Source organism: Mchenga conophoros, linkage group LG4 (genome assembly GCF_057382185.1).
Source record: "Mchenga conophoros isolate Kocher_MC1m ecotype Shallow Benthic linkage group LG4, M_conophoros_male_GT1.1, whole genome shotgun sequence".
In the NCBI taxonomy this organism is placed as follows: Eukaryota; Metazoa; Chordata; class Actinopteri; order Cichliformes; family Cichlidae; genus Mchenga; species Mchenga conophoros.
This window is the reverse complement of record NC_140529.1, coordinates 14,691,475-14,763,563: the sequence shown is the minus strand read 5'-3', so window position 1 is coordinate 14,763,563 and position 72,089 is coordinate 14,691,475. Positions and strand designations below refer to the sequence as shown.

At 40.4% G+C, this 72,089-nt stretch overlaps 3 protein-coding genes and 1 pseudogene across 5 annotated transcripts; 1 reads left to right on the top strand and 3 right to left on the bottom strand.

The window, feature by feature from the left end:
- Window positions 1-37,687: 37,687 nt before the first annotated feature.
- Window positions 37,688-39,168, bottom strand: LOC146575743 (E3 ubiquitin-protein ligase TRIM39-like; annotated as a pseudogene).
- Window positions 39,169-40,731: 1,563 nt separating this feature from the next.
- Window positions 40,732-46,748, bottom strand: znhit1 (zinc finger, HIT-type containing 1). 2 transcript variants are annotated; one of them, XM_085270599.1, is made up of 7 exons: window positions 46,685-46,748; window positions 46,281-46,343; window positions 44,449-44,546; window positions 43,841-43,916; window positions 43,230-43,309; window positions 42,974-43,143; window positions 40,732-41,154 (listed from the first exon to the last, which is right to left on the bottom strand). In XM_085270599.1, the coding sequence occupies exons 2-7, from the start codon at window positions 46,303-46,305 to the stop codon at window positions 41,133-41,135; spliced, it is 471 nt and encodes a 156-aa protein (XP_085126725.1). In that variant the 5' UTR covers window positions 46,306-46,343; window positions 46,685-46,748; the 3' UTR covers window positions 40,732-41,132. The 2 variants fall into 2 exon arrangements, with proteins under 2 accessions (XP_085126725.1, XP_085126724.1); XM_085270598.1 differs by lacking the exon at window positions 46,685-46,748 and having other exon boundaries at window positions 46,281-46,540.
- A 5,209-nt stretch (window positions 46,749-51,957) lies between these two features.
- On the top strand, window positions 51,958-56,839 carry tob2 (transducer of ERBB2, 2). Its single transcript, XM_085270597.1, has 2 exons — window positions 51,958-52,212; window positions 54,536-56,839. The coding sequence occupies exon 2, from the start codon at window positions 54,738-54,740 to the stop codon at window positions 55,947-55,949; it is 1,212 nt and encodes a 403-aa protein (XP_085126723.1). The 5' UTR covers window positions 51,958-52,212; window positions 54,536-54,737; the 3' UTR covers window positions 55,950-56,839.
- A 3,578-nt stretch (window positions 56,840-60,417) lies between these two features.
- On the bottom strand, window positions 60,418-71,620 carry LOC146575740 (thyrotroph embryonic factor-like). Of its 2 annotated transcripts, none has more exons than XM_085270594.1 (4): window positions 71,406-71,620; window positions 66,201-66,767; window positions 65,119-65,321; window positions 60,418-64,769 (listed from the first exon to the last, which is right to left on the bottom strand). In XM_085270594.1, the coding sequence occupies exons 1-4, from the start codon at window positions 71,587-71,589 to the stop codon at window positions 64,554-64,556; spliced, it is 1,170 nt and encodes a 389-aa protein (XP_085126720.1). In that variant the 5' UTR covers window positions 71,590-71,620; the 3' UTR covers window positions 60,418-64,553. The 2 variants fall into 2 exon arrangements, with proteins under 2 accessions (XP_085126720.1, XP_085126721.1); XM_085270595.1 differs by lacking the exon at window positions 71,406-71,620 and adding an exon at window positions 67,768-68,201.
- Window positions 71,621-72,089: the final 469 nt, after the last annotated feature.

The window sequence follows — 72,089 nt, the reverse complement described above, 5'->3', positions numbered from 1 at the left end:
GCTGCACATTTGGCAGACTAACATTTTCAGATTAATTAAACAATAATATATATATTTTTACAACATTACATGTAAAGAGTCAAGTGGAAGTTTTTCTAAAGTTATTTAATGATATTTATATTATGGAAGCAGATTTTTGACATTTTACCTTTTTCCCGTTTTCAGATATAATAAACACGCACAAAACAAAAGCAAACGGCCAGAACACAAAGCTGGAAAACCCACCCAATTGACAAAAATCAACTCAAAATTCTCCCACACAACAGAACCTCCTTTATTCCTCGCTAGCTCCAAATCTCTCAGTGGAATGATCAGTGGTTTCCTGTCACCATCAAAACACTCCACAAATCCTGGGAATGATTCGCTTCCTTATAAACCATTGAATCAGATACTGAAGCAGTTAGGCTCTAAATGAAGCTTCGGACGTCACTGATCACGTGACTCTGGCCAAACGAATCAAGCTTCGACACAGTGCTTCTGAAGCAGTGTGTTGGTTTTTTTGACACACGCACCGGAGCTTCAGCTTCAAGCGGGCCATCACTAATAGTTCTGTTTTGCCATCCCCACTTTATGTTTGATATTCTTAATAAATCACCCTCACATCTGAATAAGTGCTGCATTTGAGTCCTCCTTCCACACATCACACGGCTGCTGCCCCAGTTGTGACAGTATCAAAATTATGAATGAACACATATGGAATTATATAGTGTGAAATAACTCTAAACATGTTTTATATTTTAAGTTAATTAAAATAGCTCCCGTTCGCTTCGATTACTCCTTTGCACATTCTCTCAATGAGCTTCATGTTGTCACCTGAAATGGTTTTCCAATAGTCATAAAGGGGATCCAGAGATGCTGAGCACTAGTTGGCCCTTCACTCTGCAGTCCATCTCTTCTAGACAGGTGGTTCTTCTTCAGTGTCCTCAAGAAAAAGAGGTGCTGATGACTCAACCGGAGGAAGACAAGAAAAACAGGACAGGAGAGAAAGAAGAGAGGTTAGATTTAAAGGTAAGTGGAATTTGATAAACTGTCAATTTAAAGCTTACATGTAAGTCCTCATGTTCTTAAGCCAGACATTGGATTTGTACATGTGACAATATTTTTTGGAATATATTTTGAAACGGGCTGTAAAACAAACTGATGTAGAATAAATGTGCTATTTAAAGACTGCATGAAAATCCTCTGCACATTAGTGCAGGATAAACGGATTAGTTTGCTCAAGTTAGTTGTTCAATTCAATTCAATTTTATTTATACAGCGCCCACTCACAACAACGGCTGCCTCAAGTCGCTTTATATTATAAGGTGGACCCTACAATAATACATATACAGAAAAACATATAGACAGTGGGAAGGAAAAACTCCCTTTTAACAGGAAGAAACCGCCCGAAGAACGAGGCTCAAGGAGGGGCAGCGATCTGCTGCGACCGGTTGGGGTGAGAGAAGGAAGACAGGACAAAGGACATGCTGTGAAAGAGAGCCAGAGATTAATAACAAGTGCGGTCTCGATCAAAAGTTTAAGACCACTTGAAAAATGGTAAAATAATAATAATAATAATAATAATAATAAATCATATTTTGCATGGTTGGAACTTAACAAGGTTGCAAGTAGAGCTTCAGCATGCAACTAGAAGAATTGGGAGTGAGACTGGCCTTTTTTGGGGGGGGGGGGTTTTGTTTAGTTTTTTTGTTTTTTGTTTTTTTTTTTTGGCTGGCCTTTCTTTGAGGGCTACACTGAATGAGAACACGTCAGCCTCTATGTTCCACTTTACTCCCAGCACACTTTGCATTTGAATTACAGAGTAGTTCAGGTTTACATCTTTGGTCTTGCTGGCTCGTTCTGTTTCTGGGATAATGCTCACGACCTCCTTGTTGTTGCATGCAAATTTGTGCAAGCGCAGTTTCCCTTTTGCACAGACCTCTTGTGCTTCACAGACCAGCTGCTTGGGTTCCCTGACTGAATCAATGCTGATTAGCCCGTCATCCACATAAAAGTTTTTGTGAATGAATCTGGCTGCCAGTGGGTAGTCCTTTTCTTGTTCCCTGGCGAGATACTTCATGCCATAGTTAGCACATCCCGGTGATGATGCCGCTCTAAAAATGCGCACTCGCATGCGATACTCCTTAGGCTCAGTATCTGTATTCCCGTCCTTCCACCACAGAAACCTTAAGAAGTCTCGATCCTCTGGGTTGACATGGAAGCGATGAAACATTTTTTCCACATCACACATAATTGCTATTTGATGCTCTCAAAATCTGCACAAAAGCCCTGCCAGAGCATTAATCAAGTCTGGGCCTGTGAGTAGGTGGTCATTTAAAGAGATGCCTTCGTGTTTAGCAGAGCAGTCGAAAACAACTCGAATTTTCTCTGGCTTCCTGGGATGATAAACGCCATGGTGCGGAATGTACCATGTGTTACTACCTGATGTGCCATCTGCTTCCTCTGCATCACCATCTTTAAAGACACTGTTCATGAACTTGATGTAGTCTTCCTTGTACTTTGGGTTCTTATCCATTTTTCCTTTTAAACGTTTCAAGCGAAACATTGCAAGCTGCTTGTTATTTGGAAGCTGTGGGCGTTCTCTAAAAGGCAGAGGCATTTCTAAATGGCCTTCCTCAATTGTAGTGAATGTTCTCATTCAGCATCTCTAGAAACTGAATGTCCTCTTGAGATACACTCCCTTCTTTATGGTTTGTGTCCAGAAAGTCATTTTCAAGTGCTTTAATCACAGAAGCAGGTGTGACAGATGGCAGCTCCTTTACTGTGACACGATGACAGATCCCTGCTGCTTCCATCAAACTTTTCCATGGCTTAATGGCTCCCACGATACTCCACCCTAAGTCTGTTTTTATTGCATAGGGATCATAATCATTTCCTGGTATGACTTCCCTTGGCTTTAGCGCTCTTGCTCAGTCGTAACCAATGAGAAGAGCTATAGGACAGTCCAAGAGATCTGGCATTTCATTTGCAATGCTGAGCAGATGGGGCCACTTTTTTGCTGTCTCTCGAGTTGGAATAGTGTGTTTCTCCAATGGAATGTACTCTTGAGTGTAAGTTGGTGGCAAGTCAATGTACTTTTCTGAGTTGTACCCTCTTACCCTCAGTCCATCCACTCTTTGACTAGGTACAATCGAACACCTGTCAGTCATTGTTGTCAGCTTTAGCTTCACTGGTTCCCTGCTTGCCTGTATCTTTTCACAAATATCTTGGTCAATAAATGTGTTGCTGCTTTGGGTGTCTAGCAGAGCATAAACCAATGTCTCTTGATTCTTCGCTGATGAAGAAAGCCACACTGGAACGATCATTGAAGTGCAATCATTGTTGCCCACTCTCACACTGCACGATACGGTGGCTGCATTCTCCTCTTCTGATGGTGGTTCAGGTTCATCTCCCAGTGGAGGATCTTCATGGAGAGGAGAATGGTGGCTTCGTCTGCAGACATTACATGTTGCTCTCTGTCAACAGTTTTTGGAAATGTGGCCGACTCGCAGACAAGCAAAGCACATATTGTTGTCCCTAATAAACTGTTTCTTTTCTTCAAGCGGCATTGCTGTAAACTTTGCACATTCATAGATAAAATGATTTTTCTTGCAGCAGATACATTCAAGTTGCTGTTTCTTCTGAGTTGAGGAAGGGTTGGGTTTTGATTTTCTGTTGCTCTGAACTGTAGTTGTGTTCTTCACATCTTTAGACCCATTTGCTGATGTCACCAGGACACTGGCCTTCAGACGTTTTTGTTCTTTCTCAGGTTTTTCAAATGTGTTTTTGACTATGGCTGTGCTGGCTATTTCTTCCAGCTCTAGACACAGTTGAGCCATAAATTGATTCTGCACCTTCTCTTTGGAGTAACTGAAGGAGTGATTCTTTTACAGCTCCTGCATCAAACTTATAGGTTTGTAGGTTTGTCAACATCTGCGTAACGCCTTTTCAGAAGTATCATCTCAGCAGAAACTGAAGTACAGCTATCCATCTTTCTTCTCATATCTTGAGATGGTGTAGTCAGTGCACGTAAAGCCACATAATCTTGCTGTAGGTCTAACTCACATTTTTCTACTGACTTGATCATTTCAGCTAATTCTGCTTTAGAACATTCTTCTTTAAGTTTGGACCTAGTGAGCTGAATTTCTGCCTTAAAGTTTACATATGTTGACATAAACTTTCTTTCTTTGCTTGTTATCTCTGTCTGTTTAAACTCACGCATTTTTTCTGTTAGTTGCCTTTGACGGTCTGTCCGTCTCACCTCTGCGTCAGGTTTAGATGATGGCTGAGGCAGCCCTACTTTGTGTATTTCAAGGTCTCCATGAATTTCTCCTATGCGTGCTTCAACTTCTTCTCTTTCTGCATCTTCAAGTTCAGTTTCTAATTTCTTTTCTAACTGTGCCTTTTCATCTTCTAAGGCTATAAGTATTTGCTCAAGGATATGAGTTTCTTGTGCACTCTGCTCCATTACAATGGAAACTTACCCAGAGTACACTACCTTAAATATCAAACAGCACAGTAATAAACTTTCAATAAATGAACAAATGTACAATATCTACACCATACAATTTTCTTTTTGGCCTTTTCTTAGATCTCTTTATGCAGTTCAAACGTTTCGCTGATGTAAGAACTCACAGTCTACTCTTCCACGTGAGCTGCCGTCTTGGAAGAATGGCGTGCAGGGCTCTGGCTGCTCGCTCCATAACAGGCCACATTTTTTACTGTAACTGCTCCTGAAGGTTTTTCATGTTCGAAGTAGAATAAAGGGCCATGCTCCAGCTGATGTTCAGTCAGTATTTTAATCTTCTTTTCACCAGCAAACACCGTGAAAAACTATGGTGAAATGATCAATGAAAAACACGGATATTACATCAGCAGAACAAAAATTACAACTCAAATAAAACATACACACAAAGTAAATGCACCAACATACAGTGTGCGCCTTTCTACTGAACATTCATGAGCAATTGTAGTCCATATCTTCTATATTTCCACCTTTTACACAAGCCAGCATTCTCTTTCTGGCTCGAGCCTTCAGTCTCTGGTGTAATGTGCGCTTAATTGAGCATCACCCCAAAGCATGCGCACCACAAAGCGCCACACTCAGGCCCACCAGTAGGTGGCGACAACACAACATGAATCCAGATTAAACACCAAATTTTAAACATTGCAATCACATAATAACTACATTTCAATGCGACGGCTACAGTGGAATTGACATTTAAAAGAAAATGTTCATTATTTCAGTCTCACATCAATTTCTATCTCCTTTACAGCCACCGTATGAAGACATACCTGGAGAAAAGTGGCCTTGAAGGTCAGTCAGTGACTTCTTTTACAGAGACTGCCTCTCTGGCTGATCAGTTCAAAGATGACTTGGTCCCAGATACAGGCTCAAATATTGAGAACAACCTGAGCAAGGTGAGCTCAAACACTTCATGAAGTAGCATGACAAGAAGATTAGGAATCAGAAGACTACTCAGTTTTGTTTGTATGTATCGTAAAGAGAACTGTTAAAATAACTGTATCAAAGATCTCATAGTCAAGCACACTCAGGGTGTGGCTGTTCAACACATTTATAGGTTTGTAGTTGATGATGCACATGTGCAGTTATAATAGATCTATGACGGCAAATAAAAACACTATCTTTAAAAAGCCCTACTTGTGCCTGACCTTCCTTTATTTTGCCTCTGTGATATAAAAGCTGAAGCCCCACATAAACAGACCATACATACCCAACCTGGCCCATCCTGTGTCTGAGATCGGAGCCATAGCTACTGTACAAAATTCTTTACACAATAACACATCACCAAGATCATTCATGTGATATTCCCCAAACACCTGTGGAAAAAAGATTCTCCATACAGGGAGTGCAGAATTATTAGGCAAATGAGTATTTTGTCCACATCATCCTCTTCATGCATGTTGTCTTACTCCAAGCTGTATAGGCTCGAAAGCCTACTACCAATTAAGCATATTAGGTGATGTGCATCTCTGTAATGAGAAGGGGTGTGGTCTAATGACATCAACACCCTATATCAGGTGTGCATAATTATTAGGCAACGTCCTTTCCTTTGGCAAAATGGGTCAAAAGAAGGACATGACAGGCTCAGAAAAGTCAAAAATAGTGAGATATCTTGCAGAGGGATGCAGCAGTCTCAAAATTGCAAAGCTTTGAAGCGTGATCATCGACCAATCAAGCGTTTCATTCAAAATAGTCAACAGGGTCGCAAGAAGCGTGTGGAAAAACCAAGGCGCAAAATAACTGCCCATGAACTGAGAAAAGTCAAGCGTGCAGCTGCCAAGATGCCACTTGCCACCAGTTTGGCCATATTTCAGAGCTGCAACATCACTGGAGTGCCCAAAAGCACAAGGTGTGCAATACTCAGAGACATGGCCAAGGTAAGAAAGGCTGAAAGACGACCACCACTGAACAAGACACACAAGCTGAAACGTCAAGACTGGGCCAAGAAATATCTTGAGACTGATTTTTCTAAGGTTTTATGGACTGATGAAATGAGAGTGAGTCTTGATGGGCCAGATGGATGGGCCCGTGGCTGGATTGGTAAAGGGCAGAGAGCTCCAGTCCGACTCAGACGCCAGCAAGGTGGAGGTGGAGTACTGGTTTGGGCTGGTATCATCAAAGATGAGCTTGTGGGGCCTTTTCAGGTTGAGGATGGAGTCAAGCTCAACTCCCAGTCCTACTGCCAGTTTCTGGAAGACACCTTCTTCAAGCAGTGGTACAGGAAGAAGTCTGCATCCTCCAAGAAAAACATGATTTTCATGCAGGACAATGCTCCATTACACGCGTCCAAGTACTCCACAGCGTGGCTGACAAGAAAGGGTATAAAAGAAGAAAAACTAATGACATGGCCACCTTGTTCACCTGATCTGAACCCCATTGAGAACCTGTGGTCCATCATCAAATGCGAGATTTACAAGGAGGGAAAACAGTACACCTCTCTGAACAGTGTCTGGGAGGCTGTGGTTGCTGCTGCACGCAATGTTGATGGTGAACAGATCAAAACACTGACAGAATCCATGGATGGCAGGCTTTTGAGTGTCCTTGCAAAGAAAGGTGGCTATACTGGTCGCTGATTTGTTTTTGTATGTCAGAAATGTATATAAGGTCTTTACAAGCTAACAGATAACAGATAAGCTAACGGATAACAGACGTCTCTGAAAACATCGGAGCACTTTTGCAAATATGTGATAACTTGATAAAGCTTATGTTGCGGCTACTCCAACCAATGGCCGCGGCAGGCTAAACATGAGGACCCTGATGACGCGCAACAATAAACGCATACCATACACTTCTGTATCATTTGCTTCTTTATTTCCACATGCAACCGTCCAATATCGGCACATAGGATTAACTACTAAACAAACGCACAGATTGCACAAACAAATAACTGCAACTTATCAATAACTGCACTAACTATTATGTCAAATTACAACCTGGTCTATGGCATCAATTAGTACTCAAATATACAAACACCATCAAGTTACAGTCAAATATATCAAATCATTCAAGTTGCGCTCAAGTTGCGATCACGTTGTGTTCAATTTGCATTTATATTGCGATAATATTACGAACATGTTGCGGTCAACAGAAAGTTTTGCCTCGTGCTCACCCTACCTTCTGCTCATCACATCAGGTGCTGTGAACTAGTGAGTGCAACCACATTTATCTTATACCACACCCATGAGACACGCCCCACACCCATGCACCAATACAGTGAGTCCATTTAAACCAACCCACTTAGTCAGACGGAAACAACTCATATGGCTCCTACATACCGGCCCTTAATTATTTTAGAGCAATAATTACATCATACTTACCATGGTAGGAGACATATTGATAAACATGATCTATCCTTTATCAAAACATTCAAAGATACAAATTCAAAATAAACAAATACACATTAATACAAATAGACATTTGGAAAAAGTCAATCTTCATGACTCTTCTGCTTCCTGTAGAAGACACACTTTAGTGATCGGCCTGTCCAAATAACCAGTCTTTGTTTTAACACGAACCCGACGTACAAGTCCTTTACTGTCAGAAATTGCTTCCACAATCCTTCCAGTCACCCAAGAGTTACGAGGCGCAGAATCATCGACAACAATAACCACATCCCCAGGAATGAAGTTCCGTCCGATTCTCTGCCACTTCTGACGCTCTTGAAACTGGGGCAGGTACTCCTTAACCCAGCGCTTCCAGAAGAGGTCAGACATGTACTGAACTTGCCTCCATCGACGTCGTCCATACACGTCCCCCTTCTGAAACACTCCTGGTGGTATCAATTGCTTGGTCTTAAGCAGCAACAGATGGTTAGGAGTCAAGGCCTCCAAATCATTAGGATCAGTAGAGGCTTTAGTTATTGGTCTACTGTTCACAATAGCCTCTGCCTCACAAAGAACTGTACAAAGGCCTTCTTCGTCCAAATCCTGCACTTTCAATATGGAATTTAACACCTTCCTGACAGACCTTATGAGACGTTCCCAAACACCGCCATGATGGGAACCAGCAGGAGGATTAAAAATCCACTTTATGCCCTTTTGCAGCAGCATCTCATGAATCTGTGCCTGATTCCATCCTTCCACTGCCTCTCTCAACTCGCGTTCACCACCCACAAAGTTTGTACCATTATCCGATCGTATCTCCAATACCTGACCTCACCTTGATATAAATCGACGAAGCGCATTGATAAAAGAGTCTGTGCTCAAAGATGACAACACCTCTAAATGCACAGCTCTCACTGCCAGGCATGTAAAGATAATTCCATATCTCTTTACTTCACACCTTCCACGCTTAACTTGAAAGGGTCCGAAACAATCCACTCCAACCCGAGAAAATGGAGGTTCATCGGGTGAGATGCGATCTTGTGGAAGGTCTGCCATCATCTGACATCCTGATGCCGCATGAAGTCTGCGACACACTATGCATTTAGCCAAAATCCTCCTTATGGCAATGCTTGCACCTGGAACCCAATACCTTTGCCGCAATTCGGACAGCATGTGGTTACGTCCACCATGCCCTATTTTCTGATGTACATGTTGAAGTATTAGGTCAGAAATATGCAGATCCCTGGCTATAATTGCGGGATGCCTTGCATCTTCAGGCATAGCTGCTCTACTAAGCCTACCTCCCACTCTCAACACACCATTCTCAAGCTTAGGATTAAGCCGATAGAGCTCACTACTCACTACATATCAAACTGTAGCACGTCCTAGTGTTACAGTACTTGATGACGCTGCTATAATAATGCAGTAATAACAGAATGTGGCTAAACATTTACACTTCTTTTCAAAGATTTAAGTTCATTCTAGTTAATTCTCTGAATCGAGCACATCCTAATACAGTAGACAGCTCCAAAACAAAAGGGAGTACATTTTTGAGTCAGTCAGCCAGTTTTGAAAGAACAGTAAATCGAAATTGTAACTATGTAACAAGAAGTAGACAAATAGCCTTCTAACTAGTGGTGGTTTCTGCACATTTTTTGTATGCAACTCAATTAAAACTAAATAAATTATAAATATTGAATTATTCCGTTAATTTTAGCAGTAATAAGACTTACAGTAAAAGTAAACACCAATATATGTGATTTAAGTATAATAAAACTATTATAAGGTCACAAAAAAATAAATGAATAAATAAAATGATGTATAAATGGGTCAAATCTGTCACTGGATCACTGTACAGTGATATGCAAAGTTCTGGCAACATCAAATATCCTGTTTACCTATGTTCTATGTTTATTTATTTATTTATTTATTAGGAGGTTTTTTTGTTTTTCTGGAGTTTTTTTTGTTTGTTTTTTTTGTTTGTTTTGTTTTGTTTTAAAGATATCATGGCTCCTTAGATCTGTCTGGTCAATGTCTAATACCTGCTGCTAATTTTAAGTAAACAGGTCACCGTCTTTATACTACACATTTCACTAATTTCTAAAAGTTAAACAATCTTTTAAATTTTTCTAATGCAAGGGTTTCATTAAGTTACCCCTGTTTGATGTTATGATGACCAGTGTTGGTCAAGTTACTTGAAAAAAAATAATTAGTAACTAATTACTGATTACTTCTCCAAAAAAACATAATCCCGTTACTTTACTGACTGCTTATCTTCAAAAGTAGTTAGTTACTCAGTTACTTTTTTAAAACATGATACACAACCTGAATAGGCAATAAAGCAATAGACCTTTCAGCCCAATTCTACTTTTTCTGCATAATCCATCATACAAAATGTAATCAAATAAAAAAGTCAAAACTATGTCACAAATGTCAGCAGTGCAATGATTTGATTTGTGGCCTCTCAGCAACTAAAATAAAATAATATTTAAAAAATCCCTGTTTCAGACCCCCTGATGAGCTGGGGTTTGTGTTCTCATTTTCTTTCCTCCCACAATCTGAAATAAACTCAGATGTATAAACCAAAAAAATAAACCAAAAAAAGTTCTTTTAGTGATGCAACAACAAAGCAGATACTGTATGCCATAAACAGTATAGAGTGAGAATGCATGTCAATGTTATTTAAAAAACACTATAAAAGGGTATGAATGTGTGTGTGAATGGGTGAATGAGGCATGTTTCATAAAGTGCTCTGAGTGTGCAAGTGGAGCAGAAAAGTGCTGTATAAAAAACAGACAATTTACATTTATGTATTATTATGTATTATATAATTGTCCCTTTTTGTTTTATTTAAAATCTTCTTTCAGATGTAACTGTTTTCTGTTTTGAAAACCGCAACAAAACGAATGTCAAAAACTGACCACAGGGCGATATATCAAACTAAAACATCTTAAATCCATTTCTGAGGCTGGGACAGACTCATGAGCATGAGCCAACAAAAATGTCACCACAGACTAAGACACTGCAAACTGACAGAGCATAACAGAGATTTTTATACAGACACCTTTTGGAAAGAAGTTATTACTGCAACAGATCTCTCTAGCGATTGACTTTGGAGCTGTACATAGCTGGTTCCACGGTAAAAGGGTGACACCTATTGGTGAAAGTGGGTAGTGCAGCGGGTTCAGTACAGTGAGTAGAAAGAGAGAATTTGCTACTCTCCGGGCCATTTATAAAATAAGCACAACTTATAAAATCCAGTAGTTTTCAAATACAATGAGCTGCTGTGATATGCTGTGGCAAATAAAACCACTTTTGCTCTGTTTTGACGTATTTTCGTATGATCATTACGCACCACTTTGATGGAGTAATTATGTGGATGCCTAAATATTTAAAAAGCCGCCATAAGTGAGGTTGAACTGAGGGAAAAACTCACTAAAAACAATTATTACAGTGATTTTTAACAGTAGGTACAAAAATGCGTGATTTAACATGACAGGTTGCGTGGTTGCTATGCGTCTCCAGGTTCTATTTGCATTGCATCTTTTGGTATAGTTCAGACAGATTTCACTCGGCGTGTTGTGCAAAGCTACAAGGGATTTCTGCAAATTTCTGCAAAAGTAAGACAACTTTCTGCTCAAGACTTCTTGCAGCCTTACAAGTGTCCAACTCCCATGTCACGGAGGAAAGCGACCCAGCAACCATCATCCATCATGGAAAATGTTAGATTTTATGACCGTTTTCAATAAGTTTTGAATATTTACTCGACGGCCAGAAAGAGTTCACTTTGCAACAGGGCAACATGAAAATATAGACGACATAAATGTGGATAAAAAGCATTAAAACTTAGGCCTGTGCATGTGGGAGTTATACTTGCATGTTAGACTGTTGCACTGTAGCTGTAAACGGGTAAACTGTGCATAAAGTCATTTAAACTAGTATGTTACCTATAATAACGTTTTCTTTTGCGTGTATTAAATGATCTTGTGGCAGACATGTCACCAAAGTTTGCAGCTGGGATAAAAATTTTCAGTTTTTGCTAATAAGTAGAGTATCTTACATCTCGAATTAACTCAAGTGCATAATGATCACCAGGCCTGTTTCTAGCTTTTTTTGGGGGGGTGGGCTGTGCATGTTCCTGATTGGGGGCCTTTATTTTGTATTTAAAACTAAAATCAGGGAATAAAACAAGTAAACACTGAGACTTTATTCACTGTAGAAAAGCTAATCCCCAAAATGTTTATTTACAAATATGCAAGCCATGTTCTGCAGCATCATCTGAATTCTCAAATGTACACACTGTCACATGTTTACAGGAGCCACATGTAACTGTGATCATCTTTAAAATCCTCAAAGCTTCTGCTTTTGGGCTTTTTTAACTAAAGTTTTAATCTCCTTCTTCATTGTGGCTTATGCTACAATTATTCACCTGACAAGACAGTCACCTCTGGGTAGAGGTCCCTCATTACACCACAGCCAATGATGATCTTGAACTCATTACCCCCCACACACAAGGCAGGGCTCTCCTATTATTGTAGCTTGCTTTTCTTTATATCCTACATGTCATTTTAAACCATATAAGTGCCACACGTGACCAAGCTTAGCCAGTTACAAAGGTATTTTGTGCATCTGCATTGTTCAAAAATGGCAATAAGCAGCAATGATTATAACAGAAATTAGAGTTTAATACAACATGGACTTTGGTGTTTGTTTAGCTTATGCAAATTATTATTTGACATGTCATTTGGGGGTATGCAGCAGTGAAGCTCTAACACGACGAGCCCATAAGTTGACACGTCTTTTATTACACTGACCTTGATGCATTGTCCTGGTTTTAGTTCTTATGATTTTATGTGAACATGTTGGATATTTTTTGTCGTTACAATCACTGTGGACAAGTTATTCAACCATGCAAGTGGTTTAAGTAGTTTATGGACATATGAAAGGGTTTGTTATTTTTTAAATGTTTCATGAACTACTAACTGATGTCTGCATTACTGTCATTTTTGTGTATACCTGCAGCTTACGGTGCCCGATCACCTCAAAGACCATAATTATTGTAAGAGAAACACTGCATGCCAGGCCCGTGATGCAAAGAAACCCAGAGCCAGCAGGAAACAACCGTGCTGCAGCAAGGACCAGGTTGGATGTGTAAAATTTCAGGAACAGAATCATTTGAGGGTTTTGGAGTTTGGACTTCATTGTGGTTCATCAAATTTAGATTTTTGTCTTGTTTGAAAAAAATGAGGTCGCTATTAACTACTGACATTCCCTTGTGTGCTTCTGACCTTTCCCCAGGTTGTTAATTCAACCCAGAGGCCCCGGCACTGTGACAGAACAGTCAGTCAGCCCCGGAAAAGGAAGCGAAGCCCAGCATCCAGTGCCTCCCTCTGCAATCTCACATGATGACCTGCCAGTGGCAAAAAAATTGCCCCCCAGACCCGAGCCATGCAGTACCGACCACCAGCCAACCAGCTCCAGTGACAGCCCTTTAAAAATCCACAACCTCTCAGTGGAAGATTATCAGCGAGTCTACCATGAGGTGGTAGATAGCATGCTGACGTACGTTTGTCTCCAAATGTCCTGTCACTTTTTTAAATCGGCCAGCTCTAAAATGGTTACAGTATGGTTTTTGACCACATGCATCATTTTGATTGAATTTCTTCTTGCAGGTCCAAGAATGGCCGCAAACGTCCCTACAGTTTAGAGCTGGGGAGAAGCACTAAAAAAAAGCTGTGGGAGAGACTGAATCGTCCTATGGTGGAGACATCAACCAACGAAGACGGACTTGAAAAAATTGACATTGCGTATGGGCAAAAAGTCAAAATCCCACAATATGATTTTCTGTAAATAGTTCACATGTGACTTTGATGATTAAAATGTAATTTCTGCACAAGTTTGTGTTTCTGTGTATTATAGATATATTCCACTGTGTGTTTGGACAACTGTTTAAGGTCACTGAGAAAATTCATAAAACCTTCATAGGACTTTTATTTTGAAAAATCACTACTTATATTATTATTTATCTGACTCAAAAGGGCTCATTTGAAGTCCTTCTTGACCATGATATATATTCAGGCACTGTGAACAAAACATAACATCCAACTTTAATTCACTCGCACCTTTGTCTTTTTAAAAGACAACACATTACTTAACTTCCTTGAATAAAGTGCAGAATGCTAGAGATTTATGTCATTCTGTTTGCATACTAAATATTCAATAATCATTCATGTTCTCTAATGACCGGTGCCCAGTGTTGTGCCAAAAAGTGATCGTTTGCCAAAGTGATTTCTGGTATTTGCCAAAAAATAATTGACGGTAACAGATGTAAATGACTTGCTGTCATATAATCTGTCAAACGTTTCTCTCATGAATGAGATCAATTCATTTTGATCCAAAAAGAAACTTCCTTTCATCAGATGTGACTTTTATTCAGCTTTCATTTATTCAGGTAAAAAGTGTCGCGGACATTAAAAATGTCGTTTGAGTTTTGAAATTTACATTTATGTATGTGGAATTTCCCTAATAAGATGGAGCGGCCGAAGAGTGAACTGTCAAAAGTACTGAATATGACGTCACTTATTTATGTGCGAATGTGTAATAATTAAGGTCAGTCATATATCCACAAACACAACAAGCTGAAAGTCAGTGATATATGTATATGTATATATATATATATGTATATGTATATATATATATATGTATATGTATATATATATATATATATATATATATCGTAATAATCTGACAATACTATAATATTGGCCATATTATATTTACATTGCCACAGTGAGATGACTTTAGTCTCATGAACAACATTAACTAATTGTTATTTACTAACTAATCTTAAATGACTGTTCAGCACAGGAATGAAGCCCAACAATCATGTTTTACAGTCCCGTGGTCTCAGCCTCAGATACTCAACTAAAGTGATGTCATGACAAAAATGAATGACCAACAAAACATTTTTCTCCTTCATTTCTGTCAAACAAAGCTGTATGTAACGTGTCTCGCGGTTAGTATCATGGTTGCTAGGCAACCTGAACAGCGCGACGAAGCGTATACCGTCCCATTTCACAAGCCTCTCACTTCCGCACTTCTCGTACTTATAGTACGCACCGTACGTAGTACGCGTAGTGCGCGTACTTCAAGCGTGCAGTCTCTTAATTGGGACACAGCCACTGACTAGAGAAAAATCAACCGAGCGTGACTGAAGGTTACCGAAGAGAAAACAGATGATGGTTCCAATGCCGGAGAGATTGTCGAACGGAAAAGCCATAGAAGTTCCGTAGTGTGAAGGTATTTCGGCTATTTCAAGTCTGACAGAAACAGAGTAGCGCGCACTGTAAATTGTGCCGAAAGCAAGTCTGGAAATACAATAAAGCGGTGCATGCTCAATCTCTGACTGGAAGCCCTAATTCGTCATTCGCCTTTTGTCAGACTAAAGTAACTGTTAAAACTGTTTGAAAAGCTCAGCTATACAACAAGGAGAGATTGAGAATTTCCTTTTAGTTCTCAGTTTATTTGATATTGACAAAAGTTAGTCAATTTTGTCTGATCTTCTGTAAAACAAACTAAGATTTATTTTTAGAATTAATATTTTGTTTCTAAGTGGAATTGACAATTTAGTAGTCTGTTTCGTTTGTTCTATTTTGAAACTTAAACGCTTTAGCGGCTGCTTTTGTGTAGTTTGCAATATTTGCCTTTATTTATCTGAAAAAGTCTCATGTTCCTTAAGTACATCTACCCTGTTGAACTTATTATGGGAAATAAATATTTAAATCAAAACAAGCTGATTATTTCACATTTTACTTGTGAGCAACAGCACATTTAAATCTTACAAATATAGTTATTTGGCTTATATCGTGATAGATATCGTTATCGCCTGAAATGAAAAAAAACATATCGTGATATGAAAAAATCTTATATCGCCCAGCTCTATGATAAATATAAATATATTATATAAAGACGGTGATGTTGATATCTTGGGGAAAAAAAAAAAAAGGTTAACCGTTTAAAAGGCAAAAGCCAAAAAGAAAAAGAAACATATGCCAGCCAGTTCAACCAAAGACTCCATTCAATGATTGATGAAGTTGAAAAGCTTAAAACAGAACTTGAATACTACAACAAAAACAACATACAATCAATAAGAAACGGATCACGCTTCTATGGACCAACGATGCAGCCAAATTGTTGACTTACTATTGAAACGCCACAAAGAGGAGAAAAATCAGATGCAGCAGTTTTATGATGAAAATACAAAAAAAACTCGAAAACAAAGCTTATGCTGCAGAAACAAAGTTAAAAACAGTCATAGGAATTTATGATAATTATATAGAAAAGCTAGAGAATGAAATAAAAATTGGTAAAAGTGTTACCATGAATGCAGTTAAAAAACGCAAGGAGGAACATTAATCCTCGCAGCATTGGATTGAGGGCCTATTGACATATAATATATAGCTAAAGGACCAAAATAAATTTAAGGATAAAACTGTGAAAGAGTTAACAGATGAGAAATATCAAATGTGCAAAGTAATAGAAGATCAAAAGGCCCAGTATATGTGTTGTGTGACGGCTGTGTGCGGACAGGGATAGGACCCCAAGATGCAGACTCCAGAGACAAACTTAAACCAAAACAGCTTTAATGCTGAACGCAAACATAACATAACTGGGAAAAACTCAAAATAAACTAACACCGGTGGACTGGCAAAACACACAGCAAAATAAACGGTAGATCGCAACATGGACACAGAGAAACACAGGGCTTAAATACAGAGGGAGCAATCAGGGAATGAGTAAGAGGAGGGAAAAACAGCTGGGGCAAATCAGGCCTAACGAGACCAGGGGAAGCAAAACCAGACACATTAACATCAGACATGGACTTCCAAAGTAAAACAGGAAACATAACACAGACTCACAGGCAAGCACTAAAACAAAGGGAACAGAGACGTGGGACCAGGGCAGACACCGACACTGACTGGACGTGGAAATACAGCAGACAGGGAAGACAGCAACAAAGGAACACAGACAGAAAACCAAAACACTAAAACTCTAACCAAACCCCACCCAGAGGACCTTAACTTAAGAAAAACCCGTAAAGCAAAGCTAGAATATAAAGAGATAACAAAATCAAATAACCAAAAACACAAAACACTGGGTCACCAACCCAGGAACCCTAACAATATGGAGATCAAACGCATATGTCAGAGAAACATTAGGGCTCTGGCATTTGAAAGGAAAATAAAGGCTATGGTCGAAGATGAACTTGTTTCTTTGAAAAAGAAAAATGCAATAATAATAATAATAATAATGGATTGGATTTATATAGCGCTTTTCAAGGCACCCAAAGCGCTTTACAATGCCACTATTCATTCACTCTCACATTCACACACTGGTGGAGGCAGCTACGGTTGTAGCCACAGCTGCCCTGGGACAGACTGACAGAAGCGAGGCTGCCATATCGCGCAATGACCTAATAAAGGCCCTATGCACAGAAAAGGAAAAACACAGAAAGACAGCAGTGGACAGGCATAAGGTAAAAACGGCACACAATCAGGCACTGGCTGAAAAGGTGGGTCTCGAAGAGAAACTGTGCTCCACAATAAAGCAAAGAGAAAAATTTATACACAACGCTAATTGGCTGGAGAAGAAAGAGCACTACTTCCAAGAAGAACTGTACAGTGCATTTTGTCCTTTGGAAAGGCATTTCCAAATGCAGTTCACTTCCGGGAAAAGAAAAGGTGAAATTTACAGATATGTTCCTCAACTTGAAAAAGAAATGCGTAGACGGTGTGGAAGGCATCCCCTTTGTTGGAATAACAAAGGAGTTTCTTGAAAAACAGCTGAACTGTCTATGTACCAGATGCAAATATCTAGAGACAGCTTTACTAGATAAAAAAACAGGAGCTTGAATAGTTTCAAAAGAAGTACAATGGTATGGTATGGTAAAGTCTTTCACTTTATTCAAACAAAGACAGGAGCTCATTGGACCAGTGAACCAAATTATTGAAAAGGCTGGCAATGAAGTATAAGAGATAGGTCATCTAAAATCTAGAGTGAAAGACATTCAACTCAAGCTTAAATTAGAAAAACAGAAAAGACATAATTTCCTTTACATTGCTTCACCCATCAAAAGGTCACGGGAGCGAATATATCGCCTATTATCCTTTTTTGGACTGACGAATGTTGGCTGGAAATTTTTTACATATTGCCAAACATAAATATGGATAGAAAAAAAGTCCCTACCCCTAAGGGCTGCACCTTCCGAAAAAGTTTTGTCCTCTAATACAGCGGTCCCCAACCTTTTTTGCGCCACGGACCGGTTATGCCCGACAATATTTTCACGGACCGGCCTTTAAGGTGTCGCAGATAAATACAACAAAATAAAACTAGTACCGGTACCGAAAAAAAGAAGATTTATTCATAACACATGTGAAAAGACCAAGGAAAGCCGAGTAAACGATAAAAACGATAACAAAATAACACTGAAAACCGATAAAAACCCTGAAAACTATACATTTCACACCTGAGCCTAAACTCTCGCGGCCCGGTACCAAACGACTCACGGACCGCTACCGGTCCGAGGCCCGGGGGTTGGGGACCGCTGCTCTAATAGCTGCTCACTTTTCAATTTCAAACAATCAACAGAAAATGTCACTGAGCAATTTTTAAATGAATTTTAAAGTTGTGGGGTTAATTTTCTAAGTAACATGAGCTGAGAAGCAGCAGCAATGCTAGGCTAATGCTAGGCTAACAAGCTGGCTAGCTAGCAAGTTCAAAACCTGGTTTTAAACTGAAAGAAGGTACAAAAACAGTTTACTTCCAAGCCAGAGTATCACGCAAAAAATCACAGAAATTATCTCTTGAGCTCAAGCTGCTCCATCTGAACCCAGTAGTGATGGGTCGTTCGCGAACGAAATGGCTCTTAGAGCCGACTCTTTGACATTAAGACGCGAGCCGGTTCCTTATCGCGAGCCGTCACGTGGTTTTTTTTCTTTCTTTCTTTCTCTCAGCCTCTCGCACTTTTTTTTCCCCGCTTCACTCTGCACGCGAGCCTTGTGCTTTACGCTGGGTAGAGGGGGGAGGGGTGGTAGTTACACTCAGTAGCACAGGAACAGAGCCAGAGGGAGAGAGAGAGAAAGAGAGCCAGGGACAACAACGTCACATTAGAAAGGTATCCGATTGTTCAGTCTGACGTCACTAGCCGTGTCTGGGTCTAAACTCCGCTGCAGGTCCATATATCAAACGATCACTATGGCATTACTGAGAGTTGAAAAACTCTTTCGTCTTTAATAAAATGATCAGCGTTCTGCTCTACCAGGTGTAACAATTGAGTTTAACATCCAGGCATCCATGAAAACGGAATTTATGACATTTAACAGAGTTAGAAGTTAGCAGGGAGTTAGCTCGCTAGCTTCTATCTAAATACAATATAGCATGTCCTGACTGCGGGGTTTTGGAAACAAATTAAAACGTACAGCTCTGCTATCACTTCCAGCATAAATGAAGACAGAAAACTAAACAGCAGTGACGTTTGTAGGGTTACTGAAGTTGGGCTAGCTGGTATATAATGATGTGCTACATGACCGCTACCGACACAGCTATGTTAGCATAATATAAACAAGCTAACTTTTTTTCCACTCGATAAAAGTTAACGTGAGTGTTCTCGGTGGTCAGGAACAAATATAATCGCATGGCAGGATGCTGTAAAAGGACCAAACTTCAGCCAGGAGAACAACTGAGATAATCCATCCACAATACGAGGTTAGTCATTCATATACTGCTGCATGGGCTGGGCTGTAGTTACATCCTAAGGTTTTAAAAACTGAGCTTAAATAAATGATTAGTGGTAATAAAAGCCAAGGGAGGTCAACAGGGATCACTGTTTTAGGAGCTTTTTGAGATCAAATAGAAGAAAATACATAACATTAAACATGTTAACAACACAAAAGCCATATTAAACACAGACTACTTTAGACCCGGAAGTAGGATTCATCGCGTCATCACTGAACAACCGGATAGTAATCATCCATAACGATTTTCGGTAGGATTCAGAAAGTTTATTCATGCGGGCCCATATGACAGAGAATATGCATGTTCTTTTTGTTTTCATATTATAATTTATATTTAATTGTGTTGTGGTTTGTGTTTGTGGTTTTTGTGTTGGTTTCACTTTAAATTTGTAAACGAAAAAAGCTTAAAATTTATAGTTAAAAGTTGAAATGTGAATAGTTGATTTTTGTATTATATGATTTATTTATTACATTTTATGTGGCATGAATAAATAAAAGTATATTTACCGTGGCCCCTAGAGACAAAGCACATACAAATTTCAAATCACGTACGAACTCTGAAGCATGTACAAACTCCAAAACACGTACAAACTCCAAAACACGTACAAACTCCAAAACACGTACAAACTCCGAAGCACGTAAAAACTCAGAAGCACGTAAAAACTCAACACGTACAAAAGACAACAGAAGTGCTCCAGGATGCTGGGCACAGTGTTGAGCTTTTGTTATCTTGTGGCTATACAAGCCAGCAAGTACCAACGACCGGATTTGGTGTGTGGTAGTAACAGGTAAATGAACTTTTTTTTTAATTATTTGAATATATATGAGTGCCTGTGTATAAATACACAAACAATACACACATGTATGGAGTGCCAGGACTGCCATAATGAATTAATTAAATACACCATTAAATAATTAATTAAATGTGGCAATAATTAATTAAAATTGGAATTAATTAATTAAATAAATAGTTATGACACATGTAATTAATTAATTATTGACACATTTAATTAATTATTTATGTATTTCACATTTTAATTAATTATTGACACATTTAATTAATTAATTATTGACACATTTAATTAATTATTTATGTATTTCACATTTTAATTTATTATTGACACATTTAATTAATTATTTAATGATATATTTATTTATTTCATTTTGGCAGTCCTGGCGCCTGGCTCTCATCATGAAATAATTTTATCTGTCAGCCTCACCCATCAAACTCAGGGGGCGGGGTTAACGCTGATCGAGTCAAAACCATTACTTTGGCCTGGTGGCCATTGTTTCTAGCACACAACAACCGGCATGTGGAAGCTAACAGAACTGAACTTTGAAAAACCCTGTTTGTGTGTCACCAAATACCGTTTTAATATTTTTTTTAGCCAAGAATGTAGTGGTTTAATCTTCATGTGTCTGGTCGGTTTGTCAAGATACAGCCTCTTTGCAAAAGTGCTTCGATGATTTCGGAGATGTCTGCGCAGTCTCACGGCAAAGCGTGGGATAGACCCGCTCGCCTCGTAAGCAATCCCACCGACAAAGCGCAGGCCCCGGTACACAGCTGTAGTAACCCCCGCTGACTTCTTTTACTGAGGTTATATTTATCGGTGTTTTATTTCCTGATGTTCTTATGTGTCCTACGTGTTTCAGTCGCCAATTCTGAATTATAACTAACATTAAAAACATGTTTAAGGAGGAGAGAGAGCAAATAAATCTGTTTAACATCTGATCTTTGGGTTTTTGATCAGTAATCAGTAGAGGTGGGGGAAAAAATCGATACTGCGTAGTATCGCGATATTTTGTTTGCTAATAATGTATCGATACAGGGACAGCAGATATCGATATTTTGTTCCAAAAACTTCCAGTCCACCAGATGGTGCGGTTGAGCTTTTTCTCTAGTGAGGTCAGCAGAGGTTAGGTCAGCACATGGGAAAATAGATCAAACAAAGATGGAGGAAGAAAAAGAGATCAGGAAAGCGCCATCTGCGTTTAAATCAAATGTCTGGACGTACTTTGGATTTTTTAACAAGGATGGAACAAATGAGATGGATATGACACACGGGATTTGCAAGGTGTGTCGTATGAAAATAAAGTACTCTGGGAATACTACGAACATGAGGGCCCATCTTACACGGCACCATCCAAAAATAGCATTAACCGCGGACGGGAAAGCTAGCTCTGAATCAGCTCCACTGAAAAATCAACCAACGCTGGACACTCTTAGCTTAGCAAAGCTATCTCCCAATTCAGAGCGAGCTAAGAAAATAACACAATCTATCACGTACTTCATCTGCAAAGACCTGCGTCCTTACAACATTGTGGAAAACGAGGGCTTTTCTTACATGATCAAGATGCTGGAACCCAGGTATGTGATACCATCACGACGTTTTTTTCGCGGACACAGCTGTACCCAATCTCTACATAGATGTGAAGCGTAAAGTTGAGGAAAGTTTGAGCACAGCAGAAAGGGTTGCATTAACTTGCGACGCATGGACCTCGCAGGCTGTGGATTCATATGTGACTATAACAGCTCATTATCTCACAGCGGACTGGCAACTGCTGTCTTACGTTCTCCAAACTCGAACATTACATGAAAGTCACACCGGAGCGAACATTGCAAATCTCCTGCAAAATGCAGCACAGGAATGGGGGATTGCCGACAAAAATCTGGTGGTTGTCACCGACAATGCTTCTAATATGACAATTGCCACTCAGCTAGCGGGATACCTGCATGTGAAGTGTTTCGCCCATACGCTCAATCTGGCATCACAACGAGCCTTAAACCTGCCTGCAGTAGCCAGGGTCTTGGGAAGAGTGCGGCACATAACTGGGTTTTTCAATAGAAGCACAGTGGCAAACCACGCTCTGGAGCAAAAACAGAAAATGTTACAGCTCCCGACTCACAAGCTCAAGACCGATGTCTGCACGAGATGGAACAGTGCTTATGACATGCTCCAGCGTTTCCTTGAACAACAACCTGCGATTTGTGCAGCGCTGCTGTCTCCCGAAGTCAGAAAGAGTAGCACAGATATCTTTACTAGTGATGTGCAGATCGATCCTGAAATATCGATTCCTCCGATACCAATCATTTATGTTCTAGAATCGATTCTCACATTAAAATATCGATATTTTAGTAATTTAGAGTAAATTTGTAGTTTATCATTAACAGGAACACAGTGGAAAGAAACTATAACATTCGGATTGCCTACATTCAAAGGAACTACTTCCTCTTCCGCCTTTCATAGTCATGTGCGAAATACGGCTGTATAAATGTCTCGCAGCCCCTTGGCGTGCGCACTCACAACAATGGCTGAGCATAATTGTGCGGATGTATTTTACCTCCACAAACAGCTGAGCCGTGGTTTGCAATAAATGTGGCAAAAAAAGTGAGGTGTTGTGGCCATACTTGCCAACCTTGAGACCTCAGAATTAGGGAGACATTCAAAAGGGCTGTTTGGGCGGATAAATATATTTTACAGGGTTTATTTATCGGATAAAATACGTTAAATGTCACCGTTATTATTGGCCGGCCCGGAGACAGCGGGGGTGTCCAAATTCAGAGGCTGCTTCCACCTGAGGACCGGCCTTCGCGGTCTAAAGAAAGCCGGGTAGTACGTCACGAGCTCCCTCGGTGGAGTGAAACTCTGCCGTCTGCTCCTTGCTGTCTAAAATATAACCGGACACTGACGTAAACTCTTCTGTTTAATCAGTTTTCTGTTTGACGTTTATTCAGCTGTGTGAAAACCCCGGAGGAACCCTCCCGAGGGAATAATAAAGTTTAATTTAATTTAATCTAATCTAATAACTTTAATCTCAGCCAAACCGATTTACTCACGAACAAATAAAACACTGAAAAAGCCAAACAAGAACATTTTTAAGTTATCAAAGTGACTTGTACATCATGTTTAACCCGAGTGGTGAAAGACCGCGGGGGTTTGAAGACGATGTGTCGGTCGGCTCAGATATTTGAAGTTTACACAGCTACATTCTCACCTGAAAATATGTTAAAAGTTTTTTTGCGACCCAGAAAGAGAAATAAGAGTGATATTAAAACTAAGTCGCTGCCGTCATTGTTGGAAACTGGAATTGGCTGGGCCGCGCTATGAATTCTGCGATATGGTTTTTCAACTTTGTTGTCCGGGTGGAAAATCTGGAGAAAGGTGGGATTCTCCCGGAAAAATCGGGAGGGTTGGCATGTATGGTTGTGGCAACATCACTAACCTTGTCAAACACCTCAGAGTAAATCATATCACAAAATATGACGAGCGTATGTTGAGGCGAACTGAAGAGGAGGAGAGGGACAGGTGCTGCTAGGGTGAGAGTCTCTCACGGAGTCCTTTAGTCCTCCAGGCAGGCAAGGTGTTCAAATAGCACACAACTTTAGTTTTTTTATTTCTATATGATGAACTCTGCATTATTAAGTGATAAGAAGAAGGTATTCTGATGTCCTGTAATCATTATGACGCTATAATTTGAGATACAATAAATAAAATCCGTTTTGTACAAAGTATCGGTATCGGATCAGTATCGTCGATACCACCCTGAATATTACTTGGTATCGGATCGGAAAGGAAATCAGTGGTATCGCACATCACTAATCTTTACTCTAAACGAGACGGATATTGGGAACACTGAAGAAATTGTCCGGGCCTTGAAGTCAATGCAAGTCGCGACTACTGTGATGTCTGAGGAAAAGAATCCTACTCTGTCTCTCGTAGCACCGCTGCTAGCACAGCTGTTGCACGACACCCAAGACAACATTGGTGACACAGCGCTGGTCAGAAACATCAAGCAAAGTATCAGTCAAGATCTTAAGAAGAGATATGCCAGCACAGTCGAGAGGAACACCCTCTACACAGCATCAGCTATAAACGCATAAAAGAGATAACGTTGGTGTTTCTGTCATGTAGTAACTGCTGGCTTTAACTGTACAAAGGTTGTTCAACACTATGAAACACATACAGACTTCATGATGTTCGGCTAATATTTTTATTGTGAATATTAATCATGCTGACCTCGCTCTGTACACCACGCAGCGAGGTCAGCATATCCACGATATCCACGATATCCTCAGCTCCATGAGTTAACACAAAGTTTCCCAGCTGACTATCTAACTTCCAACTATTCCAGAGACGTGAAAATATACAGCATAAAGAAAAGTGTAAGAGACTCAGCAGCAGTTTAGAATAACAGTTATACATTTAATAAATCACCAAATGAATCCAAGAAACGAGCAAACCTGTTCCGACAATTTGAATTTGTATTCCCTCAGCTGCAGACTCGCTGCTGTTTAAATGTTTGAAAAGGAAGATTAGATATAAACAAACGTCAAACATAGACTCAGTCTGCCTTCACATTTGATATGAGGCCAGCACGTATAGTGGCTGTGTCCTGTTTTAAGATCATACATGTAAAATTGAAGTCTGCATGATGTGTTTCATAGTTTGTAACAAGCCTTTGACAGGTAAACATAACATGACCGAAAAAGCAAAAAAAAAAAAAAGAAAGAGAGAGAGTGTTGACATAAGAAGAGAAAATGCTCTCAATTATGGAGACAGGCAAATGGTTCATTTATGTTTGATGTGTGTTTATTCCTCCCTAAATATCGTTGGTGAAGTTCGCCATGCACGTCAGAATTTCCTGCGCATTTTTATACCTCTGCCAACAGAGAGAGAAAAAAAAATCACATTCTAACAGACAGCTGGTGCTTAGAATACAGTTGAATAACTATTAAAAAACAGATGATATTTAGATGATAGTTCAGTCTAACACATGTGCCAGTGAACCGTTAAACGTCTGTGAAACTATGCAGTTATGAAACGTAACTTTAACCTCAGCCAAACCGATTTGCTCAGTTGTAAATAAAACAGCGAAGTAAACGTGACCCGACAGACAGAACCTGAGTGAAAGAAGTCCAGCGTTTAACCACTGAGAGCTAAAACTCAGCTGAGGTTTCAAAGCTGTGTGCCGGTGATTGGACATCAGTCGCTGATGAAGCTGGTTCGCCTATAAAGTGCTCTGTAAGGAAACAAGCTCCAGCAGCTCTGCGCTCGGGGAAAACACTATATTTACTTATCTTGTGCAGAAAAATGCGCTGACATTGCTTTATATCGAGCACCGGCTGCCCAGTTAAACTGTGACTATCACCAGGTAACTAGGCGTGTTTCTTGAATTAGCAGCAGGTGTTAAACAGCTGACAGATGAGGAGGAGGATGCATGCAGGTAAACTGAGGATCTGTTGAGCTGATCGCTGGTTTCGTGAGAAAAATGTCAGCTCGTTCTTTATGTTACAGAAGCACAGAGACACAAGACCAGGCGGAAAGAGACGATCGTTCGGTGAAAATGAGAATCTGCGAATGCAACATGTGGAACACGGAGAGTGGAATATGTAAACAAACCGGTTAACGTAACCCCCTGGGTGCACTCTGCATGCTAATTGTTAGCAGAGCTAGTGAAATCTCTGAAAACATCTGAGCACTTTTCTTTTGCAAATATGTTCTATGTTGACAACCTGACCAGACATACGTCGCGACATTCGCGGCTAAAACACTGTTAAAAGTGTAGTTGGTGACAGAAAAACAGGGTATTTTAAAACTACACCACCACCATTGCTGCCTGTGATTTGATCTGCATTTTGGGATACCTGGCTGCCCCAAGTCTACACAAGCAATCGATTATCTAGGATCGACCTGTTTTGACTTACTTTGCACGGCAACCAATCAAATGTTAGAGAAGCTGCATGGGCAGCGTTAACCCCGCCCCCTGAGTTTGATGGGTGAGGCTGACAGATAAAATTATTTCATGATGAGAGCCAGGCGCCAGGACTGCCAAAATGAAATAAATAAATATATCATTAAATAATCAATTAAATGTGTCAATAATTAATTAAAATGTGAAATACATAAATAATTAATTAAATGTGTCAATAATTAATTAATTACATGTGTCATAACTATTTATTTAATTAATTAATTCCAATTTTAATTAATTATTGACACATTTAATTAATTATTTAATGGTGTATTTAATTAATTCATTATGGCAGTCCTGGCACTCCATACGCATGCTTTCAATTGTGTAATTTAAGTGATCTAGTAGCTCTGCTTTGGAAGTTCAGTTCATGCTAGAAATGTGTGTTGGAGTTTGTACGTGTTTTGTCTCTAGGGGCCACCGCATATATTTATATATAAACATATATAAATAAAACTTTTTTTAACATTAGTAATTCCTTTTGTGCATAATTTTATATTATTGTTAATAATAAATTAATTAAAGCAACAAAACAACCTGAAGAGCCGGTTCGGAGCCGAACCGAAAGAGCCGGATCTCTAAAAAGAGCCGGAAATCCCATCACTAGAACCCAGGTTTGCTCAAACTAATCCAATAAAAAAATGTGGGTGCCATGAACATGCAGACTAATCTGTGCAAAGCGAGGAGGATAGCAGTGACATGGCATTTTCAAACCATATCTTTTAAAAGCCTGCACTGAGAAGCAAAATTTCTAGCTTACTTGGTTTTTCCAATTCAAGACAACTCAAATAAACTGGGTTGATCAGCTTTTTGAATAAAAACTACTGGTAACTTATTTAAACAAACTGATAAAAATTGAGTTTAGTATATCCTTACATTTTTTAATTAAACACAATGTTAGATTTTACAGTGTACATGATAATGGAGTGCTGGTGGAATAAAAGAAGAAAATCTTTATGTTTCTTGGGGACTAAATTCCAAAATGTGAACAAATGCCTAAAAACGTTCCAGAAGCTCATCGTCCAAACTGCAGTGTAATTATAAAACAGAAAACCTCTATTAATTAACAGAAAATGCCCTATTTAATTATTTTGTGTGGACATATTCTCAACAAAAACATTTTTATATTTCATAACACTTTACAGATATTTTTTTAAACTTTATTAATCCAGAAGGAAACTTGTGTGGTCAGCATTTACTTTATAAAACTAAATACTAAATACAAAATGTATTGATAAATAATCATTACATTGAAATTTTCTTCAGGAAATGCATTGTCTAGTTCTATAAAATCGTGGGTTTTTTTTAGGTTTAAGGCTGGCAGTTTGCTAGCACACACAACACTGAATAATAATTAAATACGTGTTTTTAAATAACACAAAATTCAAGTCCTTCTTCATGTTTCAGAAAAAATAATAATAATTTATTTAGATTAAATAAAATTAATTTTTTTTTCTAGCTTCTTTTCTCCACTATAACTGTGTTTACAAGATGTTCCAGTGTTTATGTGGCTTAAACAACAAATACAAAAGTAAATAGGCCTTGGCTTGGTCAGAAGAATGCAGCCAAAAGGACACAGCTAGGGCATATAGTCAGCATCACACAATGACACGCAGCACACAAAAGAGCTGGAAGATATACAGAAGACACCACTAGACTTATTTATACACCTACAATTTCTGCAGTTTGTCCCTTTGCAACAAAATACAAAAGTAAACAAAAAGCTATTTATTTATTTTCACTTGCTAGATATGGGACTGACTTGAATGAGGAAAAGAAAAGGGAGAAAGGAAGAGGGGGGTGAAACAGTGGAGAAGAGGGACGGGGATAAAGGGCAAAAAAAACCTCCTCGCGTTCTTTCACTGCATTGGCGGTCACACCTGTACTAATTTTTACTCTTCTCTCAAGCTTTTCTATTTGGTTATCATACATTTCTATGACCTTTTCTAACTTTGTTTTTTCAGCATTAGCTTTGTCTTCGAGTTTTTTAGTATTTTCGTCGTAAAATTGCTGCATCTTATTTTTTTTCCCTCTTTGTGGCGTTTCAATAACAATTCAACAACTTGGCTGTTGTGAAATTCCTGACGTGCAACCTTTTCTTTTTCTGTTTCCAGCGGTCCTTGCAGGACTTCGACTTCTTCCTCATGTTTTTCTTTAAGTTCAGCCAGAGTTTTCTCCGTCTCTTTTAGCTTTGAATGTTTTAACTTAAATGCATTAACAACTTGTGTAATAATTCTAACAAAAGGTTTCTACTTTTATCTGTTTGTAACCCTGGGCTACACAACATCCATAAACAACATGTATCCATTCAATATCAATCCAACCAACAAACCTGCATTAACCCAACCATCCATAAAGCCAGCAACCATCCCGCCAACATGCATCAACTCAAAACTCCAACCAGACAGCATGCATCATAGTAAGACTAGGTGGACTGCTGTGGATTCATTTGGATCTTACTCTGCACAGCTGCAGAACACTGTTGATGTAGCTCTCGTCCTTTTCCACCTTATTCCTGAAAAGGCTTGTTTGTTCCTTGTCAGCAGGGTCGATGTCAGCCGGCGATTTAGATCATGACAATTTCCGTTTGATCTCCATATTCTGGGCCTTTTGGTCGTCTATTACTTTGCCCATTTGATCTTTCTCATCTGTTAATTCTTTCACAGTTTTATCCTTAAATTTATTTTGATCCTTTAGCTATGTATTATATGTCAATAGGCCCTCAATCCAATACTGCAAGGATTGATGTTGTTCCTCGCGTTGATTTTTTTTTTTTTTTTTTGCCTGTCCCGTTTGGTTCTTTTGCCGTCAGAATTATTGTCTAAAGGCGAGAAAAGATGCCCAACAGATTTACTTTACCAAATTGACCATCCCAGCCTTGCCGTAATGGTCTATTTGATTCATATTTTATTGTTTATTTTATTTATTTATTTTTTATTTTCACTTGCTAGATACGGGACGGACTTAAATGAGGAAAAGAAAAGGGAGAAAGGAAGAGGGGGGTGAAAGACGGGGGTGAAACATGATGCACAACTAATCAACGTCATTGACAGGCTATGACAGCGTCCTTATGTGCCAACACCGGTATTTTAGCTAGCAAAGCGGCATAGCTCACTAACTATTCACTTTAGCTAAAGTTATTAAGTTAGCTAAAGAGTTGGGATGCTGTGTAAGACATAAATAAAACTAAAATGGTTTGGGCACCGTTTTGCATGTTTCCCTACTGTAGGGGTCTCTGCAAGCATACAGAGGGGGTACTCTGAGAGGGTACAAGATGACAACTTTGGAATTCTACTAGAAACAGTCGATCATATTTGTTTGTCAAAGCTGAATTCAGGGCAAACTACGCTAAATTAGCGTTTTTAGCTAACAGCTACAATAAGCATAAAAGTTACTGTACGGCTATCATTTGTTAACATGACGCTTGTTCTTATACATGTAATACATTTATTACCAACCTGAGAGTTTATCCGCTGGTCATTCGACATGACGAATGACTTCTGAAGTCTTAATTCAGCTCAAGACGCTGTAGATTCCCGTCGGTAACACTTTCGGTCCGCTAGTAAAACGTAGTTCTATTAATCTGCGCTTGAACCGGAACCGGATGTAAGTTCCAAAAAACTGAATTTTGGAACTGAAATTGAATTGTAGAACTGAAACTGAATGGTGAGAAATGAAACTGAAATTATTCGAGAGCTGAATTTTTAAAGGATAAAATGCAGTTTCAAAGCAAATCAATTCATTTTCAAAATATAAAATTCAATTTCAATTTAGTGATGATCATTTTCAAACCATAAATTCAATTTCAAATTAGACTAATTCAAATTCAGTTTTCAAAAGAATTTATTCAAGTTACAATTCAGATTCAATCTGAGCAATTCAAATTCAAATTGAACTTATTCAAATTCAGTTTCTGATGGCACAGATTTCTGCCCATAAATGTCGACTAATCAAAAAATGATATGGCAACATGGCATTTAGTTGTTTAGGAAGTTAGTTAATGAGTCAGTTAAAAAGAGGGGAAAAAACAAAACAAATTTTCGGTCTTTTTATGTTCTCATTTGTGCATTTTCTCTGCTTTACTGCATATAGCTCCATACAAACAATAAAAATGTGTGATAGTCTCAATAAATTGTCCTCCGTCCTGCATTTTTTATTTTTTTTTTAAACGCTTATTATTTCCACTTTGATCTTAAACGTAACAAATATGTGATTTAACCCTCCTCTGTTAGTGAACGGGACTTGAAAATGGCAGGGCTTGTGGTGTCTTACATAAACTCAAGCTTTCTGGCTTTAGATGATAAATTGGTACTCCATGCTCTTGTCTAATTATGATCACTTCTTGATCCAAAAAAATCAACATGGTGGTGTCCATCACCAATGGCATGTCCAGCGGGGTGGCCTGTGCCCCCCCAGGCCACCCCAAAGGTAAAACAATAAAATGCAATCAAATATCAAATGTACGATTTTCACGGTGAAGCTCAGATATCCGAGTGTAAGTGAATGCAGCATCGGCTTCTGCACTATGTGCATGACGTTAGCAAAGGTAGGAGAGCCAAGCACGAAAGATGGCACCGCATGAGGCAATTTTTCGGTGAAAGAAAATGAGGACAGAATAAATGTCCCGGTAAGTAATATTAAGTTTGTTGAGTTTAGTAAACTTCGGTGAAATTAGAATACCAAGGAAAAAATAACACTTAAAGAATTATTGCAGCCTTTGAATATTTCAGACAGTATGCTACTGAGGGCAGCTAACATAAGAGTTATGAGTTATAAGATATAATCTAAGTCGTAACATTGCTGTATGGAGCTGCAGATTTGGTTGCAGGTTAACATACCTGAACTGGCCATCGGGCATACCGGGCATATGCCCGGTGACTTATTTTTTATTTTTTTTTGTAAGGGCATGAACAATGAGAGGTGGTGGATTGGCCAGATGCAGGTCGATGTGTAAAAATAACTCAGTTGTTTGGTGGTGGCTATGGCGGGGCTTCCACAGAGGCCAGCAGGTGGATGAGGGAAGGGGAGGCAGGAGAGCCCCGAGGCAGGAGAGCCCCGAGGCAGCCGCCGGTCCGAGTGTCAGGTGAACTGAACTTCAGGTAAGAAGTTATGACCTGCAGTCTATCTGGGTCAGATATAAACCAAATTTAGGTGCAGTTTATTTTCGTTGTGCTGACTTTTTACAGTCAGTTACAATAACTCGTACTGCTACTAGCTAGCATGACGGAGTTTATATACAGTTGGGTGGGTGCTATGATGTTACTGATAGTGAACTTTATTTTATTCATAAGGTTAGTTAGTATAGTTGCCAACGGCTCCTTAAAAAAATGGAATGGTCCCTCATTGATAGAAAATATTACACGTTTTGTATTGAGCTGAGAAGAGACGCAGTTTCTCCCGTACTTTCGCTATAATGAAAAAAAGACACAAAGCTGGAGTTATTCTGTTATTACGCTGCACAGCTGCCTTCTCTCATTCTCCCCCCTCCCTCTCCTGTTGCTACTTCAATCATGAAACTGATCAATGATCAGCTGATCAGCTTTTCTCTCTTGTTTGTTTATCGCCCACTTTGTGCCAGAAAGAGGAAACCAGCAGATGTCGCGCTAAACAACAGCAGCACGTTTAAGCTTGATCAGCTGTTGTTAGAATTTATTTAATATTAATTTCTAGTATCAGCTGATGTTTGCTGGAGCCACAGCTGTAAAAGCTGCTGGTCATGATATCAGTTTGGATATGTGGTGAGAGGGAAACATGAAGATGAAACCAGGAGATGTCCTTACTGAATCATCAGAGTTGAACAGGTGATGGAGAAACAGGTTTACCTTTTAGGTGACATGAATGAGTTGAAGGGAAGTTATGAACTGTTTCTGAGAGACAAATAACACCAGGATCCTTTTCTAAGCAGCTGACAGCTGGTAACTGTGCAGGGACGGGTCTAGGAAAGTGTTGCCAGGGGGCCAGGTAGGGCATTAACAGGGAAAGGGGGGCACAAAGAAATACTTTTCTTTCTTATTCTCATTTAAAATATCTAGCTTTTATTAAATAATTATCTAAATCTTACAATCAAAGTTTTTATCTGACGTAAAATGTATAGAAATCATACATATACCAAAAAGACTGTACATCACTGTCACAACAGGGTTTGTTTTCATTCAAAGTCTTTATGGCTTTAATACCTGGTGGGCCGGTCTCTAGTCAAAATGCCAGATTTTCTGTCCCGGTCCAGCCCTGCAGGTTAATACTTGCAGTGTCACCATGCCAGCTGACTGTATTTCATCATCAGCCAGTGTTGTTCTTTATCAATATTACCAAAGTTTACCATAAGGCAGCATAGAAAGTATTTACTTGCTTTCAGGTTTTATTCAAATGTTAGTCTTTTCAGTTGTTTCCCCACTTTTTTCCTGTTTCAAAATCAAACACCAGTTTGTGAGAAGATTATCTTCTTTTTTTAACAGGCACATAAAGTTTTGCATTGGAACTGGCTAATTTGTCAATTGTTTGTTACAAATGTTCATATTTTAATATTCAAAAATGTTTTTGCCCAAAACATATGTGCACTATATGTCAGTAAAAATACTATGCAAATATTGCTCTCCTTGAATGCTGAGTAAACACTGACAAAGCACTGATTGTATCTCTTGTACTTTATCAACGCAGTATCTAAAAACTTTGCACCGTAGTGGTTAAAATCTCATTCTAATAAGAGTTAAAAGCACGTTCGGTTATTAGGTTTACAGGGTTATTGAAATATGGTTAACGGTTGGTAGAATTTTTTTTAAACATTATCTGCCAATTACATCTGCCACCCTTCTCCAAATCTGTGCCCCTACCTGGCCCCCCCAACAAAAATTTCCTAGACACGCCACTGTCCATCACACTACACACAACACAGAGTGCAATAACCAGGGGGTGAGGTCACGGTGGCTGTGTCCAATTTGATATCACATGTCAGCGTGTTTGCTTCAGTTCATCAAGCTCCTGAAGCCAAAGCCGGCCAGCCTGAGGCGAAAGAAGAAACAACACCCCCAGCCGATGCACCAGTCAAGGAAGAGCCACCCGCTGCCACTGCGGCTGCTGTCTCGGCACCCTTGGAGCCTGAGCCCACGCCATCCTCATTTCCTGATGACACTTAGCTGAAGAACCACGAGCCTCATCTGGGACCCAAGCCTCGCACCCACAACAGGGTCCTCAACCCTCCCGGAGGAAAGTCTAGTGTGGTATTCTACTGGTCAGCTGAGCATGCCACCTCTCCCAGTTTGTGTCCATAAAGCTCCCCTACACTGCTCTTTTGATGGTCATGTGATCTGTACACCTAAATGCAGCCCAGTTATTGTTGTTGTTCACACCTGACGCCTGGGCTCATAAGTTGTCCTCAACATCTTGCATTTCCATCCCCCGTTTCTGACTCCCTGCCGTCTGTCTTCTCCTTGAAATTCTTCTATAATGAAACCTGCAATCACCAATGAGTCAGCTGAATGGTTGGCTATAGAATAGAAGAATAGAATAATCCTTTAATTGTCCCACAAGGGGAAATTTGGTTGTAACAGCAGCCAGAAAGACACATATACAACAAACAGGACACAGAACAGAAACACACAATTTTTCTTACATATTTACATCAAGGACAATGGTTACTATAAACAGAGTACTAGAGTACTGTACAGTTATTAAATTAACTACAGATAAGAGGTAAACCAGGTTGTAGTGCGAATCGGTTGATTAAATTATTGCAGTTACAGCGTAGATGTAAACATCTATGATTGTTGGGAGCAGATTGTACAGTCTGACAGCTGCAGGGAGGAAGGACCTGCGGAAACGCTCCTTCATGCATGTAGGATGCAGCAGTCAGTCACTGAAGGAGCTCTTTAACTGTAACACTGTTCAGTCTCAACTTTGCAGTTACTGTTTTCATCATTTATGTTACAAGCATTTGTTTGGAGGCACAGTCGTCTGCTTTTTGTGTGTGTGAGAACATTTCTGCATCTCAAGAACGGTTTAGTTTGGACTACTTGCACAATTTTCCGCTTTAAACTGACCTGCAATTTGGTTTGAGTAAAAACTTCACAGCCAACATTTGCTCAAATTTCTGGGAGCTTTCTCGGGTGAACACAGCCTCTCGTCAGTTTAATATATGAAGTGTCAGATCTTTTTGCATGTCCACTTAATTTCAGAATTTAAGAAACAATCCATGTGACTGAGGCCTGGTATCAGCTTGGCATCCTTTCATCTCTCGAGCCTTTTAGTTAATTATGCCTTACTAAAAATGTGTACAACAGAGAGCACAATCTGTGATTAGGTATTGAAACAGCTGTTTACTCCCCAGATGTTTGTGTCCTCAAAGAAATTCCATTTTGATTTATGTGAATGTATTGTGCAGGTACTTTCTCTGCTTCGCCCTCATTGCTTGCTTTGTCTGAGAACATAATCTGCCTTCTTTTAGCTTGGGGTAGGCCTCAGTTTATGTTTTAAATTAAAACGCTTGAAGACAAAGTGAACTAAATTAAACATGAATCTATCACAGAAAAATAAACACCTTTATTTAACTGTCTCACAAAGTAGAATAACAGTGATTCTAATAACAGGAGTCACTGAGAGCCTGTACAGAGTCTGACTTTCATGAGTGTGTGAGTGTGCGTGTACCATGTTTAGATATCTTTCTGGGAACCAAAAGTGGGAATGTTACTATACTGATGTGGACCAACAGTTTTTTATGGGGACAAAATTCTGGTCCCCGTGAGTTTGAAGACATGTTTGAGACTCAAAATGTGGTTTTAGTGTCAGGGTTACAGTTAGGTTATGTTTTTGATCAGGGGTGTGTGTGTGTGTGTGTGTGTGTGTGTGTGTGTGTGTGTGTGTGTGTGTGTGTGTGTGTGTGTGTGTGTGTGTAAAAACTGAGATGTTCAGAGGTCTTGCTTTATGGTATTGAGCAGCCCACACAAAACAGGGTTTTTATGTTTTAATGTAGGTGCTGATGTAAACCACAATGTTCAGCAAACATCTATCAGGTTATTGGACTTGTTAAAAAAACATGAGGAGCAAAAACTCCATGACTGCTCTTCTTCTCCTATGTGGGATATATTAAAAATGGACAAGCCGTTTGACCATATGATCACTTAATTAAGCTGCTGGATTTGCTAAAAGTTTAAATATTTATACTGCTTTGGTTAATGGGTTTTGCACATTACTCTTAACTTATTGAGTGACTATTAGTGAGGGTCATGATAATCAATTCAATTGAGTAATGGGCTAACTAAGTATTTCCAGACTAAGAGAAAAAGTTCGCGAACATATCCGTAGGTTTAGGTTTAGGTGTAGGCATTTCTGAGAAAACTGAAGAGCAGAAGTGACATTCTTACTTCAATTTGTCAAAGTTCATGTGAGTTTCAGTCTGTTCAGCCTGTTTTTGTGTAGCACCAAGCAGTAGACCTAAACCTGGATGTGCTTCTGAGTTCTGCCTCTAATGAAAACGGATGAGCGTAAAATGCAGCCATTGTTTGTAGTTTGCTGCCACCTACTGAGTGAAAAAAGAACTGAAGTTGTAAAAAGCAAACAGACGTTAATGCAAATGCTCTAGATTGACTTATCATCAGCTAGTGTTGAACATGTCTATAAAAACAGAAGGTTTTGCAGGTCTAAAGCTTTAAGATGTTTGTTAACACAACTCAAAGAAGAAAAACATCAGCCATTGTTCACCCCATGGTTGGTAGCTACACAAGCCAACTGTCAATCAGGGTGGTGGAGGAGTGATGATTTGGGTTTGTTTTACATCCACAGGACCTCTGCTCCTTTCAGTCATTGGGTTCACCATGAATTTCTCTTTATACCAAAGTGTTCTAGAGTCAATGCAATGACCCAGACAAAGTTCAGACTTCAACCTGATGGAAAGCCTTTAGTGCAGCCTTAAGAGAGCTGTGCATAAACAAATACTCCCAAACTTCAATAAACTGAGGCAACATTGTAAAGAAGAGTAGGTCGAAATTCCTCCTCCACAGTGATGCGAGACAGCAATAAAATCAAACAGAAAACCATTGCTTCAAGTTATTGCTGCTAAAGGTGCTGAAAGTTTCTCTGTGCTGCTGTTTTTCAGGAGTCACTTGGGAAACATCTTCAGGACCAAACATCTTGACTTTCAGCCCTTATTGGCCATGCTATCTATGACAGAGATGCAAAATCTATAATTTCCCTTTTAACAGGAAGAAACCTGTGGCAGAAGCAGGATAAGGGAGAGGTAGCTTAAAAATAAACAACAACAACAACAACAGAAAGTTCTGTGAAATTATCAACAGAAAGGATGTTTGAACAAAAAAGTTCCAAACTGCTTTTAAAATAATTCACAGACTCCACTAAATGTTAGTGGTGTGTCGTACTGCAAATTTTGATATCCATCCAACACCAAGTATATACATTTACTACTGGTACTACCAATACTGATACATTCACATTACAAATGCAGTAAAAATCAATGTGTCATGATTTAGGAGATGCATCATTATCAGTCTGCAAAACTCTGAACATATTTTAATGACAGCTGATGTTTACTCTCCACTTGAGTTAACGCAGCAAAACACACTTTTCACCTTTTTGTGTATTTTTAAACTAAGTTGGATTTTTTGTTTCTTTTTTGACACATGGAATGTAAATGTGCATTTCTTTAATGCATGAAGCCTCAGGGTTTGTGTTTGTGTGAACAGTGCGATTTATAGTCGCCTGCACCAACATCGTGCCAAATGCATTTGCCTTCTGCCTGTTAGATTTTAACTCACAAAAATGTACTTGTGGGAAACTGGCACAAGTACAGGGGAGAAATTAGAGCACTGTGTGTGCTGCCCACATTGAGGGGAAGAACCACAAGCAACATAACTTGCCAGTTTTGGAAATATTGTTTTTAATTTATTGCACCGATGTCAGGCAGCACGGTGGTTAGCACTGTTGCCGCACAGAAAGAAGGTCCTGAGTTCAATTCCACCATCAGGCCAGGCTCTTTCTGTGTGGAGCTTGCATGGGGGGATAGGTTATTGAAAAATTTAAATTGCCCATGATTGTGAGTGCATGGTTGTCAGTCTCTATGTGTCAGACTGGCAACCTGTCTAGGGTGTACCCCGCCTCTCGCCCTATCCTGTTTTGAGAATATGAGGCATAGTTTCAAGAAATGTGTTTAAGCAATCGCGAAAAACTGTAAAACACTAAAATCTCATTTGTGTTATGATGAAAGTCTCTAATCAAACAGAATTCAAATATCAGAAACACTTCATATGTGGAGTTAAAAATTAATCATTGTTTCAACAATATATTTGTTTTCATAAACAGACAAGAAGACAACAACAATCTGCTCCTCCCATTCAACACATGTCAGTCCATATCCCAGCAAACTAAATCATCTCCATTTACACACATCAAATAGAAACATGAACCACTTGTAATGATTAGAAACTTGATGAATTTCAAATCTGGTTTGGGGAGTCATTCAGTGAGAAACAGTGAAATGATTTTCAATGTGAAAAGGTGGAGAGCAGGAACAGTGAGAACTAAAAAAGAAACAAAGGGCTTTGGAACCAAGAGGCAGCAGGAGGACAGCTGCAGTTTAACAGCTTCAACTCACTGACAGGAAACAACATGAGAAATATAATCATCCTCAACTCATCTGCTCCACTGACACCTTCAACGGCAACACCTTCACATCATCCCCAGTTTGAATAAATGGAAACATCCTGTGAGCGAAAGTGAGTGAAGGTGTGTATGTGTGTGTTAGTATTGGGCCCAGAGAACGACAGCTTTCCTCTGTTCCAGTCCAGATTCACTCTGATCCTCTGGAGCTTCTTCTGAACCGAGAGAGCAGTGAATCCAGCTGATGGTGAGCGTGTTGAGTATTTACCTAAACAGACCACTACTCCCCAAAATCCAGACTCTGTGTTTCCCTTCCTCTTGATAGACTCTTCTACCACACCAAGCATCCAGCTTGTACTGTCTCCAACCTCGACATCCCAGCTGTGAGTCCCTGAGTTAAAGCCCTCAGAGCTCATGACAGAATAGAACCAATCAAACCTCTCTGGATTATCAGGAAGCCGCTGCCTCGCTCCTTCTCTCACTGTTCAGATCTTCAGACAGGATAAGGTCTGGATGAGCAGTGTTTGGGTCCAGAATGAGAGGAGTGTAGGAGACCATGTCCTTCATGTTGTTCCAGATGTTGAAGGTCAGGTTGCCCAGGTGTTTGGCTCAGTCTATCAGAGCTCCTGAGGGCAGCTGTGGATCATCCAGCAGGGGGCAGCGCTGGACTTTTTCCACTGCAGCCTTGTAGTTGTGCAGGAATGAGCCACCTTCAGCTCTCAGCTCCTCTTCTGGTGCTCTGTGTCTGAACGAGCTGCTATCGCTCTGCCCAGAACCTCCATCATCTCCTTCATCATCCCACTCTTCTGCTCCTCTTCCTCCCTCAGTGCGGCCAGCCTGCTAGAAACTGGTGAAGCTTCTTAAACTGCTCCTTAATCTGCTTCTCTGTGTGCCGGGCCTGGACCTTAATGTGTTCTGCTGTTTGATCAAACTTCACTTGAACTTCTACACAAACCTTTAACTTCTTCTTTAAGGCCTCCAGAGTTTCCTTAAATTCCTTCTTGTGTTGTTGTGCAGCTTCATCGATGGGTCTGAATCTGTGCTTGGTGTGTTTTTCTGAGTCTCTGCAGACGAGACACGCTGGCTGCTGATGGTCGAGACAGAACAGTTTGAGTTTCTCAGACTGCAGACAGCAGAGAGCCTCTGAAGCTCTCTGATCTTTCTCCTGTAAGAACAACTCACACAGGTTTTCTTAAAGCCAGGTTTAAAGGTGGTTCATACACTGATATTTCCTTACAAACTGGACAGTCGTGTTGTTCTCTCTCTCCACCATCTCTTTAGACAGTCTTTACAGAAGCTGTGGCTACATGACAGAAGAACAGGATCTCTGAAGACCTCCTGACAGGCCGGACAGCAGAGATCCTCCTCTGATCTGGAAGCCATTGAGTCTGTAGTGAAGCTGAAAACAGCAGACAGGAAGTACAGTCAGTCCTGGCTCCCCTCCCTCCTCTGCTACCTTCACTGAGTCGTGTTTTTGCTCAAACTCACATTCAGTGTGTGGAGCCTCAGCAGCTTGAAGCAGCAGTGTTGGAGTTTTCCACTTTTCTCTCCTGTAGCTGACTCACAGGAAGAAGCTAGTTTGTTCTGAACTCAGTCTGATCGTCTGTGCGTCTGTCTTTAATAAAGAAGTGGAACAGCCTCATTCCTCGTTCTTCTCAGAAGTGTGACATGAGGGGGTGGAGCTTCATTCAACTTCCACTTATTTCACTCAGGTGCGCCCACATCCTCATTTTAGTTTTGACAGTATTTTTGTGATTTGGGGAAAGCCTCGGAGAGCCTGGGCCTGGCAGATCCCCATTTATTTATTTATTTCCGAGAGGTGAAGAAGTGAAAAGACTGAAGGGGGGACAGGAAAACCACAACGAACAGCTTGTAGAGCTGAGGGATCATATACATAGATAAGAACTGAAAAGGGCATGTTTGGAGGCGTGCGCCTGCTCCTGAAATTAAGATATTTTATCCCAAAAATGTGTGAGTGTGACAGCAGAGTGCAGGTGTTTATTGCAGGTCAAAAGACCTTTTTTGAAGCTCAGAAAATAAAGTGTTGCAGGTGTTTGGCAGCTTTTGTTTCAGACTTATATAAAAGTGAAATGGATTGTAAACGTGTGTTTTTTGGCTCCTCTCACTGAACAACCAGCAGTTACTGCAGGGGTGGGCAACTCCAAGCCTCAAGGACCGGTGTCCTGCAGGTTCTAGACATCACCCTGGGTAAACACACCTGAATCATATGACTAGTTCACTACCAGGCCTCTGGAGAACTTCAGGACATGTTGAAGAGGTAATTTAGCCATTTGAATCAGCTGTGTTGGATCAAGGATCTAAAACCTGCAGGACACCGGTCCTTGAGGCCTCGAGTTGTCCACCCCTGAGTTACTGTAACTCTTCCATCAGGCCAACGCCAGCATCAGATTCTGTCTGACACAAACAACAGCTTAGAATCTAAGCTTTGACTTAAAGTCAAAGATTAAATTATATCTAAGCCTTAGATGGAATTTAATCTTTGACTTTAAGTCTGCCTCTTTATTCTCTGAAGCAAAGTTTAATCAATTTGAGTTTGTAAGAAATGTTGTTTAAAATTTTCTGCTGGAATTTTTTTCAGGCAGATGTTTGATGGTCAGGTGGGAGGCGTTTAATGAAATAATGTGGAATGACCTGTACTTAGAAAAATCTCTAGTGATGTGAGCGGCTCATAGAGACAGAAACATGACTGCAGATGGATGCTGTAGATCGAGTAGGAGTCCTGGATTAGGAGACTGTGTGAAATCAGATCTGATTTATTGAAATATGAAGAAAACATTAAAGTTACACAGATATTTACAATTAATCTGATTCTGCCCACTCAGATGATGATGATGATGATGATGCAACAAACGCGTGCATGTATCTTCATTTGCACCAGAGCTAAGTTATGACAGGTAAACAAAGAACTGACAGAGTAAAGAAAAATATACAGAAATACTGAAGCAGCCAAATCTCCCGAGTGAATCTGCAATGCTGCGACATCACAAGAAGCCTCCTGTCCACCTGCACATGTCAGTCTCTGTCCAGCTGCTCTCACAGCAGCCAGCAGAGGCACAAAGGGTTCAGACTCTCTTTATGATGCAGTTTCATGCATCCCATATGCAACCCTCACCTCCATCACCAGGGCAGTGGCAGTTAGAGCGTCCACTTTAAACACCTGCAGAGACACACAGGAGAAAAAAGATGTTGTTAAGCATGAACTCTGGTCAGGAGATTTTCCAGTTTCTTCAGATGGTGACATCACAGCGCGTCAAAGAGTGTTTAAAGTCTGTTTCAATGAGCCTGATCCTGCAGATAATCTCCGTATCTTAGAGATGGGTGTCCTCATTCTGCTTTTAGTGGTTCCAGTTCTTACAGCAACCCTCCAAAACTGAACCAAGACCATCAAAATCAAATCCATCCAGTCACAAGAGGCGGCCCTTTTTTGGAGAAGTAACTCGCTGACATGAGGTAAACTTCTGACCTGGTACATCGTCATGGTAACTGATGCTGAGCATCTATCTAACCTGAGCAACCAGGGCCCTGTGCTTCGTACGTCGCTTACTACATCCAAGATCAAATGAAACATCCAAGACCAAACCATCGCGCTAACCGTGAGCTCGCTAATCCGGTTCCCCGAACACACCTGTTGTTGACGATTAGTACAGCTGGACGCAGTAATGTGACATCACTGGGTGTCGTAAAAGGGGCTACGCATCGATAGTAGAAACATTGATCGGCAACCCGCTGATTGGTCGGCGAAAATGTCGAAGGGGCGCGCTCGGTATTTTCCGGCAGCAGAGCAAGAACTCTTGATTGAGGGATTTCAGGAGTTTCAGAGTTTAATTAAAACGCAAGGGAACACTGCAAAGGCTGCAAAAGCAAGGAGAGAGGGCTGGCAGAAAGTTGCTGACAAATCAAACTCGTAAGTAATTCAATAATAACAATAATAATGGAGTGGGTTTATATAGTGCTTTGACAATACCACTATTCAGTCACTTTGTTATTTATTTATAGATTTATTATATTACACTATATTATCCAATATTATATTACATTATATTATATTGTTATATTATATCCCCTTTCACATTAGAGCCACAACAGGACCCACTAGAACATGGGAACAAGTAAAAGTGGAATATAAGAATATTCTACAGAATGGTAATATTTATCACTTATATTGCTTTTCGTCTCTTGGAAAGAGACCCTGAAATAATCTGTTTGTTTGTTCATAACAGCAACCAAGAAAAGGGCAGAGCAAAAAAAAAGACAGGTGGTGGTCCTGCATCCCCTCGTCAACAAGTTGGTTAAGTGAATAATACCCTCACGGGAATATCGATATCTCTCAATGAGCACACTGTCGCGCTGAGCTAAAGGATCCTGTCTGTCCCGCAATATACGCTGAATTCTGAGGACTCTCCTTATCAATCTTGAACCTTCCTCAATGGGTGGCTCGCGTAAACGGACAGGACATGGCTGTGACAGACTTCCCAAATCCACCTTCGCTTTTATAGCCGTGGTCTCTCATCTTGATTACACGAAGTGATTTGCAATTACTACTCTGAAATATGAATTACATCTGTAATAATCACATACATGTAATAGAATGTTAATAGTACATTTCCCTTTTTTAGGAAATGACCTGTATGTATCTGTGTGAAATCAATGAAAGGATCAAATGCTGCATTATCTTTAGTTACATTGATGTTATTTATTTATGGTGAAACAGGTGTGGAATATCGCTGTTGCTTTCGTATAAATGAAGCGGACATACCTGCGTGGCCGCGATCTAATCCTGTTTACATAAAGTAAACCTGCTCCCGAGCAGGTTTACGCTTACGGCTCTGTTGCTATGACAGCAAGTCCCGGATGAGCTTCGGGGAACCGAACGATCCAAGATCACGCGAAATCGTCAACAATCTAATCCAGCTAACTTACTTAGCGAGGTACGAAGAACAGGCCCCAGATCTCCAAAAAACATGTGGTGTGTTTACCTCGTCTCTCTGTGTGTGCACAGACACTTGGTGCTGCAGTAGCGCCCCCCGCAGGTGGTGCAGGTGTAGTGCGACGGGAACCCACAGACGCAGCAGAAGTGGCGTGCAGGTAGCGAGGAGGGCGGGGCCGCCGCTGACAGGTAGTTAGGCTCTGGCTTCTCTGAGAGATTCTATCAATCAAAGGAGAGGAGACAGTGGGTCAGCTAACGACCACCTTTCAGCCAATCAGAGAGAGGAGAGAGGGCGTCTGACTCACCTCCTCCTCCAGCAGCGTGGTGAAGTTCTTCCTGAAACGCTGCTTGAAGTGGTCGCCCCTCGTCTTTCTCTTCTTCTTCTCTGGACGCACAGACAGAGAAGAAGGAGGACAGAGAATGTTTAGAGGATTTTTTGGAAGATTTTTTAATCACAAACACGTTTCCTAATATGGACTTTTCAGTTTTTAAATTGGTCGGTGTGGTGACAATGGAAAAATATTTGCAGGTTTTTAAACAGGATTTGATCTGGTTGTAATTTTCAACTTCTAATCACTACTGTTGGGCCAGCTGTGGCTCAGGAGGGAGAGTGGCTCATCAGAAGGTCAGTGGTTTAGACCTCAGCTTCTCCAGTTTGGATACCAAAGTATCATCAGGAAGGATGATGAACCTCGAATTGTCCAATATGCCTTAATTTGTGAATACAAGAAATCTCAGAGCTGTGTGAACCATGTGAAAAGTGCTTTGAATACTTAATTAGAGTAGAAAAGTATTTTATAAGTACCAGCCTATATACAGCTACTCAAGTTTCAAGGAATAAAGATTTCAGCTGCTACCGTGTAAAAAGTGTCAAAAGTGTAGGGTTCATGTGCACATTGGACGGTGAAAAACTCACCTGGTTCTTCAGACTCACTGAATGCAGGTAGGCGGGCAGTAGGACCTGGGGGAGGAAGGGAGGACAGAGGGTCGTCCTGGAAACACAAAACAAGATGTCATTGCTAAGCAATAATACAGACTGTTTATTAACAGCCCGTCAGACATACATGAGCCAATCAGCATCACTAACAGGTGGACATGTTTAAAATCATTGTATTTCATTATAGCAACACCATGTTTACCTATGTTCATTCACCACTTCTAGTTTCTCTAAGGCCACATCGAGCAGCTGGAGATGGTGAAAGAGGGTTAGAGGGTTGTGACCTCTGACCCTGACAGAAGCAGAACATCAGTGATCAAGCAGCTCATGCGCCTTACAGGTTACTATAATGTGTGACATACACAGAGAGAGCTCTGAGCTTTCTTCTGATTAGTCGCCCGAACTGCACAATTCAATGTTAGAGGATTTCTAAAGAAGTCCTGCTTAAAATCTCCACCTGTGCTTGTTTCTATGTGAATGCGAGGTGGATGAAGTGATCCCCGTGTACAGAGTGGAGCTCTGTGTGGATGTTAGAGGGAAGTGAGAGCAGAAAAGCTGTCAGTCAACTTTAAATTACAGACACGGACCTGGAAGTTGTCTTTTTCCAGAGCCTCCAGCTGACGGGTCAGCCTCCTCTGTCTGGTGGCTTCATCCAAAACTCTGCGCTGACCAGCCTCCACCCGAGCTGTTGGATCCAAACACACAGTTTCCATCAGTTGGTATCAGTGATAAAAGACCCATCGACTCAGCTCATTTCTATAAAGTTCTGTGTAGTTTTTCCAGCATGTAAACCAAAGGGAAATCATCAGGACTGCTAATTGTGATACAGCACACAGTCACCTCACAGAGGTTCATTCTGAGCAGGAAAAAACAGCTGAAAGCTCAAAGGCTCAGCAGTTTAAGGGATTTCAAACCTGCCACAGTAGCAGCTTAAGGGTCTGCAAAAGTTTTAAACACAGAGTGTGACCATGCTGAAAAGCTCCAGTGATGGTGATGTTTTCCCTGTCGGCTTCACCTTCTCTTCACGTTCAGTGGGACTCCTGGGAGGAAGCTTTGATGCACTTACAGCAACATAATGTTCAGAATCTCTCTCCAGGGCTCTCAAAATTTCAAAATCCCTGGTAGCCCTTCAGGCAGGGACTCTTCAGTTTTTGGTAGCCCAAAATAAATGTAAGTAGTTCGAATAAAAAAGAGAGTAATTTTTTGATTGATGTTTTGTTTCCTGTTTTGTTTCCTTTACAATATTATACATTAAAGTATAATATTGTAAAGGAAACAAAACATTAATCAAAAAATTGTTGAAAAACAAATTACAACATTGTATAAAAATTACAATCATCAACTCAAATACTTGGTTCTAATTGAACAGAAATTTCTATGAACTTGTAAGAACTGTGTAGGACATGAATCCGTCTGTGTCAGATCCTGAATTTAAAATTTCCACTGAAGTCACGGGTAAGAGGCAAGTGGAACCAAGATCTAGGCCATTTGCTTTTTGAAGTTTGCAAAGACTGCTAAATTTTGCCAGTGGTAGTTCACTCTTTGCAACATAGTACGCTGTTCTAAACAGATTTTTCAGGTTTATTTTTAGTATGTTATTTGCAATTGGTGTTTGTTCTGGGAAAGATATTGCAGACTGAGCAATAATGCATTTCTTGCATTTCTCATGGGTTCTAATGGGGGCCTTTCTTAAAATGACTGGTCCCAGTAACAAAGGGATTTTGCAAGCCCTGCTCTCTGCTCCACTCCATGTGTGAGGAGATGCACTCACAGTGAGACTGAGAGCAGGGAAAGGAGAAACTATCAGCAGAAAAGCCTGCTATCAATTTAGGACTGGAAAAAGCTGGCTGGTGTGTCCCTGAATTACCCTTTACTAGTAGTTTTAGTGTTTCCTTCCAATCAAACCATACCGCACTGTGAAAACGTTAAATTTATCTCATTCTGTTCTCGTATTATTGTTTGGAAGCTCATCAAACAAAATCTGAACCAGTTAAGTACTTAACTTAAATTCGGCTCACAGCTGGAGCCCAAAAAACATCTTTTACTTCAGTGAAACACCCAAAATCCTTCAGGTGGTCCTGGTTAAATAAACCGTAAAGTAACATCACCTACGGTCGATCCTCTCCTATAAGTTGAGGTTTGTTTTTTTTTTCAAATAACTGGACTATTCCTTTTTAACATGTATATGTTAGAATAAAACCCTGCAGCTCTATAAAAACAGTAATAATAACATTAACAGTAAACAACACGAACCGCTCAGCAAACCGGAGTTGAGTTTAAAACCAACGTTTCCCCTGTGAGCTCCAAGTTAAAGAAGATAGAACAACAGAGGGGCTCTCTGTTAAAGTGTTTTTACACCGTCTGACTGCATGACAGTGTTTTATATTCAAAAGAAGAGTTCAAACAGACCAACACTCACCGGAACCTTTCTTCTCCAGCACCATCTTTGTTCACGTCCTCTGTACGGCGGCCGTGTAAGTCCCTGTCAGAGCAAACGAAGCGCGTTTGTCATCTTGACCGCTGATAGGACAATTAAAGGGTGACAACTTTTGATGATTTTGATGGCTGATCTTCATTCTACTTCATTCTAATTCTACTTTTTTCTGAAGTGAGTGTTTTATGTTTGTTATTTTAAATAAAGTTTGAGCGTTTTCTTCAGTCTGTTGTACCAAAATATGCTAAGAATTGCGCTGGGAGACACTCAACAGAAGTGGAGGATCTACCGTTTTTGTGAGGAAAGAAAAGACGAGAGGTAAGTGTGTAAGCCTAACTATTAGCCTAAAAATCTGTCATCAGTTTTATATGAATCATGATAAAACACACCTAGCATGTTTTGGGTTCCTGCAACTGGTCCGTCAGGTTATTGTCTCCCCAGAAACACTTCCCTTGTGCCTTTGGAAATCTGTTTTTTCCTATTTCTGTTTTGTTTTTTCCTATTTCCGTTGTGTTTTGTGTTCTTTTGCAGTGTTTTTCTTATTGCGGATGTTTTCTTAAGTTGCAGTCTGTTTGGCCTCTCAGGGCCACCATAGTAGAATTGCCACCTGGAGATGATATATTGTACTCAGTTATAGTGGTTTCATTGGACAATGATGTGGTGAATGATGGAGCTGCCAGGCTGGAGGGAAAGAGAAGAGTCAGATGTAATGAAAGAGGTCATGCTGAAGTCACTGCGCAGCCATTATGTAAAGTTCTGTGAATTAGTAAAACTCACATTTAATTTCATAAAAACATCACAAACCTTGAATTGCCTGATTGTACATCATCATCACTGTGGAAGCTTCAAGAGGTTTCACAATAATTTAAGTGAGAAAAACAGAGTCCAGAAAAGTATGTGCAGCAAACAAAAACAGTCTCTGATAAGTTTAAATGTATTTTAGCTTATTGTTATAACTTATTTATCTTGTGTTTTATATTTGGGAGGGGCATCTAAAGTAAAGGTAAGATATTTTACCTGGGAAACCTGTTTTGATCTTTTAAATGTAACTTATTCGCTTCTAATGAGGACCGAGCCCTGGAGGAAAAGACACAGACACTGTTTTCTTAATGCTGAGAGTCCAGCTAAGCTTTGCTCTGTAAATGATGCAGCAGTTAAGAGATATCAGTAGTTTTACCTGAGACTTACATCACTTATGTCTGCATGCATTGAAAACCTGATCTGATTCATATAGAAACTAAAGAGAAGTAAGCCTCGTCCCTCCGTTGCACAGGCACTCCCGACATTCTTGGGCCTGGAGCATAATTTCCTGTGACAACCTCCCCAACATGTGCAGCTTTGCTCTCAGGTCTGGAACGTAAAAGACGATTTTTTTCTGGTCATTAAACGTCACTTTATACGTCACACGGCTCAAAACGGTTTATCCTTTCTCCCTCGTACTGAGGGGACTGAGGAGACTCGTCCAGCCTGACTGCCTTGACATCCAGGTGTCTTCCCTGCTTGCCCTGATATGAAGAAACCCGAGAAGCCTTGCAGGTCAAATCTTATTAATCATATCTATTATGGCCACTCCTCTCTAAATTGTGGTAGTTGTTGATCTGAGATGGTTAGAGCTAAAGGCTAGAGCAACCTATTAGAGCTGTTTGGGCTAATATAGATTTATACCCAGCTTTATATGTTTATTGTTTTACAAGGGTTTAAAAGGGAATGTCCACAGTTTGGATTTGATTACAACTGCTTGGCAGGAGCCAAGCAAAATAAAATAAATAAAAAGAATAATAAAGAATAATCAAATCACCTCAATTCAACTTATTTAATTAACCCACTGAGGTAATTCTGACTTTGTTCTTGTCTTTAGGGGGGGAGAGGCTGGTGGTGAGAAGATGTGTTCCACCTCAGTGCTCTGTGTTCATGGAATTAATCAGGAAAGCAGGATTCCTTGATTGATCCCACTTCTCTCAAAGCTATAATCAGCTGAGAAAACCTTGGAAGTCTTGAGAATCTTCTTGAGAATAATGGAAGTCGAAATCCTTCTCAGAATTATAATCCAACACAGTAATTATGATGATAATGATGATGATGGTGAACAGAAATAAAACCAAATCAAAGTCCAATCTGTAATTCCAATCTCTCCTTCATGCCTATGGTGGAATTTCCAAAGGCGAGAAGTAAAAAATTCAGAGATCAGTGTCTAGTGTCCTGTGTGTGCTCTCATTAACACACACACACACACACACACACACACACACACCCCTGATCAAAAACATAACCTAACTGTAACCCTGACACTAAAACCACATTTTGAGTCTCAAACATGTCTTCAAACTCACGGGGACCAGAATTTTGTCCCCATAAAAAACTGTTGGTCCACATCAGTATAGTAACATTCCCACTTTTGGTTCCCAGAAAGATATCTAAACATGGTACACGCACACTCACACACTCATGAAAGTCAGACTCTGTACAGGCTCTCAGTGACTCCTGTTATTAGAATCACTGTTATTCTACTTTGTGAGACAGTTAAATAAAGGTGTTTATTTTTCTGTGATAGATTCATGTTTAATTTAGTTCATTTATTTGTTGGAAAGAGTTAAAATGTATTAGACAAGATAATAAAAAGGGCAGCACTGATTGAAAACCTGTCTAAAATATGTGATTACAAAATAAGTGTTTGTTAAAAGTTATAAGGTGCAAAGTGCTGTGAAGTTTGGTTGAGGTAGAATTTGTGATGGTCACATGACCAGAGCTTAGCTAAGAGCACAACCATTGCATTGTGGGTCAGCACTAGCATGGATACAGAGGTGCAGATGTATTGCATTTTTTTCCTGCAGGGGCGATCGTGGCTCAAAAGTTGGCTGTTCGTCTTGTCATCAGAAGGTTGCCGATTCGAGCCCCGGACAGTCTCGGTCGTTGTGTCTTTGGGCAAGACACTTCACCTGTTGCCTACTGGTGGTGGTCAGAGGGCCCGGTGGCGCCAGTGTCCGGCAGCCTCTGTCAGTGCGCCCCAGGGCAGCTGTGGCTATAATGTAGCTTGCCATCACGTGTGTGTGAATGAATGTAGTGTAAAGCTCTTTGGGGTCCTTGGGGACTAAGTAAAGCGCTATACAAATACAGGCCATTTACCATTTTATCATTCCTGTTCTGCTAGTTCAAGACTGTTTATGGACCCTAATATGAGATTTTCACTGCTATGCAATTGATACCCACTTTTATTGGTTAAACTGCAGGGATGTCTTAGATACACAATGAACTCTAAATCTCTTTATCTCTGTTGTGAACTTCACATGAAGTTTGTGTTAACAGAATCAAACTGATGCAGATCTCCTTTGAAAATACACACTCACTAGACAAAATAAAAACAGACTGCTCAAAGTAAAAGCAGAGCTCCCCCCCCCATGTGCTCTTTTAACAGCTGGTAGTACAAAACACAGTGACAACGACACCCTCACTACAAAAGCACAAGATATAAAAAATGGGGGAAAAATTGCATTCTGGGGGTTGTTACAGTGAAATAAAAACAAAAAACAAAACACAGACATCTGAAAATGTTGAATTTTAGTAAAAACACTGCTTTGTAGCTTGATACTGTCATTACAGACAAAGTGAATATTCAAAGCCTTTGGGCGTTCATTTGAAATGCAGTAAGTGTCCTTATCAGCTGGAAGTATTAAAGCCATAAGATGACTTTTGAGAGCAGCTAAAAAACATTAAACAACAGCAATGTTGAGCCTGTTCCAAAATTTAAATGTACATGCGTTGAAGGTGGGAGATTTGTTGAATTATTAAACACATTTTTCTTCAATCAGAGGCTTAAATATCAGCCTAGGGTGGCTCTATTTACCATTGTTGAGTCAGTTATCTTTTTGTGCTACTTTTTTTGAAGGATTGTGAAAGTGGGGATACATGCTCCTGGCTGAGCATTTCTGCTTACATCTTAGAATCTCAGTTTTAAATGAAAGAGTGAATGTGAAGTTCTAAATGAAAGAGTGTGTGAGGGTGTTAGTTGTGTTGTCCGAAAACAAGCTTATCTACAATGTGTCAGTAAAGAGTGACTTGCACTTCTGGTCCGTTGAGCAATGGTTTAAAAAATTTTACTGCAAACTATAAAAGGAACCTGGATTTAAATAGAACATAGTAGTGTCGGATGTAAGTGAAGGCAATACAAGTATAAGGTGTCTATGGAATACATCTTCAAGGTTCACACTGACCAAGTGGAGAGCTACAGGCATTTCTCTCAGTCAGCTGATTGTGTTTAGGGAAAAAAAGTAGCTAAGTACACTGTTATTGCTCCACGTTGTTAGTGAGGTAACTCTGGATGTTGGTGGGTTTTGTTAAGGTTGGTGTAAACAAAAGCAGAAAAACAGTAAAAGATGCAGACAGTAAAAATCTGGTTTATTTCATGATTACAATGAAACATTTTCACAGTTGTTTCATTGTAATCATTTTTAAGTAGCATACACGATAAATGGATACTACAACATAACACACGGCAGTGAGAAGAAAAACTCACCATCTTACCAGTTTTTATATTCTTATAAACTTAAAATAAACTAGTGATATTAGAGTTTAGTGTTTTAAGTCATCTGTTAAAAAACATGAGTTGACAGTTTTTTCTACCAGCATCATTACTCAAGTTAAACGTACTGCTGATGCTTATACCATTGCGAAATTTGCTAAATAAATATGCTTAAGAGTCTTGTGTTGTTTGACATCCAGCTAAAAGGTTTAAAATAAATAAATAAATGAATGAATAAAAAAAAAAAAAAAAAATATATATATATATATATATATATATATATATATATATATATATATATATATATACACACACACACACACACACAGTGGGGAACTAAAATGCTCAATAGCATTATTTTACATTTAAATTCAATACATTTAAATGTAAAATAATTTTAAAGAAATGTTTGAACTAATAATATTGATTTGTTTATTTGTTTTTTGTTTGTTTGTTCATTTTTAATTTTTGCTCTTTTCAGCTTTGTTTTCGGTTTATGGGTTTTTTTTGTCATTTATATGAAAAAATATTACATATACATAACTGTATAATTGTTTAAATGAAATTTAAAAGAAAAAGAGAAAGAGAAAAACAACGAACGCGCAATATTTTTACTGCTATCTTAACCACGTAATTCTGCAACATGAACACCATTTCCCACAAGCCCTTGATGAAAGTCTGGTCGCTTTAGCGGCTGTAGTCCAATAAGGTGAGGGTCCTCCCCTATCTCCGCCAATTAGGACTCTGTTGCTGTCACTGCTTATATTTTTAGTAAATTGTTCAGCACCATATGAAACTACAAATATCCCTCCACCATAGAAACTAGATCGCGCTGGGTCATTTATAATGTTCTAATAGCTGGAAAAGCGCACTCCCCGACTATACAGTGGGGTGTTTGGCTTTTTGGCTATTCGAGAAAACTGATTAATCAACACCATGCTATTTGAGCAGAAATTAAGGAGTCACTTTTATTTTTATCAGCTTAAATTTGGATAAACTAAACCTATGAAATACAGATAATAATATAGTGGCGACAGGAGCACATTATGCTTCGACAGGAGCGTCAGAACCGCTATGTTGAAAAGATAATAATGGGAAGAAAGTAGTCCCTGTCGTCACGGGGGTGTGGGCGAGTCACACTGTATAAATACGCTGGGTTGTCAAACAGCAAAGTTTACTGGACCCTCCATGCAAACTGTCAGCTGAAGACAAAGTGGGGAAACCTTGGAGAGGCTTTCAATTATTTGGGCAGCTGTGGGGGAGAAAAAAAAAATATATTTATGATGGTGAAAAAAATGTAAACTATTTCGCATCTGAACCAGTGAGTCGACACATGAAATCGGAGTCCTCGTAAGGGAATTTAAAAAAAACAAAGACAAGCTAGTACATCAGTGAAGCTAGGTGAGTAATTAACCGTCAGCCGGTGCGCGGGATTGGTTGCTTTTATGTTCAATAAAAAAGGACTGGATGTTACAGTCCCTGATAATGCAAGGACTGTAAAAAATGTAAACAAATATATAAAATTTGTTGACAGCGGGATGTTGCTGTTATTGTTCTTCTAGAAGCTTTAGCTGTCCGTTAGAGAAGGTGCACAGGGTTGAGCCCCTGGAAAGACACAGCTTTTGTTTTGCCCGAGCCCGTTATAGATTAGCTAAAGCGAGCCTCCCGGAGTGTGTTCAGCTCACGTTTATTTTCCTTCTGCTGTGCTTGCGGGGGTGTTTATGCCGAGAGAGAGAGAGAGGGGGCTGCCGCCTTCGTTCCTCAGATACTTGGTCGATAGGCTGCTCATCACTTAATTAGCTTTATAATTTAATTTACAGCGACAATTTGCCAGGGAAGGCTTCTCCACTTGCACATCAGCTAAACCAATGTCTTCTCTGGTCCACTGCCTTTTGACTCGCAAATGTCACTAATCCTTTCTCCAGGTAGACCTTAATGCGTTCTTGCAAACATTGAAGACATTTGTCCATGTTTGTCTCTTTTTTAAGGAGGCACATGTGCACAAAATTCCAAACGTAAGGAAAATTAAAGTAGCAGACAGTTTAATTTCTGTTGGTAAGTGAGGGACACGAGTACAAATTCCTGCAACATTCATATCCTTATTCTAGGCAATCATGCAGGCCTCCCTCTGCTGCCCTTATACACGGTTTTTTGTTTTTGTTATTTTCATAGCAAATTGTGTAGCTGTGCCGCTTGTCTGGTATATAGTGGATGTTTAGCAGTACTGTGTCAGCGCTGTACTAATGCCTGCATGTAAACAAAAAATACCACCCCAGATTCTGCTGATGACCTGACGAGAAGGAAAACAAGACTAGAATCAAGTCTGCCAGTGAAAATGCAAATGTTTCAGTTATGCAAGGTGGTGGGGCTTGTGTCTGTGGAAAGATTGGAGTCTTGTTTGTATTCCTCAGATTTCACTCTGAAAGCCACACATCTGTGGACAACAGCTGAGCTGTTTCTCTAATGTCATTGTTTGACATTGGATCTTGTGTATCTTGCTGCTTGCTTCCCTTTTTTTTTTAAAATGAGAGGTGGGAAATGCAGTAGGTGGCTTAGAGGTTTGTGCACTCAAGGTTTTTGGAGACACTGATGATGGCTGTTTCAGGTAAAAGACCGGTGCAGTCCTTTCTTTGTCAGTGTAACTCGTTATTAAGGTGAGGAATTTGCACCTCAGATGATGCAAAAACAGGGCCCCTACTTATAGCCTCATCCTAACAGCCCCCATCTTATCCTTCAATGTCACCCTTTTTTATGCAAGGGGAAAAATGCAAGACCTGTGGTTTTGTGTCATCCCTGCAGCCCTGCGTGCAGGCTGTGCAGCTTTATCTGTAGCAACATTAGAATTGCCTTTAATCTGAGGCATTTTTCTAATCTTAGCTTCCGAATCCCCATCTGGCAGGGAAGTGAATGTGAGTGAATTGTTTGTGTGCATGTAGGAAGGAGGAGGGGAGGAGAGGTGAAGGGAGGGAGATGGGGTGGTGTTGAACACATTCAGTGCATTCTGGGAAACTGTGTTCTGTGGAGTCGGCTAACTGTCCTTCCATTTTACACATCTTCTCCGGTACATCCTTTTGTATTATGATATGCATATAATGTTGCTCTCAGTGGGAATGTGCATGGTGACGAGTGGACTCTTGTACGATTGTGTATTAAAGCAAGAAGCACTTCATGCAATTGCATTCAGATTATGCAGGATTTACGAAGTGCACAGCATCTGTTACATCCACCCTGAAGCTGATAAACAGGAAATATAAAAGGGTAAATTTTAGGATTGCAGGATGCAGGAGTTATACTTCATATCACTACTGTAATTAAAAAAAATAAAAAATACCAGTAGGCATTTGAATAGATATCCCGATGCTTGCACTGGTTGGCAGGTGCATGTATTATGCATTTTTCAGTGTTGTTGGAAGCTTATGACTCCATTAGGATTTTGGCTTTTTTTTTTTTCTTTTTTTTGTATCGAAAGTAGTGGCAGGAATTTCTTTTCTTGTGATGCATTATGTGTGGGTAATTGTCTTGTATGTAAGACTTGAGTTTTTTTTTTTTGTTTTTTTTTTAAAGCTCACTATAAAATAATACTCTGATTACAATCCCCCTGTAGCCCCGTCTTTCTGTATTCCAAAAATACCACATTAACTGTCTGTTGTGAGAGATCAGCTGAAAAAACAAATTCCTCATTTTCACACAAAGTTATATTGCTCTTCTCTTCTTGTCTTCATAGTTGAGGACCTGCCAACACAAAACAGCCTATAACCTGCAGCCTCTGCCTTCAAGGTGCCTTTACCATGGTGACACTAAAAGAATCAAACACTGCACAATAAGCCAGAGGGGGACAAAAAGATTTGTTGCCACTGCATTGCCTCACTTTCATCTCATCCCCTTTGAACACTTTGTTCCCACACTGGCACTAACCCGGTGCAGACATGCATCTGGAAGTGAAGGTCGCGCTCAACTTCATCGTGTCCTACCTGTACAACAAGCTGCCTCGTCGACGAGCCGACCTGTTTGGCGAGGAGCTGGAGAAGATACTAGTTTCTCGTTTTGAGGGTCACTGGTACCCCGAGGCCCCACTGAGGGGCTCTGCTTTCCGCTGCATTCACCTGGGTGCACCGAGGGACCCTGTGGTGGAGTTGGCTGCCAAAAGAAGTGGGCTGGACACGGAGGAGGTGCGGGCAAATGTTCCTGCAGAGTTGAGCGTGTGGATTGACCCTTATGAGGTGTCCTACCAGATTGGAGAGAAGGGTGCGGTGAAAGTGCTCTATCTGGAGTCCCCCCCTGGCCTCGGTTGTGACAGCGAGCCGGCCGAAGGGGTCATCAGAGAGGCTAAATTAGATGCAGAGATGGAGGATGCCAAGAGCTTGGGCTTTAATCCAGATGCTCAAGTGTTTGTACCAGTTGGAAGTCAGGCATCTCCTTCCTTAATGCCATCCCTCTCCAGTTCTCCCACACCCCTATCTGCCCAGTCCTGCCCTGGAATCTTCAGCTACCCCAGCTCCAGCACACCCACCGATCCCAGCATCCATTCCTCCAACACATCTACTCCTTCTCCTCCGAGCGGCGGTCTGCCCTACCTCTCCACTCAGCAGCCACCTGCTGCTCTTCCTGCTGCCCGTCCACAGCCAATCACCTTCACCACTGCCAGCTTCGCCGCCACCAAATTCGGCTCCACCAAAATGAAGAAGTGCAGTGGGGCCGGGTCAGGGTCTGCAGGCTCTGGTGTCATCGTACCACCATCTCAGAGGATACTCTCCCGCTCTCCTACCACCATCTCAGCACCAGAGCTGCTTAAGCACAAGCCCCTCTCTCTCTCCTTGCACTCCCTCGGGGGTCCCATCCACAGCCAGCTCTCCCCCAACGCCAAAGAGTTTGTCTACCCTGGATCTCCAGGCCCTCTTTACTTTGATGCAGACACCCAGCCCATGCAGCCTCTTACCAGCCCTTTCCAGCCCTCGCACACTATCAACACCCACCCACCATTTGATCCGTTCTCCAGCCCTCCTGCCCAGAGCGTGGGCATCATTGGCAGCAGTGGAGGGATCTCTTACATGGAGAAGCCACCATTTGTTGAGGGTTTAGGAAGCTACAACCTGCAATATCCCAGCCAGTCTTTCCAGCCTGTCGTGCTGGCCAACTAAGCCTTCATTTGTAATAAGAATTGTTGCAGGAGCAGTTGGGTGTACGGCAAAGACCCTCCTGATATTTTCAGTTTTTCTAACAAATTGTTCTAATACTAATGTGTGTTAAGAATTAGTTTTACTACAAAGATTTACAATGTCCACTAAATATTTAGTGTGATTTGTTTGGTATCTCTATAACCCGCCCCAAACCCCACCCTGCTCCTACTTCCTGTGTCCATTGCTGTTACCCGTTATTTGTATTTGTGTTGGCTTGGAATGGGTGCTTCTGTTTTTTTTGGGTTTTTTTTGTTGTTGTTTTTTTTTTTGTTGTTGTTTTTTTTGTCCACCTTTTTGCCGTCTCCAATTTCATGTTTATGATTTTGCAATGAATGCTAATGTGAGTTTTTTTTTTCCTTTTTTCTTCTTGTTTTTTGGGACTTGTAGTCTAGTGGACTCTAGTATAGCTCCATTTTGCACTGCACTGTCATGCTGTGAAAAAGGACTTTGCCAAGTCCTGCAGGGAACGACGGCTGTGGAAAACTCAGCACTTTGCTCTGCAATCTGCTCTGCCCTACTTGCCACAAATACGGGGTGGGGTTGGTGGAGGGGCTCTGCTCTCTGTGCATGTAGTTCGCTTCTGTTTGGTCGTGGTTCAGAGTGATTGAGAGACTCGTTGCTTGCACAGTGAAGCCCTGTTACCTTTGAAACAACCTGACGCACGGGCATATTTCAAGTCTTGTTGGTGGACGCATGTTGAAAGCAGGTTATCATCAGCTGGAATGGGCACGTGACCGGGGTTTCAATGAAGCAAGGGCAGCTAAGGGGAGAATCGAGGCGCTAAGAGTAATGTAGTTGAATGTATTGTACCTGTCAAGGGAAATTGCAGCTGTGAAGGTCAGCAAAATGGATTTGGGGGTGGGGGGGGGGTACCTTTTTTTTTATGAATGTGAAAACAAATGAATCTTGAATTTTAAGGCGATAACCATCTGCTGATTAGGCCAGTTGTGCACATAAAGATGCAAATTATGGTTTCACACATATTCACACATATTCAAACATACACCAGTCAGCAGCATATGAAGGTGAACAGGCAGGAAGGATGAGAGGTGGGGGTGGGGGGGGTGGGAATGCAGCAGTAGCTCAGCATTAGGGATTGTGATAAATGGCTTAGCATGACTTTGACTATGAAGGAGAGGCTTTCCTCTGCATGGACAGGAGGGAGGGAGGGAGACGGTAAGAGAGAGAAGCAGCTAGAGGGTTCTGTTGCCCCCTGTGCCATTCAGGGTGTACTGGCTTAGAAAGCAACGCTTTAACACCCAGAGCACGTTTCTGATGGGCTTAAATGGTATTGAAGCCAAAGGCTCACTATTCTCTCAGTCCTCTTAAAATTCTCCAGCGATCTCTGCTCCTCCGGCTGTTGCAAAGGAAAAACCAGAATTGTACAGTTCAGGTTGCTCTCTTTATTTTCTTTTTCTTTCTTTTTTTTTTTTTTTTTAATTTATTTCCCAGCTGCAGTGATGCGAACAGAGATGCAATGAGGAGTGTTCTTCTGTGGCATCTGTCGTGTCACTGGATAGCTTGTCAGAGATCTGATGTTTGTATTGGTGCAGTTTAACAGCGGGGCCTGATGTCATCGTTGGTTCGTCCCTGAAAGAGAAGGGTAACCTCCACATGTCCACGTCCAGCGGTCCAGCACTTTATTACCAGGCTCCCGATGCCGAACCGTTCCTTTGCCCTCCGTTTGGCTGTTGCACATTTTATTCAGATGTCATGAAATGCTTTGGAAACTCCAATGAGCTACATTTGCATCACAAACGGGAAAGAGATGCAGTCAGTCTCACTCTTGGTTGGCTGGTTGTTTAGTTTAGTTTTTTGTTATTTTGTTAATGTTTTTCAGACTATAGATATTTTTGTACTAGAAGGACCCTTGTCTTGTCCTCATGTTGGTTTTGCAATGTGGCATTACTGTCATATGCAGCAAGCTTTAGTTGTTTTTGTTTCAGAGGGAATGAGTGGGTGAAGTGTACACCTCTGTAAATGTTACAGTTGTGAGGGAAAAGGCTTTTTTTTTTTTTTCTTTCTTTTTCTTTTTGATCTTGAATCTATTTCCACCATTTTTTTTTTATATTAGTTTTTGAAAATGATCACTAAAACATTTGTATAAGACATGCAGAGTCCAGGAATATGTGTATAAAAAGTTCTTATGTTGAGATTCTTTGTTTAGTTTCTTACATGCTGAAGTTATTTTTTCAGAAAAATAACATGAATATATGCAAATTGAGACGTAAATAAAGATGTACAGAATAAAGTATTGAATGTTTATTGTACCTTGTACACCATATGTCTAATAAGACGGGTAAATGTAATCATTCTTCAGTTTGCAGTTGGAGTTAGAAATGTTTACAGTGGGTTTGTGTAGGAAAAGATGGCTGATCACCACTTTCTGTGCTCCGAGGGCAGTCTGACAGCACTCCTCCCCATAGGCATTACATTTAAACCAAAACAATGTATTTTCTTTTTTTTTTTTCTTTTTTTATTTAAAAAAATTAATTAGTCCTATTTTCACGTAGCACACACTCTGTATATTATAAACTCCCCAACACTTTTAATTTATCTGCATTTCAATTCCCAGATCTGCTAATATTAAAAAGAACAAAATGTTCCTTCTATCTTTATCGTTTTTTTTTTCTTTTTTTCTTTTTTTTTTTTTTGTCTTGACTGAGCCACCCTTGCTCCATCAGCCGGATCCTTATGGTACTGATACTATAGCCATAATCCCTGACTGTCTTTACTTACACACCCTTCTCCAATTCAATGAAATGCCATAAGTTTTTAAACAACCCTGAAGGATTCAAGGGGTTTCTACCTCTCTCCAATATCTCTCTTCAATAAGAAGGCAACCGGTTTGGGAAAAGACGAGGGAAATGAATGTTGCTCTGAACTGTTGTCAACCCTGGTTTAGATTGTGTTAGGTTTATTTAATGGTGAAAACATTTGGAGGGATTCTTTGAGTCATGCATGACCAGAAACATTTCTCTGTACCCCTCACATCCTGATTAAAACCAAAATTGAAACAAAAAATAAGCATAGAGGCGATGGTGGTATTACATTTCCTAATAACACAAGCTGGAGAGTCAGCTCTTAGATATTTGAAAGAAGTAAATAAAGGGGGGAAGCACCATAAACCTGAATGCGGGCTGTTCTAAAATCAGGGTTGAGCAGGAATGACGATGGAGACAAGAATTTTGTATTCTGATGTCGTTTTGCTTATATTGATGTTTGCGTTTTACTTTGCACTTTGGGATATTTCATTGGCATAAAATAAATTTATTTTCTATGTAAAAAAAGAAAAAAGTGAATAAACATTAACCTTTAAGAGTAAAATGGATCTAATAAAATGTTCAGATGATGTATAAATAGTGTTTTCTTTCCTGCCTGTATTTTATTATTATTCTTCCTATTTTGTATCTGATCTGTACACCCTGTAGATGTATAATGAATATTTCACTACTGAGATGCAATGACCTGTTTTCTGTGCTACCCCCTCGGGAATGGGGAGTTACTACTGCAGTTTCTTATTGTATGAGATCCTTTTTTAAGTTTGTAATAAAAACAGATTGGCAAAAAATTATAAGCATGGAAAAATTAAGCTGATTGTGTCGTCCTCATTTGTGCGTGACAGTGCGGGGGTGAGTCCTCCTCCTTTGTGGTCTCTGTGCGGGTTCAGACCCCTGGTTCGTGCGTGAGAGTCCTGGAGCAGCTCATTGCTCTGATTGCGGTAAACAGATTCGAGTGATGTTTGATCAATAATTCAAAGCAAGGATGGAATTCTCAAATGGTGAGCAGCCAGCTTGCTCACCAGCCCACCTCAGCTGGACCCATCCCAGCAGATATTACTTTGCATTTCATCACCTAGCACTCCGTCTGCCTGTCCTGCCCCGTGCTGGTGTCTGTGTACAGCCAGCTGGAAGGTTGGCTTGCTCATGTCGCGGTGTGACAACATGCATAGCTCTGCATCCTCAGCACCGCATCCCTCATTCTCTTTTCATCATCTAGCTATCTTCCCTCCCCCACTCTCCATCTTTACCACTACCTGATCCTTTCCACTGCTTGTCCCCACCTCCTGCTTCCTCGCCGTCTTTGCTCCATCTTCCACACACACACCCATCCCTCTGGTCTTTAGAGGCTGCTTATGTGTTACGCAATTCTGCTCCCCTGTCTGTCGATGTGATCATTACGCAACATCTCCTACTCTGCTGGAATACTGATGAGCAGCAGGAGAGAGGTAATGGAGGGACAATAAAAAGGGGGGGGGGAAGATGTGCACTCAGGGGGCTTGTGTTTGTGTGTGTGCGCTTGCAAGTGCATCAAGGATGAGGACAATGCCTTCATTTATCCACCAGCTCCTTGTGTTACCCGACATTTGTCACACAGCCGCCGCAGCTGGTCAGCAAATCAGGCAAGGTCAAAAAGACAAGGCCACGTGTCGGTAAAACTCCAAATTTATTTCATATGCATAATACAAGATACAATTAGGACACGATACTGCAGTTGCATGTATCCAATACATGATAGGGACAATACAAAAACGAGAAAAAAACCCACATTTATATAAAAATCAGAACAGAAAGCCAAAAACACCACAAGTCTTTAAAAATGTTTCCAGAAAGAGATTTAAAATGGTTTTCCGGGAGCTACTTCAAATAAGTAAACAAGGACACGGTGTTGTCAATGCGAAGCATCTCAAACCAGTGTCAAGAGTTTCAAGCAATAACCTTAAAACTGAGGTTTAGATTGGAGATCTAGTCGTGCTGCTCTGAGCACACCTACAAACACCTGTGCGCACACACACTTGTGCCAGATGTTCTCTGTCAATTATTTGCGCATTTCCAGGATTCTAGTTTTCCTTAAATATTACCCAAAAGTAGCACAAAGGGTTTCACAAGTGCAGGAGCCATCTTTTGTCAGTAGGTGGCAGAAGACGCACCTACATCCAAAAGTCATAACTGCAGGTCTGCATGCAGAGAATTGGGGAAAAACTCCAACCTCTTTAAAAGGAAAAATGATTTCATAAGGAGCTTCACATCAAACAGAAACTGCTACATACTTTATGCATCACTATACAAAATATGATCTTTATTTTATTGGCTTCTAAAAACCTCTCGTGGCCAGTACCAGTTTTTTCTTTTTAAATGTCCAAGTTTGCATTCATCAGCTAGACTGATGTCTAAAGCTCAGTGCAGTCGATGTGACAGAAAAAAACCCCCAAGAACCAGCTGTTACAATACACTATCAGGAAACTCAAATGATCATATTAGCAATCAAGAAGACAAGAAAAAAAAAAAAAACACACACACACACACACACACACACACACAAAACAAACAAACAAAAAAAGCACCAGCTGATTCCTGTGTATCCAGATACAGATCAATCTATAGCAAATTTAAAAAAAAAAAAAAAAAAGATAATAATCCACAGTGATTAAAAGATGCTGCTTTCAGCTGTTTTCACCACAAGGTCAAGCGCTGGCTGCACAAGGAAAGGCGGTGCTGTCATAAACAAAAGGACATCGCAGCAAAGATGCTCTGCTTTTTTGTTTTTTTTCCACTGTTCTGCACAATACACCATCAGCCCACGTCATCCCCCCAAAAACCAAAGAGCTCTAGTTTTCAGTAATGGTTCACAGACATAAGTACACTTGGTATAAAACTTGTTTTTTTTAAAAAACAAACAAGGAACAGAGAGAGAGAGAGACAGACAGGTTCACTGGGTTTCATGCATTAAGATCTCGGACTACAGAGAATTAAGAACTGGAAGCACGAATGATTTTGGGGCATTTCTATTTAGTACATCATAGTAAGTATACATACAACATCACTACTGAAATCAAACTAGCATTACATAACAGAGTATTATTGCCACATTTATTTTCTTTCCAGGATTATGAGCACAAGCTGGCTGATAAAAATCAAAAAGAAAATTATAAGTTTGAGATACAGAGTCCCATAACAGTCTGCAACATATTTACTAATTAAGATTCACACTCAGAAGCTTTGGCGGAAAGAACTCAGTTTATAAAGTCGGATTTAAGGTTTTGCCAAATGGAACTAAGCTGCTTTGTACGTGTTCTTTGCTTCAACCAACACTTTGTAGCCATGCTCCATGTTTTACCTTTCACAGTAGCAAGTGTTGGACGAGGTAAAGGAAAGTGCACCCTGTCCTTTGTGTGTTCACAACACAATACCCCCACCCCACAAAAAATAAAGCCCACATTACTATATAAACCTGTTTTTAAAACAAACATCCAAAAGCACAGTTCACCCTTTGAATTCCCTGCTTTGTCATTGGTTTCATTATATAGGTATTATTATTATTATTATCCTAAGGAGAAATAAAATTATCTGACACATTGTTTGTACATCACAATCAACAAATGCATCATTACCCAAGAATAAATACAGCACTCATTCAACTATTTGGCAAATATAAGGAATATTGTAGGGTTAATAAAGACACAGAGTCCCCGTCTTAGCAAAATAAAGACCAGGAGACATATTTACAAGGTTCAGAAACAGCCGACTTTGAGCCTGCTTAAGATAAAAAAACAAAAAGCAACCAATCAATCCAGTCCTCTCGACACCATTAGGCAGGCAGTGACTCTAGCACACTAACTGCAGTGTGCAGTAAATAAACATCCCAACAGCACTGTGAAAAACCCTTAAACCCACCCCTCATTTCTTTATATTTTGCTTTCAAGGAGCCACATTTTGTTATTGTTTAAAGTAGTCTTGAGCAATAGTTCTCCAGGATTTCTAAAAAGCTCTTTCAAAGTTGATTTTATTTTTTGTTTGTATTTTTGTTACTAGCAGTTGTCACAAAACACATACTTGTTTTAATTTTTTGTTGAATCTACGCAAAAGATCAAAAGTAACAGTTTGATGGGCATTAAACAGTTTTCAGATCTTGTTACTATTGATGAAATTATGAAGGCAGAAAAGTACTGTTAGATTTTGAGCCATCATACAATACTATGTGGAAAGTGTCGTAATTGGAAACAGCTTTATTTTTCAGAATGGCAATCATCTCAAACAACACAGTGAAAGCATACCTGAATAGAAAAACATCAGTCATGGATTGGCCTCCCCAGAGCTCAGACCTCAGCATTATTGAAGCAGTGTAGGATCATGTTGACAGAGAACATAACAGAAAGGCAGAAACATCCAAAGAAGAGCTTTAAATGTCCTGGAGAACTATTCCTGAAGACGACTTAAAGAAATGAGAAGAAAGCTGCCTAAGAGAGATCAGGCTGTGTTGAAGAATAAGGTGATCCTTCCAAATATCAACTTTCAAGCTGGTTAGAATAATACAAACTCTGTGTTTGTCTTAGACACTGTATTTCCATGTATGTCAATAAAATCCTGCATCTATATCCCACTTTATCAGCAAAATTTTAGGGAATGAAGGGTGGCACAAGACATGTGCGTAGTACTGTACATGTGAACATACCCCTCTACAATCAAAGGCCTTGGAGATCAAATGCACAGCATGCCTTTAACAGTAACCCACAGATAGAAACTACTACTCTTTCCCCATATATAAAACAATCTGCTCCTTCACTGAATCTTTGAGTCTCTGGAAGCTGATCTTAGTAGAAAAAAAGATGTTAAAAATCACAGAAGCTTTAAACTTTAGACCTACTTTGCATTTTCATTAGTATGCTACCATTAAAACAGCTCCCACTGTGATCATCGTTAATAAGGTTGACAGCTGCTACCAGCTTAATCTCCGCACACCGTGTGTGTGTTTTCTTTTCTGTTTTTTAATGAAAAAGTGCAAAATGGATTATACACTATAAAAATGGTGCAGAGAGATGATTATATATACATAACAGTTGTTTTTAAACAGTGTGCAGAGGCGTGCTTGTGTGACGGAAGAACTCTGACTGGACCACACCTTTCCTGAGGTCTCCCTCCTCTTACCCTCTCCAGACTGGGAGTACCACCTTGAACCTGACTCCGGCTCATTTTTCATCTGTTCCTCTCCTACACTGCGCAACTTCACTAAATATTCTTCTTCTTCTGAGCCTCCTAATTAAGTGCAACACAAGGAAAACAGGAGGAGTGCACCTTTCTAAATATGCAGCTTCTGACTGACGCTACTCGTGCTTTGGTCCATTAAGGTGTGCTGTGCTCTGACGGAAACTGCTGTATCGAATTTGAAAGCGTGCGATTCTTTCTAACCGACCCGCTCTTTTCATGTCGCTTGACTCTCTTTGAACTTTTCTCGAGACGACCATATTTTCCATGTGTGTTTGACCATGGGAGAATCCAGAACGGTCCACTTCCTCTCCGAGTGTAGAAGCCAGGCGCTCTCCACAGGCCTTCCTGTGACCACCGCTCCCATCATGCCTCACTGCCTGCCAGTGTGCATCCAAAACTCCAGCGTTGTGTTAGAAACTGGAGCCGAACACAGTGACTGGAGGTCAGCAAAGACAACAGTGCAAATTTAGATTCCCTAGGTGTTTATATCTGTGTTGAAATTTGCGGGGAAGGGAGTTCTGCTTTTGTCTCGTCATGGGTTTTATTGTGAGTTTTCTTTTTTCTGTTATTTATTTATTTTTTACAGTGGGCCGTACTTGGCTTCGTATCGAGCCAGGACGTTCTTACAGCGACCGCAGTCTTTCCGCATCTCAGCCACTTGCTTCCTCAGAGCAGCATTTTCACGCTCCAGGAAGGATGCACGCACGGTGATCTGGTTCTCCTTAAGGCGGCGTGCATCGCGGGAACGCTTCGCTGCCAGATTGTTCTTCTTTCTTCTCGACCAGTACTTCTCATCCTAGAGGAATGAAAAGGGACAGAAAGAAGAGTTAAACCTGCCCACATAAAAGAAGGGATTGGATTGAGGAGATCATCAGCTCAATTCTAATGTTTTATTGGGCTAACGTAATCACATAGAAATACAAACTAACTGATGGAGTTGGAGCTTAAACATTCTGCAAACCCAATTTTGATAAATGCATTTTTCTGACAACTGAACAAGATGAAAAGAGTGGAAATTTTCTAAATATATGTCAGACTTAAACTGTATGACATATATTAACTAGTTTTTACAACAGTGTTTTTTCAGACTGGAGTGAACTGATCTCAACTGCAGTTTGGGAAGAAGAAAATTTGATTCCACTGACCTTCTGCTCATCGGGAACAAAAACCTTCTTGGCCTTCTTGATCATCGGCTGCGGCTTCAGCTCCTCCTGGGAGAACCTGTGCTTGCGTGGGTTGAACAGCTCACCCCCGGGCACGCTGGACAGGACCAGGTCTGTGGGATCTGGCTGGAAATTAATGTCCACCTCAATGGCGTCTGGGTCGATTGGGGAGGGCGTGTTACGTTCTGCAGAGTCCAGCAGGGGAAAAAGTAAGCTTGGACACAAGACAGGTAAACGGCAATGAACCAGGTGGCCAGACTTCACACCACTACTGTGAAACCTGTTAGGGAGCTATGTAGGCTTCATTGCTCTCAGCCGCTTATCCCACAAAGATATTTTATCATTGCAAACACTCATTTAAAAAAAACAAACAAACTGAGGGTTATACAAAAGAAGCACAAGTCTTTGTGGGAATAATAACCATACCTACATAAAAACAATTATAAAACGTAGTAAAACAAATAAGTTCACTACATGCCACACTGGAAAAAAAGGCTTTAAAAGTTTCTGTGCAGCTCAAATGAAAGGTGTCTAAGTTGGACACCTCCCAAAAATACATTTACGTAAAAAATATTTCCATCACTGCTTCTGTGTCAGTTTGTTAACGTGTGACTAAACTGCCTGCAGTGAAATTATTTGACTATATTAGCATTGAAGACCTAGATGAAAATTATATGCAAAAATCTGCCTTTCACGACATCACTTTAGCAGAGTAATAATGCACAGAAATAGCTGGGCAAGCACCAAAATCTGTATAAGGTATGTCCTACTGCCAAATGCTCTGGCATACCGCATTTTATAAAGTTGACGATATTCCTTATTTAATCCAGCCTATCCCAGTTGTCATGAGGTGAGAGGCAGGCTACACCTGGGACTGGTCACCAGTCTGTCACAGAGCTTGTTTGGCCAGATTTGGTAACATTTATTAATCGTTATGACTCAGGTAGCCATGCCAGCATTGATATTCTTAGACCAAACTAAATAAAACTAGAGCTGCATAACTGAGAGGAAACAACAGTTTTCATCAGGTGTTAATGTTTAACACATGCAGTAAATCTGCTCACCCGCTTTCTTTACTTCTGCTTTTGGCGTTGCCTCCTCAGGCAAAGATTCCTCTTTTTGCTCTTCCTCTTTTTCTCCTTCTTCTTCTTCTTCTTGTTCTTCTTCTAGCTTAGCCGGTTGTAACGTGGTGACTGTCACAGGCTCCTCTGGATCTGGGGTAGCCATGGAGGCAGAGGGGGGAGATGATGAGTCTGCAGCAACAGGAGTAGCGGGAGTAGTTGTTTCAGTAGTAGTAGTAGTAGGAGTGGTGGTGGTAGCTCCTGCAATAGCCTTGGGAATGGCTTTGCCTTTGTCTTCAACTGTCAGCGTCTTCTGCAGCTCCTCCTCCTCCAGGGTCACAGGGATACCGTTCTCCAGGAGGAACTCATCCAAGTCCATATATTCCAAGTGGAATGTCTCCCCATCATACGGAATGGTCTTCTCCCAAATGGCTGGGGTCAGGGAGGCTGATACCCCTCCACTGCCCCCACTTCCACCACCACCTCCTCTGGAGCCTCCACCAGCATTGTTTGCCACAGCCCCTCCTCCATCCACATCTTCAGATGAGCACAACTTCTCCTTCTCTATTTCTACATTAAAGACATAAAGCATAAAAGGAAAAAGTGAAATTAATGGCTGCTTGCTGAAAATGAACAGTTCCCTTGTCCAAATATTATTCAGTAGTAGAGGTGGGTGTATCAATCTGAAGGACAACAGTATCAACAAGACAGAGGATCGAAACAAAGTATCAATCCTAAGTTCAGTATATAACCCACTGACTTTATTATTTTTTGGAAACAAAAAAAATTAAGCAAAATATATATGTAACATTCAAGGTCTAAAAAACAGTTTTAACAAACATGAAAAGTTGAAAGGCATGTATTAATTACAAAAAAATCCCAGTCATTACAATGTGTTGCAAATTGGTGATGACCTCATAAGTAATGACACACTACTCTCTGCTACACAAGTTGCCTTTGTAAGTATCGCTATTGGCGATACTGGCCCTGTATTTACTTGGGTGTTGAATGGATACCAAAAATTGCAGCATGGTACAACATTATTCAGGAGACACGGTAAGAAAGTGAAATTATGAATGAGAAGAGGCTGGGTGGAAAGGGGTGGTGGTGATGTGACACCTGACAAACAAGTGGGTAAACAAAGGCGGGCTACATCCAAGAAGCCCTACAAGCGGTCTGACAGACTGAGGCAGAGAGAGGGAGTAGATGTTAAAATGAAAGAAGATAGTCAGAAAACACCATCACCATCAGCCAGCAACCAAAGAAAAGTAGCTCGGGCTGTTTAATGAAACCGCAGGGAGTCCGCTCTGTCCTGACTGTTTCCAGCCTGGTTTAGCTCCTTGATTGTCAGCGCAGAAGAGCAGGAACTTTTTGTTCTTCATCGTTTGCTCCACGCAACAGAGGGCATGTGAGCCAAAACCACGACCACACGTTTTAGGCGAAACACCAGACGCTGATTACTACCCAGCTTTAAAACCTATATACTCGTGGTTCATTTACAAGCTGAAAAACTGGGCAGCATTTTAATTTAAATTTATTATTATTATTTATAATAATTAATAATGCTTACCGTCTTCTCCTTCCTCCAGGATGTTCGGAGGAGGTATGTCCATAATTTTCTTTAAAACAAAAGGAAAAGACTTCTGGGGTGACGCTGTAGCGGTATTACCGCTGGGCTCGAGCTCCGTTGCCATCGCGGCTTCGCCAGGCATTGTTCCGTGCCGAGCTCCGAGTACACCGAGGCGACGCTGCTTTTTTTTTTTTTTTTTTTTACCGAGAGCTGCGTCCGAAAAACAGGAACACAAGAACCGCGTTTAGCCGCTGGACTCGACACTATCGCTGATTTTGAGCCTTTTAAGCCGAAAATGCAGATTTCTAGAGTCAAAAACAACACCACACCGAGCCTCTTCTTCTCCTTACCCACGGAGCACGCTCGTTGGATATTCAGAAGTTCCGTGCCACGCCTCTTTCACGCAATAGTAGCAGCTGATTGGCTGTCAGTACTTCATATATGAATATATTACTGCAGCTTCATTTTGACTAATCTGTGGTAGCTCTACGTTTGGTCATTGGCCACAAACACACAAGGAAATCATGGCTTTACATAGAAGGGAAAAAAAAACAGACCCTATAAGCGCAACGTGAATGCAACACTCGGCCTCGTGCAGTCATCATATTAACATCTTTATTAGAAGGCGTTAGAGGCACGAGGTACTCACACTTTCACGGCAAGAACTGCGTGTCACGCGCGCACGCATAGCGCAAATACCCACACCCACATAAACACGTTGTGAGCTCGTGCAGTCGCTTGTTTTCTGAGCGTGATACTCGTGGCCAAACACGTGCGCCCCGCCCGCACCCGACTCACGTGAAAGCACACTCTGTCGATGGGCGTGGTTTAAAGATTCTCTGCACGTGCAAGCCAATGCGAGCTGGTTGAAGCGGGCACGCGCACGACAGTGTTTTTATTTTATATTGATTTAATAGTGCACGCGAGGTATAATCTATAACGTCTATCACATATTTCCCTAGATACGCTTTAACTCTACGCGCACCAGCTTCCAGGTCCTCTCTGCACCGAATAATAATAATTAATCTAAAAAAAAAATAAACCCTCACTGCCACAAAAAAAAGAGACGTGCGTGCTTCCGCGCGACGGAGCGCGCACGACCTTGTCTCGAATATTGTTTTGTTTCAGGAACACGATGTTCAGCCGCAGTGAAATTCATTTTTTTCCTTTTTTCCCCCCTCCAAGTTCAGCACAAGTGCCATGAGCTTCTACAGACTGAACACTGAAACCGCACACCAAAAGACTGGTGTCCTAATACTCTGTCCACGTACAAGTTTAGACAGGGACACATGAGACCAGGGTTTTTATTAAGGTTTCTGTGGCCACGAATACTAGTGAGCGCATGTGCAACATTTTGTATCGCATTACAAGGATGATAAAGGTCAAACTGAAACAACAATAAGAAGAAGAAGAAGACGAAGGGGGAGTAGGAAGCATGTTTCAATATTGGAAATGAACTGTTAAATCATTTGTTATGCTTTCGGTTCACACAATACAAAGTTTTCATTCTAGGTCCTGCAGCTCACTGGAAAAAATACAAAACAAGAACCGGTCTTGGCTGGAGTCTGCTGTGTCTACAGAGCAAACCAGAGCACAATAAACACTTATCAGTGCCCTCTGCTGTCTATTTAAACTGATTAAATTTACACTCTTGAAACAGCTGAGACAGGAGTCTGCTGTTGTTCAACACATGTGAACAGAGGGAACTTTGTATGCACACTGAGATGAGGAAGAAATAACTGAATTAAAACTTGATGGTGATGCTTTCTGCATGCTTTACAGGGGAAATTACAGAACTATTAAGGCCTCAACCACAGTAAACACAATAACAATAACACAATAATCTGCCACTGAAGTGTCCTGCGAATACACTGCATATCACAGGGCCAGCATATTATGTACTAGTGAGTCAGCATTGGTTGTCAACAAGATAATAAAATGCAATATTTATATTTGAGTTTCTAACACTATAATTACTTTGCATGTCTGTGGGATTTTTTCTGGTGTCACAAACATGTGTAAACATGAAACCTACTTACAAACTACTAAACATACTACAAACTTTACTGGCACATGATTTGCTTCTACTAGCCGACTCATTTTGCTTTATTTGAGTTTTATTGCTTTTACTGCAGAGTTCCTTTCAGTTGTAACCACATTTACTTAAAGTGCCCCCCGAAGGTCAACTCTAGGGCATCATAGATTTTACATGCTGCCAATGTATATCATACACTTATGACACACAGCTAAATATTCGCTGTAAATCTGCTAATACAGCACATGTCTGATTTCAGGGGCTGAATGACACAGACTGGTCTTTATGAAGGAAATCAAACTCCAGGGTGGTTTTATTTCCTATGCATCATTAGCCACAGCTTTACTGCAAGTTGTTTGACCCAAATCTGACACTGTGCCTTTGAGCTAGCTATCTGGTTGTCTATAGAGATGAACAAACTCTCTGATTAGTCATGAGAAGATGGGGACTGCATACTAAGATTTATTTATCTATTTATTTTTTTAACAGGTCAAGGTATATTCGAAACCTCACTGTGACCAACTTTGGTGAAACTGGAGCAATTAGGTGTTCGTACCCACATAAGTGCCATCAAACGCTTAAGGAGACATCAGAGCACAGGTGAAGTAACACAACCCCAACACATTTAGTTCAGTTTCAGCTGGCAGTCTTTCTTGCATGCCCTGCATGTCACTCCCTCTCACATTTCCTATGTCATTGTACTAGCAACTTCTAATGAAAAATAAACCAAAGAATTTATTTATTTTTAACAGAAAGTAAGCTAAAAAGTGTGCATAACATAAGCAGAGTGCATAAAGAAGCTAATGAAATGATGAAACTCTGAGTGAGGACTGTTTCAGTGTTGTTGCATCAGTTTCAGGCTACACGGAGAAACAGCATAGACAGTCTGCTGACACAATACACCTCACAGCCTTTCATCACCTGTGCACACTTCAAGAGATTAGAGTGATATTCTGATTACCACATACTACTGCACTCAGTAAAATAATGAACTGAACAGGAGACATTTAATTATGTTTACGGGTGGTTTTACTTCTACAGTTTCCCATACAGAAGGGTTTAAAGTGTCTGCTAGTAAAATAACTTTACACTAGAGCTGGATTAAGTACTTAGTTCAATGCTGAGATGTAATGAAAGCACTAGGCAAAATAACAGAAGTCACTTCATTAGCTTTATGTATAAAACCACTTCATGTGTATCACTGAAAGCAAGATAAATAAGATGAAGATACCATGAAGAATTGCAGGGCTGCTGCATTACTTGTATCTCAGACTCTAATAAAATGGCAACATAGCAATTGTCACAGGACAATATTAAATCATAAACCTTAAAAATAATGTAACTAATTAATTATACTCATTTTACAACCAGTGCCATAGTTTAATCCTTAATATTCATAGGCCTCTATGTCAAATTTTTATGTGGGAAAGTCACATAAAGTAATGAAATATAGTAAAAACGTACTTAGCGTTTCCATGAATGTAACTACACACCACCATATGCTACTTAAATAAGTCTGCCAACTACAGACTGCACGCTAGCAAAAGCAGCTCTCATAAAAAGATGCAAAAACAGTTATAACGTTATTTTAAAACATGCTTACCACTGTCATCAAAGGCCGGGAAGGGACAGTCGGCCAAGTACCTGAGCAGGTCCGGCACGTCGCTCCTGTCCTCGAAAAACATTTGGTTAGCCGCCGTCATGTTGGACAACTTGTGAAACTGCCCGCTCTGCTCGAAAACACAACTCTTATTTACTCCGACGAAACGACTACGTGCGCTTCGCATCAACTTTTCAACGTCACGGGGACGGATGCATGTGTCCGAACACAATCAGAGTTATAATTACCAATGCGAGCCACGCCCCCTCAGCATGTTGACGCGGTGACAATTGAGCGCGCGCACGCCAATCATACCGCAGCGCCTATCAAAAAGCAGGGGGCGGGCTCTGGAGAATCACAACCAAAACAACAAACCTTTAACGGCGCGGCTCCGGCTTTCCCCCCCACGCACGGCAGCACGTGCAGTGACACTGTGGGATCTGGAGCGCCACGTGCCACCTAGTGGCTTGATTAAAAATTGCACTACACAGTGACCACCATTCAAGCCAAGGTGTGTCAAACTATTATGCTGAAACTTGTTAACCACACTCAATGCCATTATAGTGTTATAATACTATTATAAAGTAATGCTTTATAGTATTAGAGCCTATATCTGTGAAGGTTCTCAGTCATCCAGGTCATTGTAGTCCAAGGATCTGGGCAAAAAAGTGTTTGGATTACTTTGAG

Bases quoted from the DNA above. Each gene is read 5' to 3' on its own strand.
- znhit1 (XM_085270599.1), bottom strand. From the start codon at position 46,305: ATGGTGCTGGAGAAGAAAGGTTCCG. The intron at 43,144-43,229 runs GTGAGTCAGACG...TTTGATTGATAG, and splicing joins CCACGCTGCTGGAGGAGGAG to AATCTCTCAGAGAAGCCAGA. The intron at 41,155-42,973 runs GTAAACACACCA...GTGTCTCTGCAG, and splicing joins TGCACACACAGAGAGACGAG to GTGTTTAAAGTGGACGCTCT.
- tob2 (XM_085270597.1), top strand. From the start codon at position 54,738: ATGCATCTGGAAGTGAAGGTCGCGCTCAACTTCATCGTGTCCTACCTG.
- LOC146575740 (XM_085270594.1), bottom strand. From the start codon at position 71,589: ATGCGAAGCGCACGTAGTCGTTTCGTCGGAGTAAATAAGAGTTGTGTT. The intron at 66,768-71,405 runs GTAAGCATGTTT...TCTTTAATGTAG, and splicing joins CCCGGCCTTTGATGACAGTG to AAATAGAGAAGGAGAAGTTG. The intron at 64,770-65,118 runs GTCAGTGGAATC...TCATTCCTCTAG, and splicing joins TTGTTCCCGATGAGCAGAAG to GATGAGAAGTACTGGTCGAG.